At 37.3% G+C, this 72,089-nt stretch overlaps 4 protein-coding genes across 6 annotated transcripts; 3 read left to right on the top strand and 1 right to left on the bottom strand.

Annotated features, from left to right (window-relative positions):
- The first annotated feature begins 264 nt into the window (after positions 1-264).
- LOC117918032 (apidaecins type 73-like) lies at positions 265-2,549 on the top strand. The gene is made up of 3 exons (XM_034834565.1): positions 265-272; positions 1,172-1,709; positions 2,193-2,549. Exons 1-3 carry the CDS (start codon positions 265-267, stop codon positions 2,547-2,549), a joined length of 903 nt encoding a protein of 300 aa, XP_034690456.1.
- An 11,913-nt stretch (positions 2,550-14,462) lies between these two features.
- Positions 14,463-17,909, top strand: LOC117917965. Its single transcript, XM_034834460.1, has 9 exons — positions 14,463-15,082; positions 15,264-15,434; positions 15,597-15,686; positions 15,945-16,007; positions 16,092-16,217; positions 16,321-16,506; positions 16,748-17,073; positions 17,169-17,372; positions 17,584-17,909. Exons 1-9 carry the CDS (start codon positions 14,563-14,565, stop codon positions 17,590-17,592), a joined length of 1,695 nt encoding a protein of 564 aa, XP_034690351.1. The 5' UTR covers positions 14,463-14,562; the 3' UTR covers positions 17,593-17,909.
- A 26,922-nt stretch (positions 17,910-44,831) lies between these two features.
- LOC117919287 (ankyrin repeat-containing protein ITN1-like) lies at positions 44,832-48,387 on the top strand. 3 transcript variants are annotated; one of them, XM_034836428.1, is made up of 9 exons: positions 44,832-44,980; positions 45,094-45,624; positions 45,717-45,866; positions 46,002-46,088; positions 46,368-46,430; positions 46,515-46,640; positions 46,744-46,929; positions 47,181-47,509; positions 47,605-48,387. In XM_034836428.1, the coding sequence occupies exons 2-9, from the start codon at positions 45,123-45,125 to the stop codon at positions 48,205-48,207; spliced, it is 2,046 nt and encodes a 681-aa protein (XP_034692319.1). In that variant the 5' UTR covers positions 44,832-44,980; positions 45,094-45,122; the 3' UTR covers positions 48,208-48,387. The 3 variants fall into 3 exon arrangements, with proteins under 3 accessions (XP_034692319.1, XP_034692320.1, XP_034692321.1); XM_034836429.1 differs by having other exon boundaries at positions 45,081-45,624; XM_034836430.1 differs by lacking the exon at positions 46,744-46,929.
- Positions 48,388-70,389: 22,002 nt separating this feature from the next.
- Positions 70,390-71,567, bottom strand: LOC117918031 (ankyrin repeat-containing protein ITN1-like). Its single transcript, XM_034834564.1, has 3 exons — positions 71,552-71,567; positions 71,132-71,439; positions 70,390-71,004 (listed from the first exon to the last, which is right to left on the bottom strand). The coding sequence occupies exons 1-3, from the start codon at positions 71,565-71,567 to the stop codon at positions 70,390-70,392; spliced, it is 939 nt and encodes a 312-aa protein (XP_034690455.1).
- Positions 71,568-72,089: the final 522 nt, after the last annotated feature.

Here is a 72,089-nt window from a genome sequence, read left to right as displayed (position 1 = left end):
AGAAATGATGCTTACATCAATTCCAAAGTTGCAAAACAGAGGATGAAGAAGTGGCATGATCAACTAATTTCTAATAAGGAATTTCAGAAAGGACAAAGAGTTTTACTCTATGACACAAGACTCCATATATTCCCTGGAAAGCTCAAGTCAAGGTGGATAGGTCATTTCATTATCCATCAAGTACATGTCAATGGAGTAGTGGAATTATTGAATTCCAATGGCAAGGACACCTTTAAAGTCAATGGATATCGTCTCAAGCCATTCATGGAGCTGTTCAAACCAGCAAAGGAGGAAATCAACCTCCTTAAGCCTCAAAAAGCCTAAGCAAAGAAGGGTTTGATGGACTTGGTTTCACCAAAGTCCAAAATTTTTGTAAATATTGTAAATTTTAAAGTTTTATCTCTACTTTTGATCTTAATTTTTGATCTTAAATTGTGTGTTTTTATGTAATTTCATCTTTTTGAATGATTTCAGGTGAGAGAAAATGCAAAGGAAGAAATCGGGAAGAAATCGGAGCGAAAACAAAGCAAAAACAAAGCAAAAACAGGGGAAGAAAAGAGCTCTGCGAGATTTCGCAACCAAAAAGGATTTCTCTGCGAAAACGGCCTTTTGCTGCGAAATTAGTTCGCAACACTTTTGAGTCCTCTGCGAAAGTTTTCGCAGCTGCGAATCCAAGATTGGCACACGAGTGCCACTCCGCAGCACAGGAGCCCCCATTTCGCAGCTGCGAAGTGGTTTGCGAACCACTAAGGAGTAAAAAGCCCAATTCCGCAGCGATTTCTCCATTTCGAAGGATGTTTCGCAGTTGCGAACCCGATTTTTGGCACACGAGCGCCATTCCGCGGTACAGTGACACCAATTTCGTAGCTGCGAAGTGGGCTGCGAAAGTGGTTTTCTCTTGCGAAACCCCCAATTTTGCTGCGAAATCAGCTTTCTTCTGCGAAACCCAAGATGACCTTTAATATTCCGTTAGTCTTTATAAATACCGGTCATTTGGGCTGCGAAAGCATTTCAGAAAGAGGAAAAGTCGCAGCAACCGTCCGTTCGCCTCCTCTTCAAAGCCCGAAGCCACTAGCACCTCCGGTCGTCCCTTCCGATCGTCACCACCGCCCAAATTTTCTCAGTTCGTAATGGCATGAACCAGAGGAGCTAAAACTTCTTCTCCATCCAGCCGAAAGCTAGCGCCGCGAGAGGCGCCTGTTCAAGCCTCAACTTCTGAGCCTCCACGGCCGGAAGTTGTTTCGCCTCCTGTGAAGCCCACGCCAAAGAAGCGCCAGGCCAAGCCGACGTTGCAGACGCCTCCGGCGAGGCGCTATCTTACCAGGTCAGGGGGCCGTCCCCTGCAAAAACGAGCTAGAGTGGAAAGTTCGGAACCCATCGACTTGACAGGGCAGTCCCCTGTTCCATCTCCAGAGCCCTCTCCGGTGCCATCTCCGGCACCGCCGACGAAGCCTCAAGCAAGCCAGCCGCCACCTTCTGAGCCCCAAATTCTGTCTGAAATAGCTCCTAAAGCGATTCTCAGGCGTCCAATGCTCACTCAGCCACCAATTGAAGGCAATTTGGATTGTCGAGCTCGACCATTTCATTCCGAGTTGTACTTTGACATAGCCGCCTTCCAATTGCAGCCGGAGCTTGAAGGGTCATTCCAATTGCTGCGCAGACATCACATGGAGCAGCTGCTGACCCCGCGAGACTTCTTCTATCCTAGAGTAGGCATGGATTTTTATCAGTCCATGACTACTCAGCAGGTCAGAGATCCTACCTTAATTCATTTTACCATTGATGGTCGACATGGCATCCTGGGAGCTCGCCATATAGCTGAGGCCTTGCATATCCCATATGAGCCAAGCCACTTTGATGATTTCCGAGTTTGGGCTAATCCTTCTTAGCTGGAGATGGTGCATATCCTGTCTGGAGGAGCTTCCAGAAATCCATATCTGTTGAGGGGGGAACTTCCCCCAAGGATGTTTCTCATTGATGCGCTCTTGCGCCATAATATTTATCCACTCCAGCATTGGACCCAGAGAAGAGGAATTCTGTTGGAGGCTTTGTTCAGAATGTCTGAGGGATACTTTTTTGGCCCTCACCACTTGATCATGGCTGCCCTTCTCTACTTTGAAGTGAAGGTGCATAAGAAGAAGTTGCCAAGAGCTGATGCCATTCCACTTCTCTTCCCGCGGCTGCTATGTCAGATTCTTGAGCATCTGGGGTACCCAGCAGAGCCTCAGCTGGAGCGCAAGAGGATATGTCGAGATGTGTTTACTTTCGACAAATGGAGCAATATGACAGCTTATAGGATGGAGCAGCCAGAGCTTCCACAGCCAGCTCAGATTCCAACTGCTAGGAGAGCATCTCCACGTCTTATACCTGAGGGTATACCTGTTGCCTCTCCTTCCATAGCCAGAGCCCCTCCAGTCCCTCCAGTTACTCCAGCTTCAGCACAGCCCTCCACTTCAGCCGAGCCAAGGATGGCCATCCCTATTTCTGAGTATAGGGATTTATGCCAGGCATTGCAGATCTTGACAGCCTCTCAGAGCAGCCTTGCTTAGGAGATGGCATCCTTGAGAGCTCGCCAGGAGCAGATGATGACCACTCAGGCTCAGCATACTATTATCTTGAGGCAGCTTCAGCATCATCTTGGCCTCCCAGCAGCTGATGAGCATGTCACTCCTACCACTGCAGAGCCACATTCTCAGGCCACAGAGCCTCAGGCCTCTCATGAGTCAGCTGAAGAGGCAGAGCCATCTGCTTAGTCCTCAGAGCCAGCATCATCCTCCTATCTGAACATATATATGTCTTTTATATATTGCTTTTATGTATTTCATGTTAGTTAGTCATATATGAAATCCCCCACATTTTGATACTATATATGGGGATTACTTGAATTGCTTGTATTACTTTCTTACCAACTGTACTCAAATGATTAAAGTAATACAAAGTCTAGTTTTTTGTTAACTCTTAGCATTAATTTATTCTTATTTCCTTTGCTCACACCTTTTATTCTTTTTGAAACATGTGGTTTCTCCAATCAGTATTCGAAATTGATATCACTCAGGAGGTACACTTCCTCCTATATTTCGATCACCCATATCACATTGAGGACAATGCTCAGCTCGGTTGGGGAGGGGGGGGGGGGGAGAAATGAGGAAGGAAGTAGGCTAAGTGAAGGAAGTATGCTAAGTTATTTTGATAATTCAGCCTTGTCTAGTAAATTAGTTGTAGTTGTTTGCTTATTACTATAATCTCCATGGATAATGAGGAAAAATTTTCAAATTAAAATAGGAGAAACTGAACTTCTGCTTTTCATCTAACTTAGAGTTTGGATTATGCTTGCTAAAGTGGTTCAATTGTTGAAACTTCTATTGAAATCAAGTTTAGTCCTTCCACTTTAAGCTATTCACACACTGTGCACAATAGATTCCGATTATAAGATGAAAAACTATTTCCTCCTTGACTTAGAAAATTTTGGGACTTGGTACCTTTGACCTCATTTTAATGATATTGAGACACCCTATGAAAGGTCAATGAGCCTTTGGAAAAAAAAGAGACAGAAAGCAAAATGTTTGCTTGCCTTGAAACCCGAGCAAGGTCTGAAGGGTATATGGTGAAAACCTTTGAAACCTGGTGCCCTAAGCCTTCAATGGTTGGGAGTCACCGGCCTCAATGCTCGTTACAAGGGTGGATAGGTGGAGTTAGCATATGGTAGGCAAAAAGGGTATATGAAAAAGTCCGGGGCGAAATCCGAGGAGTTAGTGGTTGAAAGATCCTTAAAGCTTGATGCCCTAAACCTTAATTGGTTGGGAGTCATCGATGGACCCCCATTACATGGACAAAACAGAAAAGAATGCCCCTTAGGCCTTGTACCTTCTAAAAAAAAAAAAAGTGTGTTCTCTGTCTATTGAATTTGGTCAGTTTGCTAAGTGTTGAAAAGAGATAGGTTGGGGGGAGAGATTAGTTTAGCATGCTATATTCGGAAGCTATCATCTTACACTTAGATTTTTTGTGGAAGAATAAAGTTTGGTTCTTTGGAAGTGAAAATGATTTTAAAACTTCAATTTGCATAATGCATTCCCTTGATCAATGGTATTTAGCAAAGTTTTTGATAACTCTTATGGAAATTTGAGTTTATATTTCTTTAATGTTCCATGTGGGAGTTTGTCAGTCATGCCACTTAAATATTTTTCTTGGAAGTGATTAGCATGATGTTGTAAATTATGGTACTTTTATTTTATTTTTCTCTCCTTCATTGCTAAGGGACTAGCAATATGTCAGTTGGGGGGAGTGATTACTACTCAAAAAGTGCTATTTGATAGCTTGTAATTAATCCTTTTAAACACTTTTGAGTAGTAGTTAGTGCCTTTTAACCCAATTAACATGTTAAGGACCCTTGCAATCAATTCTAATCAAAATTGTGTAAGTTTTGGTGTTTTTGTTAGTAATTTGATCACCAAAGCATTATGAGATTGAGGAGAGTTATTTGGAATCCTTGGCAAAGCAATGGGAAGCTTAGAGGCATGAAGAACCAAAGCTTTGAAGCCCTTTGCCATAAGCAAAGTGGAAATGCAAGGAGGGGAAGCAAAGAGAATCCAGCCATGAAGCATTCTTGATGACAGTCGTGTCAGCTACTTTTGGAGCACTTCCCGAAGTCCAATTTATGCATGCTATATGTCATTTGAAAGCTTAGGAAGTCAACAATCCAATGCTTCAAACCGTGTACGATTTAGAGCTGAAATGAGGAAGTTAAAGCCTTTGGAAGATGACTGCTCCAAGCTGAAGGAAGGATTCAACAAAGTGCTGCGAAATCACCCTTTTGTTGCGGAATGATTTCGCAGCCTTTTTGCACAGTGCTATGGATTTCCCTTGAAGTTTCACGACGCGATGGAAGCCAAACACCACAAGATGAAAGCCAACTTCGCAGCGGTGCGAAACCAGCCTTTTGCTGCGAAGTAATTTCGCAGCCCTTTGTGTTTGTCTGCGAAATTTCGTAGACCTCTTTTTCACCTGCGAAATGGTCCTTAGTGCTTCCCGATATTTTTAACCGACACTTGGAGATATTTTTCATTAGATTTTTGTTGCCTAAATCCCCAAATTCTCCTTGTAAGCCACCAATTATAGGATTCCTTAGCTTTTAAGTTAGGAAAATGGCCAAATATCCATGTAATAGCTATTAATGTAATTTTGATATAAATAGAGCCTGAGGAGCCTGTTCTGAGGGTGATGAACCTTTTGTAAAAGTTTCAAAGGAAGTAAAATACAGAGCTTGAGCTCTACTTTACCTTCTCACTTTGATTGTATTTTTTTTATTTACTAAGTTATGCACTCTCTGAGGAGTTTTCCCCAGAGAATGAGTAACTAAACCTTTTAGTTCCTTGGAGTTAAGGTTGCCGGGAAAGGTTCCAAGTGCAAGAATCAGAAGCTTTGTGGTTTCAGCTATGAATGAAGAGAAAGTGTGTCCCATGAATGGTTTCTATGTTTTTAGTTAACTTAAAACGCCTTGGAGTCACTTGGGCCAACACTTGGTAAGGCAAGTGATCTCTAACCATGGAGATGTACTAGTTTACCCCTTGCGAGCCTCCGGGAGGTGACTTGAAGGTAGGATTTTCTAGAATTGCCAACACTTGGTAAGCTTTTGGACTCTAAGGAGACATCCATTAGTTATCTCTTGCGAGCTTGTGAAAGGAAGTCCAAGGTTAAAGATCACCTTGAATGGTAAAGGCTAAGTGACAGGCTCGAACCATTGCAAGTTGCATCAGTGAGAGAATTAAAGCTGAAATCCAATTGAGGGATGAATTTGTGCAGCACCTGTTAGAGAATTGACTTTATGTTAATTCTCTAATGAGAGGAAATGAACCAACTGACCGGAGCTATGCTTTTGCATGAGGAACCTCCCCTATAAACCTGAATCTCCAAGGAATGCTTTTCTCCTTAAGTAATTTTCATCACTTGCTGTGTTGTTAATCTAAGTCTAAACATTTTTCAACCAAAGTTTGTGTTTTATTTCTTAAGCTAATCTTGAAATGAAATAGCACCAATTCACTTTGAATTGGTATCATTTTCAGTTTGAGTACCCTTCCCAGTGAACGATCCTAGAGCCACTATGCTATAGTAGCTTTTTCTTTGCTACCCTAGTTCATGGTGTAATAGGTTATAAATTTTGTTGATTACTCCCGCCATCAAGGAGCACCAGCTGAGACACCAATTAGGCATGAATCAGTGGTCCTTACTTTGAGCTCATATGTCATGATGACATGGTTTATGAGGGTTGGATTGACACTAAATTCATTTTTGTGCATAAGGACATTTTGGTAATTATGTAAGATTGCATAGGGGATAGTGAACAAGGTTTCTAGATTAGGCTAGTTGATTAATTAGATAGCACTATGTGGTTAATTAATCAATTAAGACTTGTTTTGAGCTAAATTAAGTGACCTAAGCTTTGATGAGCTCAAGTCACTTACGCCTAGTAACCTAACCTTATGGGTTAGAGTTTCCTAATGACTTTGGTTAGTCATTTTCCTCTTCTAGAGAGAAAGAGAGAGAGAAAGCCAAGGTTTCCACCATTCCAAAGCCCACACTTTGGAATGCCAAGATGTGGTTCGAGTCATCAAATAGAAGATCCTGGGTGTACAAGACCTCCAAATTGTTCAAACATGTTCTTTACCGCAAGAAATTGATATGGGAACATCCAGATCTAGGTGTGGGGTTCACATCTCTAGATCTATAGTTAGTAATGGTTTTTATCGCCATTTTATTCCATTGCGATAGATTTAAAGATGCCTAGGGATAAATGCATGCACCTTATGAGATCCGAGACATGTGAACGAAGTAATCCAGGGTTTCCAATACTAGGTTAAGAAAATATCTTGTAGTATCTAAGACATATTTCCAAAAGGATGTAGGAAGTGTTGAAAAACTCATCATATATGTCATAATATCCATAAGAGTTTGATATTTTATTTCCACCATTCCATTTTGTTATGGAATTCCAGGGACGCTTAATTGGGATATAGTATCATGCTCTTTTAGGAAAGAATCAAATTCACTTGACATGTGCTCTTTGTCTCTATTAGATTGAACTAAAGTAAGGCATTTACCTAATTGGTTTTCCAATTCTACCTTAAATTTGTTGAATTTATCTATGACATTGAATTTCCAATGCATAAGGTAAATATAACCATAACTAGAGTAATCATTTGTAAATGTGATAAAATACTCTTATCCTCCATGTGCATGAATATTAAAGGGCCCACAAGCATTCATATGCACTAACTTCAAACATTCTTTGACTTTAACTCATTTAGTTATAAAGGACATCTTGGTTATTTTACCTTCTATACATGATTTGTATATTAGAAGGTCTTCTAGAACCAATGAGCACAATGTTTTAGACTTAATCAGTCTTTGGATCCTATTTAGTTTATATGGCCTAGGCATAGATGCAATAAGTATGTTTGATTAGTGGTTGGTATTTTTTTTTTGTTTAATGAGACTTGATAATTTTCACACATTGTAGAATAGATATAGGAATAAAACGAAAGAGAATGTCAACCAATGAGCCTGAGCATATAAATGAATCACTCTTTCTAATAGAAACATTTTTATTAAAATAAACTAAATACTTGCAGTTATTTAAACTAGAAACCGAAACAAGGTTCTTCCTAGACTTTGGTACATAAAGACAATCCTTGAATTCTAGATGACTGTTATTCTCTAATGCTAGGGTAACATCTCCTATGGCCTGCATAGCAATCCTTGCATTTGATGGTAAAGTCAAGAAGATTTTTATTGCATTTTACTAAAGGTGTGACTTGAAGACATGATTTTAGTGTATTTTACTAATATTGCATCTTCAAGACACATTTCAATGTAAAATATTGAAAACTTCATTGAACTACATTAAAATCGAAAATAATAATAGAAATAATAATACTAACTTCAATAAAGATAGAAAAACAATAAAAATAGAAAATACATGAAAAAGAAATAAATTAATTTACATAAAAAATATTTTAAAAATATATAAAAAAAGGGGGGGGGGGGGGGGAAAGAAAGGAATCGAAGTCGTGTCTTGAACCAACAATTTGCATGATAATAGAAATAGTGTCTTGAAAACACATCTTTACAATGATTCAGAAATTAATTTAAGCAAAACCTATTTAGCCATAATAGAAATTTTAGTGGGTATCATAGGCAAAGTTTTGAAGACTTGCAACAAAATTAAAATGGGTTGTACAGGGAAAGCACTGTAAATGAATATCGACATAACCTACACTACTACAAAAATAGTTTATGGTGTCACTATTTACGGTGTCACTTTTAAAATAATGACACCATAGGATTTATAATTAATAAAGGTGACACATCATATAAAAAATCTTCAATTGAGGTAGTTAGATGATATTAATTTTATATTTATAGTGTCATTTTTTGGGAAGTGACATCATATAAAATAATTTTTTTTAAGTATTATAACCCATTTTTAGAATTAATAATGATGGATACTATATAAAAATCCCATTGTTTCCATATCTCACCCACAATCCAAAAAATCTCAATATATAAATCCTATATATAAAATCGTGAAATTTAAGCAAAACCTATTTAGCCATAATAGAAATTTTAGTGGGTATCATAGGCAAAGTTTTGAAGACTTGCAACAAAATTAAAATGGGTTGTACAGGGAAAGCACTGTAAATGAATATCGACATAACCTACACTACTACAAAAATAGTTTATGGTGTCACTATTTACGGTGTCACTTTTAAAATAATGACACCATAGGATTTATAATTAATAAAGGTGACACATCATATAAAAAATCTTCAATTGAGGTAGTTAGATGATATTAATTTTATATTTATAGTGTCATTTTTTGGGAAGTGACATCATATAAAATAATTTTTTTTAAGTATTATAACCCATTTTTAGAATTAATAATGATGGATACTATATAAAAATCCCATTGTTTCCATATCTCACCCACAATCCAAAAAATCTCAATATATAAATCCTATATATAAAATCGTGATCTTCTTCAACCTTTTCTCTCACCCATAGTCAACACGCTCACAACCGACATTCTTCACTTTGTGGACTCCCAGGTAACCCAAAATCTCTTGGATCTATCATTTTTTTTTCTTTTATTAATGTCATTATATTAATTGTTTCAATATCTTTGTATTATGGTTTTTGTGAATTGTGTATTCTTGAGTTGTAGGGAAGAAAAATTTAGGTTTAATCTTCTAGCATAGAAAAAAAAACTGTAGATTAATTGATTTTTTAATCTAAACCAAACACATGATCAAATCCTTAAAAAAAGTGAAAAACAGGAAAAAAAATGAATGATTTTTAATATCTATTTGTGTGAGAATGACAGGTACAGAATTTTTTTGAGATATACTATCACATAATCTTCATCCTTTCTAAAAAACGAGAGAGGAAAAAAAAATGATTTTTCTGTTTGTATCTAAGTGGGAATGAGATATAGAATTTCGTTGAGAGTATCCAACCCCAAAAGGACCAATTCGGGAAGGCATGTGTGGGAGATGATAAGATGGAAATCATAACCATAGCCATGTTCGATCTCTCTATGTCTTTCTATCCTCTTCAATTAATTCATGGGCATAGATATTTTATTTAGTTTTTATATTTAGTTTATTTATAGTTTATTTAGTTTCTAAAATCCAATTAGCTAGATATTTTATTTGATTTTATTTTTATATTTAAGTAGTTGAGTTTTGGAAAGTTTTTATATTTTGTTAATAGAAATAGAAATTTTTATATTTTTTATTATTAGGAATTTCTATTTTGTTAAATTGTAAGTATCTATCTCAATAAGAGATTATTAATATTCAAATGAAAGTGATGAAAGAGAGTAAATATTTTAATGCTCAATTATATTTTAATGTTTTTTTTTTTTACATAAGGGTTTATTTATGTTTTCAATTTTGAAGTTCTCTTTCCAAGTCCATCAACAAAAGTAGTGTCCAACCTTAAAATGGGCATGTGTGGTATTGACGGGAGATGATAAGATGGAAATCATAACCATAGCCATGTTCTCTCTTTGTCTTTCTATCCCCTTCAATTAATTCATGGGCATAGATATTTTATTTAGTTTTTATATTTAGTTTATTTATAGTTTATTTAGTTTCTAAAATCCAATTAGCTAGATATTTTATTTGATTTTGTTTTTATATTTAAGTAGTTGAGTTTTGGAAAGTTTTTATATTTGTTAATAAAAATAGATATGAGGACTTAAAGGGTTTATATTTAGGTAGTGCTTGAGCCAAGGAAAATGATAGTCCACTATCTTGACCCTATGCATCACAAACCATGTGAGGACTTAAAGGATATCGTAAACATGTAAGTTCTTCCTATTATTTTTCATAGTATTATTTTTAAATAAAAAAATACATTCACCTCAAACACATTTTTTTATTATTTATATATATTAAAACATATAACATTTGCCTATTTTTAAAATGTACCCATTGAACTTATTTACATAGGACTCTTCGAATAGCTGCAAAGAAAACATCTAAGAGGGAGTCATCTTAGCAACTAGTGCAAGTGACATCCAAAAATTTTTCTTTACACATTAGCTTATGCATTTGCACCATTTATATATGTGAGTACTAGTGTTATTTTATAATTGATCGATTAGTGTCCAAGACAAGAAGGAGGGTTCGAATGTGGCTACTTTGTTATGAGATTCATTAAAGAGATAATTTTTTATCCTACAATTATTGCTTCAAAGGTATTACTTATTTAATGAATTGTACATAGTTTTAGGCTTCCAAATGTTATGCATTTTAATGTTATTTTTTATTTGATTTCAGTTTTGTGATAAAAAAAAACATATTCTCAAGTAGAATTATATTTCCATTTATTCATCAGAAGAAGCGCCCTTCGATGAAATTAGAGGAGAATGGGCTACTTTTGTGCTACAACTAATCATGAATCATGTTAATGCATCATGATCACCATGCATGGTGAGTCCCTTAACTACTACATGAATTTTTCCATAGGTATTGTATAGTAATGCTTATTCTTTGAATAATGTTTCTATTTGAAAAAAAAAATAGTTCTTAGATTTGTTCATTTATGATAACATCGATCCATGTTTATTTTCTTCAATAAAAATCTCTAAAACTCATTAAATTTTGAAATGCAGGTATACACTCTTGGGATGGTGAAATGGAGAATAAAAAGAAAGAAGAAGGCAACAAGATTTTGGGTTTTTAAATGCAACTCTTATGTTATACGTTGTAGGACATAAACGTTACTTTAATTGCAACTGAGAAATTTAGATTTTTAGATGGGACTTTTATGTCATTTTATGGTTAGCCGGTTTTATGCTTAGGAAATGGAGGTATACATGAATCTTGGGATCTTTAACATTTCTAAATCATGTTTTGGTATGTATTCACTCTTCTTTTTTAGTTTTGATGGGTTTGATATGTTGGACGTACTATCCTTTTATGAACATTTGATATACAAATATTATTAGATGATCAATGTATTATGAGGTATTCCAGAAACATTACAGAAAAATGAGTTAAATATAATATGATTGTTATATTTATGGACAAAATATAAATAGGTTAATCTTATTAATTCATAAGCATTACAAAAATCAACAACTAAAACCAATCATATCTTCCACAATAATTTACAATGATGTGATACCATAACTTAAAGGTGATGCATTTAATGTGACATCATAACTCAAAGATGATGTATTTAATGTGACACCCTATCATCACTAGAAATATATGGTGTCACTTCCGAATGGGTCACCATTTATCTACTTTGGTGTCACTTCCAAATACGTCACCAATTGGTACCCTCTATGGTGTCAGTGGAGAAGGTGACGCTATGTTGTAGTGACACCCTATGTTTATGGTGACTCGTTATAAATGTCACCATATACTTTTTTCCTTGTAGTGCTAGTTGGTCAAAGTGGAAATTTTAATGGGTATTATATGGGAAAAAAAAATTTGGAGAGTTATGGCAAAAGTGGAATGAGTTTTATGGAGAAAATAAAAATATAGATCAACAAAGATTACTTTTAGTCTTTGGAAGTGGTACAAAACATTGATAAAAAAGTGAAGGAAGACGATGATAATGAATTGAGCTTCTTCTAATGGTTGTTGCAGTGGCCACCAAAACCAAGAGGGGGTTCAGGTCCGAGTTGTTGGACCTTGAAGCAGGGGTCCTACCTAGATTAGGGGGAGGGAGGAAAAGATGATAATGGTTAGCTTTTTTTTTTTTTTTAATTACTTTTATATTTTATTTGATAAAGAAATTTGAGAGATATTGTTGTGGGTGTGTGGGTTTGGGGATAGATTTTTATCCACATGAGAGTGCAATGTGGATAAAATTGTCGTAGGTTTGAAAAGTACTATAGATTTTTGTCCAGGAATACAATGTGGATGAAATTGTTGTAGATTTGAAAAGTACTAATGTTTTGAACTTTTACAAAAAATCTAGCTATGGATGCATATTAGCCACTTCTATCCTCATCACAACTCACACCATGTTTATTTTCCTTATCTTTTCCTTTGTGTTTTTCACCGGTGCAATTGCTTTCTCTCATTAATAAAGAGAATCCTCTTTTAGTGGGTATGGGTTAAATGCAAACATGATAGGCACCCATGCTTTATAAAAAAACCAACCAAATCAAAATCAAAACAATTGTGTTATTCAAAATTAAAAAAAAAAAAAAAAACTACTAGATATCAAAGAATATATTATTTGTCTTTTAATCTATCCTGGCATGTGTTTCTTCCAAAAGATACTTTTATTATTATTATTATTATTTATTTTTTTATTAGGGAAAGAAATTTGAGATGTCATATTGTGGGTTGTTTGGAATTGGGGGTAGATTATTGTCCACAGAGGAGTGCAATGTGGATTTGAAAAGTATCATATTTTAGAAATAATCTTTTAAAATATCTCCTTCATGAAAAAAATTCTTATGTTTAGTTAAAAAAATTGAGAGAAAATGCGAAGGAAAGAAAATTGAGAGAAAAAATAGAAGAAAATAAAAAAATTAAGAAAAATATAAAATATGTGCAAATTTAATAAATTATTTTTATATACTGCTTTAAATTCATCGTACTTATTTATCTCTACTATATAAAGATTAAATGATTTTAAAATATGTAAAATTTTAACAAATTTTAATTATATTTAATTTTCTTCTACACAATAAAACCAAATATAAGAAAACCACTTTCCTTAACACTTTTTTTCTTTTTTTAGTACTTTTCGAAATTAAACATAACTCAATTTTTTTTTATTTAAAACTTTTGAGTAACCAAATATGAAATATGGTATTAGTAGTGACTCTTTAAAATAAAAATAAAAAATAAAAAATAGTTATTCTACATCAACTAAATAAAGTTTATTTAGAATTATAATTTTATTGAATAATTGTATTTTATTTTACAAGAAATTTAGTTTTAATGTATATAAATCAATTAAAATAAAACACGATTTAATACTGTTTCTATAAACAATGAAAATAGAGTATTTCGTATTTTATTTTATTATTTGAAGTAATCAATAATATAAACTTTGATTTCACGAGGAGGAGGGAGGAAGAGGCTATGGATCGTTAGTTATTATTATTTTTATTTGGGAAAGAAATTTGAGGTATATTGTTGTGGGGTGTTTGGGGTCACGGATAGATTTTTATCACACGAGTGCAATGTAGATAAAATTGTCATAGATATGAAATCACAACTCATATTATGTTTATTTTTCTTCTTTTTTTCTTTGTTTTTTTCATAGGTACAATCGCTTTCAGGGGCCCTTCTTTTAGTGGGTGTGGATTCTACGATCATAATAACAAATGCAAACATCATAGGTACCCATGCTTTATAAAATACCAATCAAATCAAAATCAAAACAATCCTGTTATTGGGAATTTAAAATAAATAAAATTATTAGATATAAGAGAATATATTATTTGTCTTTGAAGGGTTCTATCCTCACACGTATTTATCTCAAAAAGATGAATTTTTTAATTTTTATTTGAAAAAGAAATCTGAGATGTTGTATTATAGGTTGTTTGGGATTGAGGTTTCTTTGGTTTTTTCTTTCCTTCCGTTTTTCCTCCCAATTTTCTTTCTCTCGTATTTTCCGGGAACAAACATAGCCTAATGGAACAGAAAAAGGGCATCCATCAAGCAGCCAAACTTGACTTTGGAGCAAATAATCCAGTAACACATATACGTTCATATGCTGAAAACAGGATCGAGAAGATTCAAACAAAGAACTTAGAAATAAAGTGGCAACATGCGCTGGATCCGCCCGAGTAGAAAGACACTGCTTAGGCTGAAAAGGAGTATAGAAATTGAATGGAAGTTGCATGGGGGTACTGAGCGCAAGTGCAGATAAACGACGGGGCTGCTTTAGCGTTGTGGGTGAGTGTTGTTATTCAATTATGTCTCCCTGTTGACTTGTAACTTCAATTTGTCATGAGTTGGAATATATTCGAACTAGTTTCTGATCAAATATAGAGCGTTGCATCCTATACTTCTAACAGAGGGGACAATGGCTTCTACAAGTGATGCGGATGCATCTGATCTGGAGAGCATTAGGCGAAAGTTGATGAAGAGCTTGGCCAGCAGTTGGGAAGAAGTTGTAAAGATATACGAGCAAGATCCAAGAGCTCACAAGGTCCAGATCGGCTCACCAAAGAACACAGCATTGCATATAGCAGTTTCAAGTGGGCGAGAAGACATAGTAGAACGACTAGTGAAGTCGATTGCGAAGAATGGTAACCCCGTGGATGTTCTATCTATAGGGAATAAAGATCAGAACAATCCTCTCCATCTGGGGGCCTCACTGGGAAGCATTTCCATGTGCAGATGCATCACTGATGAGTGTAAAGAACTGTTGGGTCGCCGCAACCGAGAGAGTGATACGCCCCTTTTAAGGGCAGTTCGCTATGGCAAAAAAGATGTTTTCCTCTGGTTGTATGATATGTGTGAAGGCAACACAGCCCACGGCTACTTCCGGAACGAATATGGTGAAACCATTCTCCATCTTGCCATTGAAAGCGGACGCATGGGTAAGCAATATTAGAGTGCCGTTCTTCAGTTTACAAGTTCTATTTCTTAATCATAATATAAACCATAGGCATGAAAGTAGTCAGTTATAATGAACCTCTATTAGGCGCGTACTCTCTTTGGTTGGGTGCCTTCAAAGAAGACATTAAATTTGGTTAATTCATGGTTGTGCATGGTGGACAGATTTGGCGTTCCAAATTATTTGTAAGCAGGAAGATCTCATGGATTCTGTTCACCGTCGTGGAATCTTCCCTCTGCATGCCGGAAAGTCCCCTCTGGATGTCCTAGCTGAGAAGCCTACTGCATTCAGAAGCGGAATTCATCTCGGCTGGTTCAACAAAATCATTTATCACTGTAAGATTCTCCAAACCAAACCAAAATATTTGCAAGTATCAAACAGAGATTGATGCATGGGCCTGAATTGAATCTAGGGCATGCATCATTTGTTATCTTTATCTGATATCTCCATCAAGGCCATAAATTTCTGACAGTTCCCCTTGTTAATCAAATTGGAAGGTATTTCTGTTGAAGAACTCATCCCTGCAGGGACTTCCAAAGCAAAGAAGAACTTCTTTCAAGAGCTATGGAAGCTGATTAAGTTACCAGGTGGGAGCAGGGATCGGTAGCTTAATCATTTGGAAGAAAACATTCTTGTAGCCACTGACCTCTTTCTTGATGTTGCAACCATAATTTGTTGTTATGGTAGTTAATCAGTATGAGACAGTAACAAATTAATATGGTTCACTTGCAAAAGGAATAGAAGCATTTTAGCATGGGAGATCTCAATCCCTCTTTTAGTATATTCTTGCTCATGTGTGCTGTGACCAAGCTTATACCTCAAGTAACGGGTGGAAAAAAATGCAGGAAAATCTAAAAAGCACTTGGATCCAGAGAATCCTGAAGAAGGGCAAGGAATTGAACATCAAGGTGAGTGTGGGATCTACTTGATTTAAGCTAAAGCACTCTTAAAAGAAACTTCAAGGAAACCCTGATTCCTACACCTTTGTATAGGTCATAATTCAAGCAATATTGGAGCTCAAGGACACAAACCATTCCCCTCAAAATATGGCAGATGCCTGAGGTTCATCAAGCTTCTTGTATCCCAAGTACTGCTGGTTATCATATCAGTAATGCCAGGTATAACACCATATTAATCATCATCCCAAGTTTCTCCACTATTAATTTCCAAAACATTAGAGGTTCAATGTACATTCTTGTTTATTTGTGGATAAATGTTTAGGTTCAAGCCAGATAAGAAAGCTAAAAGAGAAAAAAGAGATGCACGTATGGTCTCTTCAGATCCTGAACAAACTACTTGAACGTGCTGCAAGGTGTACATATGAAATGAGTCCCAAAAATGATAAGGCAGACCCATATAATTACAGCGTTCATTCAGAGTATACATACTTTGAAAGGGGACAAGGAGGTAACCTCTATGTCAACCCTGTTCATTACAGATAAACTTCTTGGTGTATATATATATAAAAAGCTGTGGAGACAAGGTAACCAACCACTTTCTCCAATATCTTTAACTGATATTAAGGAGAGGCGGATCTGGTGCAGAGCAATCACAACTCAAATTCTTGAAATTTTAACCACTGTTATTAGATGATTGGTCCATTGGGCTTTCTCTTGTAGTTGAAGAATGAGTTTTCTATTCTTTGTAGCTTGGGGGATGACACCAATACTAGTTGCATCAAGGAATGGTATCGTGGAAATGGTAGAGAAAATCCTGCAACTGTTTCCTATGGCCATTTATGACACCGACAACAATTCGAACATAGTGCTGAAGGCTGTAGAGAATAGGCAATCACATATATATGACTTCTTACTCAACAGTAGTCTTCTTCTTGATAGAGAAGTTTCATTTCACGCTGTTGATCATGACTGGAACAATGCATTGCATCTAGCTGGACAGCTAGCAGGTGACCGCCACCTCCAGCATATCCCCACCAGCATGTTGCAAATGCAGTGGGAAGTCAAGTGGTACCAGGTATGCAAAACTCAAGCTAAGATTTAAATTAGCTTATGAGAAATTACTCAAACGGATGAATAATAACTTAAAAGTATGCACTTGGTTCATTGCAGTATGTGCAGAATTCCTTGCCACCACATTTTGTTGTTCAAAAAAATAGGGACAGACGTACCCCAGATGAGATCTTCCAAATAGAACATCAAAAACTTGAAGCCGAAAGCAAACAATGGCTAAATAGCACCTCCAATTCCTGCTCTTTCATTGCAGCACTTATAGCAACTGTTGCCTTTGCCTCAACAGCCTCTGTACCTGGAGGGGTAAAGCAAGACACTGGGGAACCAGTTTTTGAAAACCATCCAGCTTTCAGTATTTTTGCAATGGCATCGCTAGTTGCTCTTTGCTGTTCAGTGATCTCCTTGCTCATATTCCTCGCCATTTTCATCTCCAAGGACCAAGACAAGGATTTTACTACGAACTTGCCAAGGAATTTTTTATTTGGTTTAACATCTCTCTTTATATCCATGGTAGCCATGTTGACCTGTTTCTGCTCGGGAAACTTCTTGATGCTTAAGGGCCAACTAAAATATGCTGCAATTCTGGTATATGCACTCACCGGCCTGATAATGGCGTACTTTGTTCTCAAGCACTTTCCATTATTTATTGATCTTCTGAAGGCTACATTTCGTAAGGTGCCTGAGCGTATATACAAGGAGTATATGTAGATTGCTTTGGTCTGGGCTCAAGGAGGACCTTATGCCATGGTGATGATGGCCAGATCTGATGATGATGTAATTTTTCAGTTGTTTTGTCTTTCAAATATATATATATATATTCCACTAAACTCCTCCAAAACTCTATTCATCTCTCCATGTCTCATATACCCATCAATTATTGCTGTCCAAAACACCATATCTGACCCGACTAAAAACAGCACCAGCTTCCTCAACCAGTCCCTGATCACTATAAGAGGAGATCATCACGGTGAACGCGATAACGTCTTCAGGCATTTCATCAAACATCCGACGTGCATCCCCGATTCCCCTCATTTTCCGTATAACTCCATCCTCAACTTCACAAAATGTTTGAGCTGGAGCCCAGCTTCATAGCCCGTCTGTGGATCCACGTGCTTTCAAAATGGAGGCCATTAAGTAATTATCAGCCAAATGCCACAAAGATGGCTTCCTGATGAAGCAAAGCTATCAATGACACAAGTATAGGGATAGACAGTTGGGTTGTGACCATTGAAAAATCCTCTAGGCCCAGAGTCCAGTGAATGGCGTAGCATTTGGATCTGGTAGAGAAAATATCAAATTAATATTATTAAAGGAAAAGTTATTCACATGTACCCAAATTCCAATTCTAAATTTTCAGACAATAATAATAAATAAAGATTATATTAAAGAGAAAAAGATAAGGATTAAAAAAAAGCTTGATCGAGTCACAAGGATATACTTTCTTAAGAGAAAGTACGTCCTCTCCACAAAGTTGGTTAGCACTCTTTATCCCGGGATACAATGATCTTTTAGAATATAAAAAATGAAAATGTATTGTCACAATAGAATTCGCTCATTTTTTTTTTTATTTTATGTAAAACTACTTAATTTTTTAAATACATAATAATAAAAGAAAAGTGGAGAATATGATTCTTTCGTACTAAAATAAATAATAAATAATAAAAAATGAGATGAGATCATATATAATTAAAATAATATATGATAATTATAAATATTAATTTAAATATAAATGTAATAAGAGCGAAACAACTCAAAGACTATGAAGGGGTCTTGAGAATGACCATTTATGAGGAGTTGAGTATGGATTAAGAAGACTTGGTTGATGTGTTTGGATTTGTGCGATGGAGAGATTATTTGTTTTGGATGTATTAGGATGAATGTACCAAATATCAATAAGCGCATATATCATACTTTGAAGTATTTATCTATATTATAAAACAATGCATTTATTTATTTATTTAGGTTATTACTATCTTATAAATGCAAACTATACAAATAAAGAGGCTTCCTTGCTCCATTTATAGGATATCATTTAAATAAATGGAAACCCAAATTAATGCTAAAAGATTACATTGATGAAGAGTGGAAGTGGCTCAAAGTATACTTTACTTTTGTTTTGTTTTATTTATTTAATTAGGTTTTAATTTGTATATTAAAAAATAATAATTATTCACTTTTTTTTTTTGTTATAACATTGTCTAGGAGCGTTAGATGAGACATTCATTATGAAGAATGTACTAGATACTAAACGCATATATATATATATATATATATATATATATATATATATTGTATTATGAAGTATTTATTTGTATTATAAAATAATACGATTAAATTTCTTTGTTAGGTTATTACTACCTTGTAGATATGAACTATGCAAATAATGAGAAATTCCTTACTCATTTATGGGATATCATTTAAATAAATAGAGAGGAAAAATGATAGAAGTGTACATTTCATTCCATTTCCTCCATGATTAGGAAACACTTGAAAGGTAACCAACTTCATTATGATTTTGTTTCCTATATATTATAAGTAAACACTTCAAAAGAATTCATGATTTTGATTATCTTCTATTTTCTTTCCTTATCTGGTTCTCTTTCCTATGACTTTATTTATATAGAACTAGTAAACATGCTCTAAGGATCAAATTAGAACAAAGATTAGAGATAGTTGTGAGACTTTTTTTTTCTCTTTTAACATCAAACAGAAACAAAGGACATCAAAGTTTTGGAGCACATACAATCAATTCTACATCAATAATAATCACTAATGTTTTTATCTAATTTTGAATGTCATAATACAAAGTAACCTTCATTTTTATCAGCTTGGTGAAAAAAAAAAAACGTTAGAATGCCACGAAAAATAAAAGAACTAATAATAATATTAACTAATAAAATAGGTGAGAAGGAAACACTATTATTCAAATTTGAAGTGATTATCCAGTGGTCATAAAGATAGAACTCTGTACCACTGAAGGATTTAGTCGCACACTTGAAAGATAGCCCAGAAAGTCGAGGGAATGCTTGGATAATTGGTTTATATGGATCCTTACTGGTTGAGACCACACGTAAAAATGACATTGCCAGAAATTGACAAGGTAATATTTCCATTTATTCATCAGAAGAGGCGCCCCTTTTGAAGCCAGAATGGATTTTCCTTGATACCTAACATAATGCATGAAAGGATTCTTGAACAACCATAAGATTGTCTGAAAATCATTAGCAAAGACTTCGACAAAATGCTCTATTTTTCCATAGAAAAATATTTGCCCAAGAAGGGCTCCATAAGATGTTGATTGAAAATGATAAGATCCATTGAGGATAAAAATGAAGACAGAGTCATATTCACATACATGAAAAATTATATAGGAGATATCAAGATTCTGATGGTAATAAACTTATTGGAAGAACAAAATTGGCAATTGAGGTCCTATGTATGTCATCTGCATTACAACTTCCCAATAAGGCATTTTTATGGCATTTTAGGTTAGGTCATCCTACACATAAAATAGTCAATAAAGTTATGAGTGCTTGTAGCTTGCCCCTAGAACATTGGACAAGTGTTTATGAACCTTGTCAAATGGCAAAGAGCCATCGCTTGCCTTTTACTTTGTTTGAATCCAGAGTCTCTCAACCTTTTGCTCTTATACATTCTGATCTATGGGGTCTTGCCCCTATTGTTGGTGTTAATGGTGCAAGATACTTTTTACTCTTTATGGATGACCATACAAGATTTTCTTGGTTGTATCTAATAGCTTCGAAATATCAAATTATCTCTGTTTTTTTTTTTTTTTTTGCAATTTAAAGTGATGATTGAGACTCAATTTGATACTAAAGTTAGAGTGCTTCAAACTAATTGGGGAGGGGAGATTCAAGCCTTTACTAATACTTTATGTAAATTTGGGATTCTGCATAAAGTATCTTGTTTGTCTACTTCTCAACAAAATGGTTGTGTGGTGAGAAAACATAGACATGTGGTTGAAGTAGGTCTTTCATTGCTTGCTCATGCTTCTATTTCACTTAAATATTAGCCTTTCGCCTTCCAATCTGCCTTATATTTGATTAATAGGCTTCCTTCCTCTGTGCTGAACTTTTCTTCTCCATATAAAACTCTTGACCATTGTCTACCAAATTATTCTTTTCTTCATGTCTATGGTTGCACTTGTTATTTTTTTCTACATCCTTTTAATCGTCATAAATTTGCATATCAATCCATTAAATGCACCTTTATTGGCTATAGTTCTAAGCATAAAGGATATCTCAGTTTAAACATGTCCATTGGTAAAATACATATATCACGGCATGTTATTTTTGATGAACTAGATTTCCCGTTTGCTAAGCCTTCTACAGTTCAACCTCCTTGTTATGTTTCCCCCCCTCATTGTGTCATTCCCTTAGTAGTACTGTACTTTCCAATATCTTCCCTCTTGTTTCTCCCATCTAGTCCACCTTCAGAGTTGGTTCCAGTCTCTGATGCTAGTGTGTCAATTTCCTCTTTTGAGGTTGCACCTATTCCAACAACTCAACCTCTTTCCTCTCATGTTCCTACTCCTTGTCATTCCATGACAATGCGTGCCAAAAATGGCATTTTCAAACCTAAGATATTTCTATCCCCTACTAAGACTATTTTTCCTCCACCTTGTGAACTGAATTCCTTCAAGGAAGCTGCTAAAATTCTTGAATGGCAGCAAGCTATGCATCTTGAATTTGAAGCTCTTATGAAGAATAAAACATGGGTCCCGATTCTTCATCTGTTTAATCAGAATATTATTGGATTTCGTTGGGTTTATAAATTGAAGTTTAAACCTGATGGAACTATTGAACGTTACAAGGCACATTTGGTGGCAAAAGGATTTCATCAAACTCCTGGTTTTGATTACTTTGAAACCTTCAGTCCCGTGGTTAAACCTACTACACCTACTACTATTCGTGTGGTTTTCTCTTTGGAATTAAGTAAAAACTAGTTTATCAGACAACTTGATGTTCATAATGCCTTTCTTAATGGTGATTTATCTGAGCAAGTTTTTATGACACAACCCCCAGGTTTTGTGGATCCTTTTAAGCCCAACTTTGTTTGTAAACTTATCAAGGCATTGTATGGTTTGAAGTAAGCTTCACAGGCTTGGTTCACCAAACTTAGTTCTGTCTTAGTGAAATGGGGTTTTTCCATTTCTCAAGTAGATATGTCAATGTTTGTTTACTGTAATAATTTGGCCATGCTTGTTGTCTTGGTTTATGTCGATGATATTATTGTCACTGGATCAAATTCCTTGCTCATTGAACAACTTATATCCTCCTTAAACTCTTGCTTTCCTCTCAAGGATCTTGGTCCTCAACTTTTTTCTTGGAATAGAGGTATTCAATTCTGGATCTTCTTTGCATTTAAGTCAAGCTAGATATATCTGTGATCTTCATCGTGCTGGTTTGTCTAAATCAAAGTCCATGGTTTTCCCAATGGTTGTTGGTCCTTGTTCTCTCCATAGCTGATAGTACTAGATTAGAATATCCTACCTTGTATCGGAGTCTTGTGGGTGCCTTTTAGTATTGCACAATTACTAGACCAGACATTGCTTATACTGTTAATAAGCTTTGCCAATTTATGCATGCTCCAACCTCTACTCATCTTCAAGTTGTGAAGTGTGTTTTTCATTATCTCAAAGGTTCATTGTTTGGCATCTTGCCCTGATGATAGACATAGCACCAGTGGCTACTGTATATTTTTTGGTGGCAATCTGGTCTCTTGGTCAACTTCTAAACAAAAGGTGGTTTCTCGCTCTAGTATCGAATCTGAGTATAAGGGCTTAGCCAACGCAACGGCTGAACTCACTTGGATCCAATCCCTACTTGAAGAACTCTTTGTTCCCCATTTTCAGCCCCGTGTTTCTTTATTGTGATAATCTCAACATTACTTATTTGGCTGCAAATCTTGTTCTTCATTCTTGGGCTAAACATGTGGAAATTGATTATCATTTTATTTGTGAACGAGTCTTGCAGGAAACTGTTGATGTTCGATTTCTTCCATCTGAAGACCAAGTTGCTAATATCTTGACTAAAGCTCTCTCCGCTCAACATTTCCTCCATTTCCGGAGCAAGCTCATAGTTATTTCTCTCCCTATGTGCTTGAGGGGGGATGTCAAGTACAGTTGTTTAAGTAGTTAACATGCTATTTGTTATTTGTAACTAATTAGAAAGTTGTTAGTCATTTGTAACTAATCTCTGAATTTTTGTATATAAGGGACAAAACACTTATCAATGGTGCAGTGTGTTGCTCAATTTTAGTTTTCATCTGCCCGGTTTTCTTTCAAATAGGTGCTCTTCATATCTTCTTCTTTTCATATCTTAGAGCTTTTTCTCCAACTTCAGCAACTCAACCTTGCTCTTCAAATCGGAAAATCTGATCACATCTTCAATTCCCTCGTTAATTTCTTCATTCAACTCCTCCACCTTCGATTGGAAGCCTGGGACGGGAGTCTCCTGAAGGAGGTCCTTTTTGCTTTTGGTTCCTCACTTGAACATCCAAACCCATGGAGTTGAGAACCTCAGCCATTTCAAACTTAGTCTCATTTTTCACTTTTACAGTTTTCTCCTTCAACGCATCGACCAAATTCCCAATGGTAGGCATCTCAGAATTATTAATTAGAACTTTTAATGCCTCAATCTTCTCCTTTATATCAACACAATCCTTAACCTCTTTGAATCTCTTGTTGATTTCCTGTTTCGAAGTGGTTGCCTTGTTCCTTTCTATCTCAGAAGTCCCAAGATCCGTGAGATTCTTCTGATCATCCTTTGTCCACTCAACAGCCTTATACCCATATTCATGTCCTTTTTCATCTTCATCTTCTACTTCTCCTGCACTTTTAGTTTCCAACTCACTGCGACCACCATCGATAAGCTTGTGACAACGATCATCAAAATCCATCACCCAATTCAGAAACATGCCTCTCATCAAGCCTCTAGACTTCTTCTGCATCATGCCAATTGAGAGAGAAGTTGTCTTCTCCATCTGGACTACAACAAATTTCTTCTCGACACTCTTGATGTCACTAACAACAACAATTTAATGCATGTTCCGAACGACAAAACACCCAAATGGAGGATATTTGGAGAAAGTCTTCACTACCATGGGTTTGATGAGAATCATCTTTACAAATTCAGCATCATCATCTTTCAAAAACTCTGCTCCTTCTCAAGTTCTTAACCAGAACACCTGTCAACTGGAACATCCAAGTCTGGGACTTTTTTTCCCAAAGCCGAACTGATTGTACTTCTGACTGAAAGCACGACCAATTGTGTCAAGAAACAAGCTGCCAACTCCATGAAAAGAAACCAAGTCCACAGTCCACGGGAACAACAATCCTCCTCGGGCTTAGAGAAAATCTGTGGGTCTTCCTCAACTCAAAATTCCAGGAATCAATTGTAGAAGGACAAGTGACCTCACAATCAAGACCCCAGACCAGACCATATTAAGGTGGCCATGCATGGCCATGCAGAAGAGTACACGTGGAAGTAATAAGGTGCTTAGGCATTGATGTTGAAGTTGTCCCAACCTCCAATGACTTCTATTGTCACGCCCCAACACCCACTCCAAGGGCGTGACGGTTATTTCACACTTCAACCCCGAAGGCTTACAGTGTAACCTGACCCAAACACTTATCTTGTAATCGGAAGTTACCAATTACCAAGTACCTGTTCAGAGTAGCGGAACAAATCTAAAATCCTCAAATTCAATTTCAAAACTAAAACATCCACTATCCAAAATCCATTGTCCAAATATTTGCAAACTTAAACAATTCAAGTACTAGAACAAATTTCAAAATCTCCAAAACTCAACTTTGATCTAACATAAAATTTAAAGGATCAATATCCAAATAGCTTCCAAATACCAAAAGATCCAAATGACCATAACTAAAGTTAAACAAAATCCAACATAAAATCCTAAGTCAAATCCTAATGATGACCATTCCTCAGTCTAGCCATCACTCCTCACCCGAACTAAGAATACCTGAAAAATTTTCAACAATTGGGAATGAGCTCACAGCCCAATAAGGAATATTAATGCAGTTCATGGATCAAATATTTTCATTTCAAATAGGAGATATCATTTTTTTTTCTTATCAAATATCAGAGTTTCAAAAATACTATATATTCAAAATTCAACCAACCATTTTCATATCAAATTCAAACACTTTCACATAAGATTCAATCAAATCCATTCAATTTTCATTACTCTGGTTATCAAATATCAAATGCCCAATTAGGTGGGACTTTTCAAATGGGTGGCTAGCCTCAAATTGTTCCTGGTGGACGGAACCAAACACTACTAGTACTAGTAATCTCTAACCAAACCCCTAGAGGCTGGGGTCCAAATCAATTACATTCCCACCATGAAATGTAAAGGTCAACTATTATATCCCGTTGACAGGACCGAATAGTCAACTATTATATCCCGTTGACAAGAGCTAAATAAACCAGAGTGATGTTTTTGTTCAAGTATTCAAATTTACACAACATAATATCTCCATATTTTGTGTCATAAATAAAACAAAATATTCCAACATAATATTTAGTGCAAAACAGTTTGATCCATGCATGGTAACAAAATATCATTTTCTTTTCCACAATTCAAAATAACATATAAAATAATTTAATTTTATAAATATTGCATTAACTTCCCTTACCTCAAAATATGCAAAGACCTTGAAGGAAAAATAACCCTGAAAAGTCTACTCCTCACCTAACACAATAAAAAGACCACTATTACTATTTACATCAAAATATAAATATGATAATCCTAAAATTTCTAAATGTTAAGATTAATATTTTTGATTAACAAAGTAATAATTTAATTACTTAATTCCTTATTTAATTATAATTAATAAATTCCCAATTTGTTTTCAATAACACATTACTAATTTAATTAAATTACAATTTTATTTCATTATAAAATTCTATATATATATATATATATATATATTGCTAAATCTCTCATTTTATTTATTACAAAAAAAGACCATTATTACTATTATCGTATTTATTAATCTAAAACTAAATATTATTATTATTATTATTTTTTAATTAACCAATTCAAAAACCACTCAACCATTACCTAGTTGTCTCGGTACACCAAACCAAAAAGCAAGTTTTTTTTTTTTTTTTCATTGCCATCATCATGATTCATTTTATATATATATATATATATATAAAAGGTTTCCTTTGGCACACGCCCTTTTTTTTTTTTTTCCCTTCCTTCCTTCCTTCCGGTGCTGTGCACACGCGTTTTTTTTTTTTTTTTTTTAATAAAATTAACCCTAACCTAAAATCGAAACTTTCCAAGGGAATTTTTTTTTTCATCTAATAAAACTTAAGATCTCCCAAATTCCAATAATAAAATCAAAATCTTAAATTTTTTATTATTTTGATATTAAAACGAATTAAAAATAAAATAAACTAACCCTAATTTAGATTTGGGTTTTCCAAAAGATATCTAATGTATTTGAAATTAACCAATGAATCTAAAATATTAAACTAGGGGTTAGAATCTTACCTATAGAGATTTGTTCTTCAAGCCTGAAATCTGACTCCAACCTTACGTTCTTTGGAATTCTGCGAACAGGAACTCTATTCAGAAAAGAACGGAAAGAATAAAATTTCTAATTTATACGTAGGGTATTTATTCGTAAAATTACACTTTTACCCCTCTTCCTTTTTATTAAATTAATTAATTAAATAATTTAATTATTATTAGTAATTTCCTAAATTACCCTTAAAAGAAAATGCTTGGGCGTTACATCTATGGTTTTAATTCTTCATTATTCCCATCGTGAATAGCAAGGATTTCATTGTCACTAGCATGAACCACGGGTATACTTGTGGCATCTTTGGATCCCTTCCGGACTCATTTCTCCTATGATTGCCACCCAATACATTAGAAAAGGATCACTTAGTAGTGTCATCCACGTCAGTCTTCTTGGAAGTCGAACCAAATTCCATATTTGATTTTGGTAATGAGAATTCAAATTCTTCAAGGTTTTCGGAGTTGTAACTCTCTTCACAAGCAACTTAGCGGTCATAAACATCGAGTTTTTTCGGAATTGAAGAAGACTTTTGGCTAATTGGCCCATATCCCAATTCTAAACAAACTATTAATTCCACCATTCTCAATGAGTTGTTCCGAGTGATTTTGGGATACATACCAGAGTTCATCATAGTTCTATTATGGAAATTGTGCAGAATCAATTCTCAGTCGTGGGCTTTCTGTACTGGGAACTTACTGTTGGTTCTTACTGTATGCCAGTAGGCTTGCTTCTCCTTGAAGACATGGGCTGATTTCCTGGGACTTGGCTACATTTAGCATGAGATGTAGCTTCTTTCTCTCATGAACTTCAATCAAAAGCTTGCACTGTGATATGCCCATTTCCACAACATCTCAATATCAAGGAGTCGTCATATTCTATGAAATAATCTTTCACAAAGACTGGTCCTCCGTCATGCAAGAATAAGTCATTATTCTACTGAATCAAGTTAGCATGCCAAGTGTTATCACCTAGGCTCAGGTGAGTCTAAACTGCTTTCCAAATCAAGTCACTAATGAAATTGCATCATCTGTATGTGTCTATGAGGCCTTTTTAGTTTTCTGATGATGTGATGGAGATCAGGTGAGTCTAAACTGCTCTCCAAAGATGAAACATCAATCCCAGGAACATCTTCCTGGCCAACCATATGCAGAAAAACAAGGAACCTGATTAATGAACTCACTATTTTCACCTTAATGAAGGCACCAACGCCATCTAGATGGCCAGATTTGCTAGCTTGAAAGTGCCCTAAAGAATCTACTCCATGAACAACAATAGAACTACTAGATTCTAATAATGATTGATCACTAAAATCACCTACAGTAGGTGAAGCTTCGGAAAACTCCCCTGGTCGAAGAGGTACTTGCGGTGGCAACTGGGAGAGCAAGTACAAGTGATCCCATAAATCGGTTATGACTGAGATTTATATGTGTAACAGTTGGAGAAATACTGGATAAAAAAAAAATTGTTTCCACCAACCAGAATTCACTAGCATATTCCCATTAAAGTTAACATGAATGGCACTTGAAAATTGCAAGAATTCTTCATCCACATGAGCATTGAGCATACTCCCATGCAAGTCAAGCATTTCAAGTTTTGAAAGCAGCTTGAAACCTTTTGGGGAACCTCTTCACCAGTACTAAATAAAAATATAACAACATTCTTGAATCCATGAGCCCCTTAAGAAATCTCCTGAGCAAGTTCCAACATAGCAACTATGCATAAACTGCAGTCACCAGCTCTTTCTAACAGTTTGTTGCATTAAAACAATCCACTTGAACGCCATCCTCCCAGCTAGCCATGTTCTTAATCTTTTCTGCCTCTGCCAAAACATACTTGAGTGCGTCATCAAGATCATCAGAACTAATAGAGTGGAGATCCATCTAGATTGTTAGGAGAAGTTAGGCATATCCATTTCAGCCTCTCTTTCTGAACAACATCAACAATGAGTTCTCCATTCGGGCTGAAGTTTCATCAATTACTACTATGATGGAAGTTGTGACTACTGCCCTTGTGTTGCTTATCTACTGAGGAAGGATCAAACCACCACCAGTTATGAAAGCTTTCAGATTTGGCCTTTGAAACAGCTCCAAGAAGATTCCTACTGATTCCTGATACGTGTAGGCCGATTTCAATGGGATAAGAGTGTGTTCTATTTGCGTATCAGACCTTTGTCACCAAGGCCAAGAACTTCTAAGGTATTTCCCTGTTGCCGCTCTCTTTGCATGATACCATCACTAATGTTCAATCATATTTTCAAAGTGCCTTTTCTGCTAGTGGGTCCTACTCTGTTCCAAAAATATTGCTAATAGAGGAACTTTGAAAATATTCTTTCGATCCATCAGCACCTTGAATTCGAATCTGATTGTTGGTTTCACAAATATCCCAAACAACTTCTCTTTCCTCTGACTTACCAAGGTTCCTTAAAACACTGAAAACTGCAAAACCACTTTTAAGGTACTCAACTGATTCATCAATAACTTGGACGCGATTAATGATCACATGATTGTCTTCCACATTTTCTCCTTTACATCTTTCTCGCTCTGAAACTCGTTTGCAACACTCTCTAGTCCATGAGTCAGCAAATACTCTAAGCAGGTTCAGGGAATTATAAGAGGCCTTCCAATTCTTTTTATCAAATCTCAACAATCTGCTATGCAGAATCTCCACAATTCTTCCATAATCAGGTCGTTAGTATAAATTTGCCATAATGACATTATTACCTGTGTTTTCAGGCTCGATCTTGAACAAATGATCACAAACAAACTTCCCAAGTTCGACATCACCAGAAACTGAAACCCCATTGAGCAGTGCGCCCTAGATTTTGGCATTTGGTTCAATTAACATTTTAGAAATGAATTCTATTGCTTCAGAGAGCATTCCAACTCAGCTTAGAACTCCTACCATGCAAACATAATGTTCACGAGAGAGATGAATGCCTTATTTTAGAAACATCTCATTAAATACCTTCCAAGCTCAGTTGACCATCCAGGGATGGGCACAAGCCGCTAACACTGCAGTGAAAGTGGCATGATCAGGCCTAGTTCGAGATTGATTCCGTGTTGCTGCTTTCTGAAAGAGGTACTTCTTTGTCTACTTCAACAACCTTCCCGGAGAACTTCTCTAGTTGATGGGGTTCTGTATATTTCCAATGAAGGGAATGGGCTGTGGACAAAGAGCTCAAGCTTGACACAACAAAGCTATAGACGAACATTCCCTAGCATCAACTTTCATTTGTGCAGACCCCTATGAGGACGATCTCAACTAGTACGAATAATTCTGAATTCCTTCTCCATATCTGATGAAAATTGATGACTTAAAGCAAGCTGAAGCATCTTATCATATAGATACAGGGCACAATCTCCCATACCAATAGATGCCTACTGACCAACCTGAGATTTTCTGTAAGACCCCTCAAATAATCAATTTCTGCATATTCAATGAAACAGGTGCAACTTTCATGAAAGTTTTTGGAAAAGTTCTCGTGGCACTTTTCATCGAAATCTTTGGCCACAAAAATTTCAAGCAGTGGGGTTCTTGGAGATGCAATAACCAGCTGTTTAGGACTGTGATTCCTGCCAACAAATCTTCCCACACCAGAAGTTGTATGAACTGATCTGTTGGGGGGATCATGCACCACTTCCACTGATATTTGACTTGTCATCTAAGCAAGAATGGTTACATGAAACCATGTATGATGATTGCTCACTGATCTATTCTAGAAAAAGCAGGCTTTGTCTAATCAAAAGGAAGTTGTAGCTTGCCCTTGTAGAAATTTGAAAGTGCACAAGTAGCATTCCTGAGCATATATAGCTTTGCATGCTAGTTCAACTGTGCTAGCAAAGTAAGCGGAACCCCATAGCCAAGGATAAGATCACTGCATTTGAAATCTCATGATGCCACTAGTAAGCTTATTGTCCTTTTGAAATCAAGAGCAGATCTCTTCAAGAATTAGACCAGGGGAAACAGTTATAGGATAGTACCAGATTATCAGTTAATTTCAACTGTGATATAGATTTTGGAATTGAACCCATAAGCGTGTTTGCACTGAGATCCAGAGATGTTGTCTTCTTACAATTGAAAATGTCCAAAGGGATCTCTCCAGTTGATTGGTTTCCAAGTCCTATCTTGAAACAGAATCATTTTCTACAAAAATCACCATCTAGGCAATCGTTGGGCATTATGTCAGAATTTCCATCACAAATGAATTTCTTGGTAGCACCATTAGTAGTCTCAGTCGTCAAGATCACCGAATCAACTCTTTCACTAGCTTATTCAAGTGCTCAATAGCAACAAGGAATTCCCCATAATCTAATGTTCCATCGTTGTCAATGTTAGCTGCATCCAATGTTGTGTCATCCTTGAGAATCTTTCAAAATGCAATCAACTGATAACATAGCTCGTACAGTGTCCACTGATCCAGCTTGCACAACCTTGGCTAAAGGCACTTTTGAATGGATTCTAGCATAGGGCACAGTTCCAGGAGACATAATTGAAGCAACTCTATTAGTGGTCGGAGAGGGACTCATCCTAATATCTTAGCTACTGGACCAACATTTGTGTCCCCAGGAAAGCAAATGGATAAAGTGTTAACAACCTCACATTTTCCACATTGTGCATACATATCTGCTAGTGCATTCCCCAAGAACAAGCCCAAGACCATCCTTCTTGTGGGGACTCCCCTCCACGTGTCCTTCCCTTCAATACTGCTTGGATAATTACCATAGTGTCTGGAGCCTTCCAGTTGGACCATACAGGCATGCGACAAATGGCACTAGGCTCCCTAAGCGAGCAATGTCTTTCAGCCAGCCTTCAAGTCCTTCTTGCTACGTGTAATCATTTCCATCTGACATGGAAGTGGCTGATGAGATCTTCCTCAATTCTTACGTCCATGTAAATGGATTATCACACACTGCCCCATGCCTCTAACAAGTTGAAATGACGGGCAACTGCATCATGAAACAATTTTTTATGGCACCTACTAGCCGCTTAAAACTATAATGATTTCCCTGCTCCATGCAGGGCAACCATCATTAAAGAGAAGGTCCAAGTGCCTATTCAACACTATAGTGGCTTTTTCTTGAGCATTATAAAAAGCCTTCCTGAATCATAACCCAGGTACGCATGCTTAAGCTGGCCTATTCATTCTCTCCTTGAAAGGGTTTGACCTACCTGTGTCTAACTTAACCTTTGAAGGGGCGTGCTTAGACCACCTATTTGAACATCCTTTGTGCAGGGAAGAAGCTTACCCAGTTCCCCGTTGTTGGGTAGAAGCTTTGAGAGGCACAACACAAGGCAGATCTGAACTTAGTTGACCTCGCATTAACATTGGCATCGTCTATGGGAACATTTAAGGATGTCAACGCCCTCAAGGAGCCGATCATTAGCCATGGGTAGCGAATGTTACTTCAACTGGCATGAAAACATGGAAAAACGCTGACAAGAGAATGAGTGACAGGTGCAGTCTCTACTTCGCGAAACAAGGAGACTTAAAGAAGATAATGATCTATTGCGTGCCTAAGTATCATCATCAGGCCCCTTTCACAACTGACAACCTAAAAGCCAACGAATAAATTCCAAACAAAATGATGAGGCGTCCTTCCCCAGGAACACAAAGTTCCCCTTTGACAGTCAAAAGACACGACCTAATGAAAAGTTTCCACTAACTTGTCAAGCGTTGTTAGATGAAAGTTCTTACTCTACCCGTGTGTTAACAAAAAGGAAGTGCGATAGGAGGCTGCAATGGTTTGACGCGATGTGGGCCCAGCTGGGACCCCAGGCACCTAGCATGGAGGAAAGACCACATGTAGCAGCAACTTAGGAGTTCTATCCTGGTCCATCGACTGTAGCGATCATGCCAGAGTGGCCTTCCCATCTCCCTGTACGATAACAAACAGGAGTTCTAGTAGATAGAGGTCCACCTGACTCTATCAACCGAAGACTGGACAACACGCTCTCTACGCCTTTTAACCCTCACATCATCAACTACGAGCCCTCAATGGGGTTCATGGTGTTGAAATTTATGACATACGACGGAACAAGTGATCCGTTCGACCATATCATGCATTACAGGCAGCTCATGACCCTTGACATAGGGAATGACGAGTTGTTATGCAAAGTCTTTCCAGCCAGCCTACATGACCGGCTCTCTTATGGTTCCACTGCCTCTCAAAGAACTCCGTGAACAATTTCCGGGATCTGTCGGAAGCCTTTGTAGGACACTACCTGTGCTTAGCACGCCATAAGCAGAACATAAGTACTCTACAAAACATTAAAATGTAGGAAAATGAATCCTAGAGAGAGTTCGTGAAATGGTTCGAACAGGCCGTGCTCCAAGTGGAGTCTTGTAGTATGGATGTCATCCTACAAGTCTTTAAAAGAAGCATCTATCCGGGTATACCGTTCTTCGAGTCTCTTGCTAAGAAGTTGTCAGCAACAATGGACGATTTGTTCAAACGAGCAAACAAGTACTCCATGCTTGAAGACGACGTCTGCGAGACTACACAATAAGTCCTGGTCACCAATCGACCCACTTGAAATGACCATGTCGAAAGTTTTAAGCCCTCAAACCAACCGAGGCAAGCTAGCAAGGGGCGGGACGACCAGCAGCAACCAAGCCAAGTTGGCCTAACCCTCCTCAATATCTGATACGACAAACTCCTCCCCATGATCCGTGATCTATCCGATTTTAGATGGCTGGAGGCAATTAAGACAGATCTGGTGAAACGAGACCGAAGTCGAAAGTGTGTTTATCACAAAGATCATGGTCACACCATGGAACAATGTAGAAGTCTCCACTACTTAGCGGAAAGGCTAATTAGGGCTAGGCACCTGAAACAATACGTGCGCACATCTGAATGACAAAGGGAAATGACCCGGGATTTGGCCACCCAAGCCCCCACAACTTCAGCAGCTCCTAGAGTTGTCATCAACTATATTCACAGAGGCCCCGTTGATGAGAAATATAATTCCAAACAGAAAAGACAAAGATTGCTCCGAGTGGCCTTCGTTAGGAAGCAAGTCAGCTCCATCCAACATAGCTTGTTGGGTGGGGTGCACGCCCAGTGGACGAGATAATCACCTTCTCTCTAATAAACCCCAACAGGGTCCTCCAGCCACACGAAGACACCCTAATCCTAACACTAGGGATAAGTGGGTTTGATGTAAGAAGAGTTTTGATTGATCTGGGCAGCTCAACTGACCTCTTACAGATGTTGGCGTACAGACAAATGGGACTCCTATCGTCTGCCCTGGAGAACCTTGGGCGGATACTATATAGATTCAATGGAGCCTTGACAACTTCCCTAGGAGATGTCATATTGGCCATACAAGCTGGTCCAATCACCCAGAACATGAGATTCTTAGTAGTAGAAGATTTATCCCCTTTCAACGCCATCATGAGACGTGTATGACTTCACAACATGAAGGTTATTCCCTCTATGTATCATCAGATGGTGAGCTACCTCATCGAGGAAGGATAAATCGGCTTTTTTGGCAGTCATTTGGTCGCATGCTAGTGCTATCAAGTGGCGCTTGAGCCTGAACTTCCAAGTAGTAGTGAGCCACACCCTGAACCATCGAATATAAAGGAACAATAGAAATTACAGAACCCGGTGGAAAAAGATCCGCCTACAGCCGACCCATTCCAACCTTTGCATTTTTCAAATAGCAATGACCGTGTTACTTATGCTAGCTTCCTCCTTGCACCGGAAGAGTTAAAAGTACTCGAAAGTGTGTTTCAACAGAATAAAGACGTTTTCGCATAGACTTACTCTGACATACCCAAAGTCCATCCGTCTATAGTCTCACATCGGCTCAACATCATACCTTCCTCATGACCAGTTTGCAAGAAAGTTTGACGTTTCCACCCAGACAGGTAAAGGGTCATCTAGTCCGAGGTGGACAAATTGCTGACAATTGGGTTTATCAGGGAAGTCGAGTATCTGGATGGGTTGGTGAACGTGGTGGTTGTTCTAAAGAAATAAGGAAAGTGGCAAGTCTGTGTTGATTACACCAACCTAAATGATGTTTGCCCAAAGGATAGCTTTCCGTTGCCCCAACTAGATTAGATAGTTGACTCCACTGTCGGACATGGAATGCTCTCCTTCATAGATGTATTCTCCGAATACCACTAAATCCCCATGTTCCAACTAGATGAAGAGAAGACAACCTTCGTAACACCGCGCAGACTGTACTACTAGAAGGTCATGCCATTTGAGCTCAAGAATGCTTGAGCCACTTATCAACGGCTAATGATAAAGATCTTCAAACCTTTGATCGGTCGAACCGTAGAAGTCTATATCGATGATATTGTGGTAAAAAGCAAAACCCGAAGCGAACACGCCCAACACTTAGAGGAAACATTCCTCTTGATGAGGGCGTACAACATGAAGCTTAACCCGACCAAGTGCGCATTTGGTGTCAACACAGGCAAATTTCTAGGGTTTATGGTAATACAAAAGGGAATTGAAGTCAATCTGGATCAAATAAAAGTCGTCCTTGAGACACCTACTCCGGGTAGCAAGAAAGTGTTGCAACGCTTCACGGGTCGCCTAGCTGCACTGGAACGTTTCATAACCCGTTTCACGGATAAGTTAAGGTCTTGCCTAGCCACCCATTCTGAGTAGCCATCAACCTGGTGAACAAGTCTACATGTATTTAGCTGTGTCTGACTATGCGGTCAGTGTTGTTCTATTTCGTCACATAAAAAACAAAGAACAGAGGCACATCTACTACGTAAGTAAAGCAATGGTCGATGCAGAAACCTGGTACTCCAAAATGGTGCAGACGACCTTGGCCTTGAAAAGTGTCGCCCAGAAGTTCCACCCATGCTTTCTAGCCCACTAAGTGACTATACTCACGAATCAATCGCTCGGAAGCATTTTACATAAACCGGATCTATCAGGAAGAATGCTAAGGTGGGCCATAGAGTTGAGTGAATACGAAATCAAATATCAGTCTAGACTGGCATTGAAAGGACAAGTCATGGCTGACTATATAATTGAACTTTCTCAAAAACTATCCCTCAAAACAGACTCCTCTGAGGAAGAGTGGTTGGTACTTCACGTGAATGGAACATCCAGAGTCTCCAGTTCAAGGGTAGGCCTAATTTTACAGTCACCAACAGAGGAGCTGCTAGAACAAACTATTTGACTCGGCTTTCTTGCCTCCAATAATGAAGTTGAGTATGAGGCGATCTTGGCCAGATTAGACCTTGCCCTTACTTTGGCAGCAATTAAATTGAAAATATGTAGTGATCCTCAACTAGTCATCGAGCAAATCCAAAAAGAATATGAAGCCAAGGACGAGCGCATGGCTCGCTATCTCGAGCTAGTACAAGATAACTTAGCAAAACTAGGCGAATAGGCAGTGGAGAGAGTACCCCGGATAGAGAACTCAAAGGTTGACGCGCTGGCCGAAATAGTCGCAACTTTCCCTGTAAAGGAGGCAATGCTACTGCCCATCTACCTCTGGGTCACATCCTTAATCGCGACAACATCCGTATGTAGTATTGTTGAGATGAACATTGACTAGACACACAAAATTGGGAAATACCTTCGGATAGGGGAACTACCCGGAGATGAAAAGTAGGCGAACAAGATCTGAGTGTAAGCCTTCCGCTTCACTCTAATTGGAGACAACCTTTACAAGCGATCTTTTGGGGGGTCATACCTCAAAGTGTTTGAGTGATCTAGAAACACAATACGTCCTAACCGAGCTCTATGAGGGCTTATGTGACAATCATGCAGGCGGACGTACCTTAGCACATTGCGCTCAAATGCAGGGGTACTATTGGCCCACTGTGAAGCAAGACACTGACAACTATGTTAGAAAGTGTGACTAGTGCCAGAAGTACGCTCACATTCCTTGAATGCTATCTGAAGTCCTCAATCCGGTCATGAGTCCTTAGTCGTTCGCACTATGAGAGATGGATATAGTCGTCTCCTTACTTGTTGTAGCCGTATAGAAGAAATTTCTGCTCGTAGTCACTGACTACGTCAGCAAGTGGGTAGAAGCAGAAGCCTATGTGAGCATCAAAGATAAAGACGTCTCCAAATTCATCTGGAAAAACATCGCCAACCGGTTTGGGATCTCACAATCAATTGTAGCAGATAATGGGCTACAATTTGATAGCATTGCCTTTAGAACCTTTTGTTTGGAGGTAAAGATCAAGAATCTATATTCCACGTCCCGCTATCCCCAGAGTAATGGACAAGCATAAGCAACAAACAAAACCCTACTCACTACACTAAAGAAAAGGCTGGAAGAGGCCAAAGGAAAGTGGATAGATGAGCTACCCGGGGTTCTATGGGCATACCGAACAACCCTCGGATGGCCTACTAGAACCACTCATTTTGCCCTTGCCTATGGGATGGAAGCAATCATTCCAACCGAGATAGGCATGCCCATAACTTGATTCGTTCCCAATTGGTGTCTCAGCTGATTCATGTCCAGCTGGTGTTCCTTGATTGAGGGAGTAATCAACAAAATTTATAACCTATATCACCATGCATTAGGATAGCTTTAGCTAGTATAGCATAGTGGCTTTAGGATCGTTCACTGGGAAGGGTTTTCAACTCACAACTGATACCAATTAATAGTTAAATTGGTGCTTTTTCATTACAAGGTTAGCTTAAGAAAAAACACAAACTTTGGTTGGAAATGGTTTTGTTTTAAGCTAACTGAAAATAAAGTAATGGAAATTACTTATGAAGAAAAAAAAAACATTCCTTGGAGTTTTAGGTTCACAGGGGAGGCTCCTCATGCAAAAACAGAGCTCCGGTCACTTGGTTCATTTCCTCGCATTAGAGAATTAACATATAGTCAATTCTCTAACCGGTGTTGTACAGATGCATCCCTTAAATGGATTTCAGCACTAATTCCCTCTCACTGATGCAACTTGCAACGGCTCGTGCTTCTCACCTAGCATTTTCCATTCAAGGTGATCATTAACTTTGGACTTCCTTTCTCAAGCTCGCAAGAGATAACTAATGGATGTCTCCTTGGAGTCCAAAAGCTTACCAAGTGTTGGCAATTCTAGAAAATCCTACCTTCAAGTCACCTCCCAAAAGCTCGGAAGAGGTAAACTAGTACATCTCCATGGACGGAGATCACTTGCCTTACCAAGTGTTGGCTCAGGTGAATTGAAGGTGTTTTAAGTTAACTAAAAACATAGAAATCATTAATGGGTCACACTTCCTCTTCATTAATGGCTGAAACAACAAAACTACCAATTCTTGTATTTGGAATCTTTCCCGGCAACCTTAGCTCCAAGGAACTAAAAGCCTAGCCACTCATTCTCTGAGGAAACTTCCTCAGAGCTTGTTTGGCTAGTAAGAAAAATTAAGTAAATATATACAATAAAAACAAGTAGTTAAGGCAGAGCAAAGGCCCCTGAATTTTACTTCATTCAAAAACTATACAAAGTGTCTGTGTACAAGCTTCCATCCTCCCGATCTGAGGAAACTTACAAGCATTAAATATGGGTTTATTTACCCTTTGTTCTTGCTTAAAGACTAAGGAATCTTATGATAGGTGGGTTACAAGGAGAGTTTGGGGATTTAGACATCAAATATCTAAAGCAAAAAATCTCAAAATGTCGGTCGCAAATATCGAGAAGCTTCAGGAGAACACCACAGCCGTACGTGCAAGAGGGCTGCGAAATTTCGCAGCAAAAGGACACCATTTTCACAGCCTAAGGCTGATTTCACAGTCGTGCGAAATTTTCCTTCAACTTGGAGTGATTGGCTTCCAATGGCTGTAACTCCTTCATTTCAACTCCAAATTGTGCATCGTTTGAAGCATTGGATTGCTAACTTCCCGAGCTTCGAAACGACATATAGTATGCATAAATTGAGCTCCAGGAAGTGCTCCAAAAGTGACTGATAGTGAATGTCCTCAGGTATGCTTCATGGTAGATTTCTCTTTGCTTCCCCTCCTTGTATTCCAAATTTGCTTATGACAAAGGACTTTAAAGCTTCAAAGCTTTGGTTCTTCATGTTTTGAGCTTTCCATTGCTTTTCCATGGATTCCAAAGAAGTCTCCTCAATCTTGGATTGTCAATTTACTAACAAAAACACCAAAACTTACACAAAGTGATTAGAAATGATTGCAAAGGTCTTTAATATGTTAATTGGGTTAAAAGGTGATAACTACTACTCAAAATTGTTTAAAAGAGTTAATTACAAGCTATCAAATAACACTTTTTGAGTAGTAATCATAACCAAAATAGTCATCCAAGGCCAAATGAATGAAAATCAAGATCTTGAAAAACACTTAGATTGGGCAGATAAGGTGAAAGAGAACGCGACCATTTGGATGACATTTTATCAACAAAGAGCTATTACCCATTACAATAAAAAGGCTCGACCATGCGTTTTCAGAACCAAAACCTTAGTCCTTAGAAGAGCCTTTGAGAACACGACTGAAAGAGGGGTCGAGAAACTCCAGGAAAACTGGGAAGGACCCTATGTAGTGACTAAGGTTGGGGACTCAAGAGCATACCATCTGCAAACACTGGGCGTAGTGTCCTTGCTTCACCCTTGGAATATATCCAACTTGAAACAATACTATCAGTAAGTTCGGCTTGTGAAAAGTGAAATATACAGGAAGAATAGAAAGAAACATGTATTAAAAATTAAATTGTTCAGTACAAGGCCATCTTTGGCCAGGACAATTAAAGGAAGAGTACAAATATATCATGTCTGTCCACCAAAAGGGCTGATTGCAATTGTGTCTCCGCCTTCCCAGGTAGGATCGTCGGCTATTGTCTTCTCGTTATCTAAAGGATAGTTGGGGGTATCCTGAGTGATGCCATGTTTCTTCACGCAACATCGGTAGCCAAAGAAAAATATGTTATTTACTTGCTTCTGGTACTCACCCTCTAGTTTATCTTTTTGAGTACCAAACCCCGCACAGAGTTCTTCCACCTCCTTCCTCAGTCGCTCATTCTCCTGTTAAGTTTCCTTGCACTTAGCCTCAGTCGCCTTCCCTTCCTTTCTCAATTGACTTGCCTCAGCATTGGTCGCTTCTCTCTCCATTTCTGTCATCCTTAGTGACTCGACTACCTCGTCAATAGCCTTCCGAGCAGCAACAAGCTCACTTTCTGCCAATTTCAGTTTGGAGCGGAGTTCTTCACTATTGTCCATTTGCTGGGTAATGAACGCTCTCATAGCCTCAGCAACCTCCAATCGCTTGAAAAGTAAAGCAAGCTGTTGCATTAGATTGCGGGCGCCGGTTACCACTTGAAATAACAGTAAGAAAAGTGTCAAGTGATCAGAGATTAAGAAACCATAAACTAAAAAGGGGCAAGACTTACCACTTCCACCATCTTAGGAGTTGTATAATCCTGCATAAGCCGGATACGGAGACAACAGATGCTGGGGTGCCGAATGAAAGTTGGGTTATGAAGGAAATGAGGGAATCGCCGTCTAGATCCACCGTGACCCGCTTAGTGGCAAAAAAAAAGTCTCCCATGTGGGTCATAAGAGCCTTAGTCTCAATAAAGCAGGGGACCTGCTTCAGTAGTTCAGTCATCTTCTCCCAGTTGAGAGTGTGAGGCACCTAAGCAAGTGGAAGAATAGAGGTCCCACACTCAATAGGGTCGTCACTGAGTGGATCTGGACCAATAGAGGCCATGCCTCGCTCTAAACGGGCATTTTTTTCCAACAGGAGGCCTCGCGACCGGCACACGACTGGGCCTTGTAGCATCAACTTAGGGCTTTGGCGTCAATGGAATGTTTGGAACGGGCTCCGAGCGAGGTACCTCCGTGCAAGATTTCTTGGCGGAAGGAGGAGCGACTGCGATAGACTCAGAGAGGCACTTGTGTTGCCTCTCCTTAAAGCCTACTCTTAGGTTCGCCACCATGTCTTCCTCTTCCTCTACCTCATAGATGATGCAGGGCATCATAGGTTCAATTTCCGTTTCTGGATCCGTTCCCATGGAAGATGTGTTAGCCGCTGAATCCTGCTCAGTGATGGCTGTAAAAGAAGATGCAGAAGGAGCTGAGGCAAGCAGAGATGCTAGTGGAGAAGCCGACACCTACTTAGTGGGTTGAGTGACCGGTTTCTTCTTTTTGGTCGTGAGACAGACAGTGGAATCGGTGGTCGGACAGTTTCCTCATGGAGCTTGCCTTAGCGTCCCCTTCTCACGTTTTTTTCTCTCTTTGGTCTAGTCGGTCTTGGCATGCCTTTAAGTCTGTAGCATGTGCGACCTCGTAGAAAGGGAGGTCCTTTAGCACATGATGCTCGCCGGGCACTAGGACCTTTGGGAGCAGATGAGGAAGGACGTACAACCGAGGTTCCCGGACCATTGCCAATAGATTCCGATTCGTCAAAAGGGTCTGATAGTTCCGCTCATTTGCAGATATCATGAACAACTTATTGAGACGATCATAAGAGGCCTTCTCCACCTATTTTACAAGCCAACCTCTTTTCTTCTTGGCTACACCATGCAAAACAAAAATGTCAATGACAAGTCTGCAGTCAGTAAGCTATAGGCAACAAGCAGAGGAAACTACAACCTATTCTACCAGGAATTTGCAATGAGCGATGCAGGTGAAATTCTAGGTCCAGACTCTTGAGTAAGCCAGCCCAAGAACCCAAAACGAGGATGTGCCCTATGGCCCCGCCCTTGTTGGAATCTGGAAGCCCCGTCACCAACTGGAGAGATGAGATGTGAGCGGACATGATGAATATTCATTTCCGACTCTCTTGATTGTGTAAACAAAAAGATCCTCTAATAGGAAGAGGTTTAGATGAAAGAACATGTTTAAGATGTTGCACCCCATTAGCACCCTAACAATGTTCGGATGAATGAAGGTTGGAGGAATCTTGGTATAGTGAAGAAACTACTTGAAGAGTTAAGGCGGGGAGAAACGGAACCCGACATTAAACTGCTCATTGGTGAAGTAGATGGCATTGTGAGACTGCTTCTCAATAGGTGTAGCATCATCGTCTACCAAAAGTACGAAAACGCCATTCGGAATGAGAAAGCGCTCTCAGAACTCTTATTCAGACAAAAGTTCGATTGGGCGCTCCGTCCTGGTACGTCCGACACTAGCACCCTTTCGACCAACTTTCTGGTCTCTACCAACTGTGCTAATAGAAGCAATGTCCCCTCTTGTTGACATACTAAAGCACGGGGCTGCGTGAGACCTGCATGGCACAACACCGATCGTTAGAAACAGTCACCTGACCCCTCTGCTAATAGACAGTGCCTAAGATATACAACAATCAACCTATGTAGGTTTAAAGCCCACATTTAACCAAGTTACCTAGCCCAGCTTGCAAAGCAAGCCCTAACCAAAGATTCTCCCCGATCATACCACAACAACAATTGCAGAACAAAATGCTTGTGTGTACCCTTTGAGAGACCACTAAAAAAGAAGCAAAAAGAGAAAGACACAAAAAAACCCTACCCCCTTCCCCCTCTCCTCCCCCAATGACAACGACATTCTCTAAGAAAAACACTAAAACCTTACACTCTGGACCTCGCAACGTCCATTTTGCACTTAAAAAATCACAAACTCCGAAAACAACCCCAAACAACAAACAAATGAACAGTGAGAAAAAATAAACCAATAAAAAAGAAGAGTGGGCTTGCCACTATCTAGAAAAGGCATCAGCTTGTAGAAACAAGGCTCGCCTAAAGCAGGATTAGGAATAACAATAAGATCGTAAGAAAGGGTGAGTGGCGATCGGAGTTAAGGCAGTGGAAATGCAGATGACTGGAGGGAGAGGAATAGCTCCAAAACAAGAAATATCCAAAAAAAGGTAACCTAGAAGGCTTGGAGTCTCCTATTTATAGGAGACCAAAACCCTAGGTATCCTAAAAGGCAAACCGCTTGGAAACGCACCCCAAAGTGACACACTGCCTGACAGTGACCTCGATGAAAGCGACCCTCATTGAATCCCCCAAACAACACGTGTCCCATAAACGGTGGGGTGATTTGAAGAGACATATAACTCGTCCACTTCTGTTCGGACATAGGTACACGGGTTAAAGGGGGCATTGTGGGGACTCCCCTCCACGTGTTAGTTCACGTGTCAGTCCATGTGTCATTCCCTTCAATACTGCCCGGATAATTGCCACAGTATCCAGAACCTTCCAGTTGGACCACATAGGCACACGACAAATGACACCAGGCTCCCTTAGCGGGCAACGTCTTCCAGCCAACCTTCAAGTCCTCCTTGCTATGTGTAATAATTTCTATTTGACATGGAAGTGGCTGATGGGATCTTCCCCAATCCTTACTTCCATATAAATGGATTATCACACATTGCCCCATACCTCCAACAAGTTGAAATGACGGGCAACTACATCATGATACAATTTCTGACAGCACCTACTAGCCGCCTAAAACTGTAATGATTGTCTTGGCCCCTACAGGGCAACCATCATTATAGAAAAGGTCAAAGTACTTATTCAGCACTACAGTGGCTTTCTCTTGAGCACTATAAAAAACCCTCCTAAAGCATAACCCAGGTACGCACGCTTAAGCTGGCCTATTTATTCTCTCCTTGAAAGGGTCTGACCTACCTGTGTCTAACTTAACCTTCGGAGGGGCGTGCCCGGACCACCTATCCGAACATCCTTTGTGCAGGGAAGAAGCTTACCCAGTTCCCCATTGTTGGGTAAAAGCTTTGAGATGCACAACACAAGGAGGATTTGGCCTCAGTTGACCTCGCGTCAACACCTCTGACTGATTAATTCATCAATTCACTTCCCTAGATCAAGTGCATAAAAAAACTAAAGATAAATAACAGAGACCAGAACAGAGGAGAACCAAAAAAAGCAAACAAACAATATATGAACTAAGAAAAGCCACATCTGATGCTCTTTCAATGGGCTTGGACTGGTGGGAAGAGTACTAGCAGATTCAAATAAGAAAAAGACGACCAATATCTTCAAATAAGTCAAAATGAAACAGAGCTTCACTAAGTTCAAATAATACTAAAAAGAACAATGAATGAAACAATAACAATGAGAATATGAACAAGCCAAAAATCAACAAAACTCATGTGTAGCTTCTGTTATCCATAACCAAACAAGCAAACAAAACCCCAAACAGCAAGAGGAGGAGATGAAAGAATAGTGGTAGTGAAAAGGAACAAGAGATACATAGTAAACTTACTTGCGAGTTCCTTTAAAGCAAAGATTGCTCAACTTCTCAATACTCCTCTTTTCAGGGAAAACCAACAAAAAAATGAAAATCCCTTTAAAAGCAACTTCATAGTTCTTGCCCAGCCAGAGAATCCCTCTTCCCTAAAACAAAACCTTACTTTAAAAATCCTCTCTCCGTGAACTTTTCTTCCTATGTAAGCCTCTCCCTAAAACCTCGAATCCTCCCACCCTCTGCCTCACACTATTCTAAAGCCTTCTTAACCTAGAAGGATCCCTACACTTCCTACCTCACTGCACTCTAACCAACCTCTGCAACCCACAACTCTCTCTGCGTGTCTTTTTTTTTTTCTTCTTCTTTTTCGGTCCCTCTAAGATCAGTTCTCTGCAGCAGCTTCTCCACTCTCTCTATTTCCTTTATAACAGCCAAAAAATTGCTCACTAGAGCTGGTTATCCCCCTGTAGCCTACTACTAGTCTGTAGAAAAGTGCCCTCTCTAGGTGGCAAAAGGAAGCTGCTCACAAAGAGCCCGAAAATAGCTTTAAAATATAAAAAGGAAGAATAGGATGAGGTCACATGTCCTCGTCCTAAGTCACGCTTTCAAAAGCCCTAAAATCCTTGAAAATGAACTCTAAAAAAACTAATCTTAAAGGACCTTTAATAATTGTATTGGGACCAAAATAATCTTGTAATGATCTCCAAATTGTAATTCAAAAATCAATAAGAAGCCAAATAGGTATAAAGTGAGAGGAAAAATAATAATAAAAATACATGTATTATGAGGAAAAAATTAAATAAACTTTATTTTTTCTAATTTATGCCAATAAAAATTTATATACATTATATATATAAGTTATAAATATTTTCTAATTCTAACCATAAAAAACAAGAACTACATCATTATTAATTTAATTTTTTTTTTCACTCAATTTTTCTACAAATAATCTACCAATAAAAAAATATATATTTATTTTCCTAACTTTTCCGTTTATCCTACTTTTCATCTTTATCTTGGCCTTTTGTTCGTGACTTTTCCTCCTAACCGCGTTGATAGTCGGTACAATCATTATTAGTGATGACTTAAAGACAGGAGACGGTGGAAGACCAGGAAGCAGAAGGGGTTGACTCTTGAGGATTTGGAGTTTTACGGCCACGGTGGTGGGTGGTGCTGAGCGGCAACTGCGGATAAGGGACGGGGCTGCTTTAGCCTTGTAGGTGAGTGTTGTTATTCAATTATGCCTTCCTGTTGACCTGTAATTTCAATTTGTCAAGAGGTGAAATAAATTGGAACTAGTTTATAATCATAGAGATGTAGTTGGATCCTGCAGGTTTAATATCTATATTTAATTAAGAAACAATGGTTTCTGATCTGGAGGCTAGTCTTAAGATTGAGTTAGCGAAGAGCCTGGCCAGCAGTTGGGAAGAAGTTGTAAAGATATACGAGCGAGAACAAAGAGCTCACAAGATCAAGATCAGCCAATCGGGGAACACAGCATTGCATATAGCAGTTTCATGTGAGCAAGAAGACACAGTAGAACAACTAGTGAAATCGATTGCTAAGAATGGGCATCTATGGGATGTTCTATCTATAGAGAATGGAGATGGGAACAATCCTCTCCATTTGGCAGCCTCACTGGGAAGCAGATCCATGTGCAAATGCATCACTGATGAGTGTAAAGAACTGTTGGGTCGCCGCAACCGAGAGGGTGATACGCCCCTTTTAAGGGCAGTTCGCTATGGCAAGAAAGAGGCTTTCCTCTGGTTGTATAGTATGTGTGAAGGCAACACAGCCACTGGCTACTGTAAGAACGACGATGGTAAAAACGTTCTCCATCTTGCCATTGAAGGAGGACACATGGGTAAGCAATATTGGGGTGCTGTTCTTCAGTCTACATGTTTTATTTCTTAATTATAATATTAGGTTAAATCATGGTCTGTGGTGGACGGACAGATTTGGCGTTTCAAATTATTCAAAAGGAGGAAGATCTCATGGACTCTTTTGACCGTGAAGGAATCTCCCCTCTGCATGTCCTAGCTGAGAAGCCTACTGCATTCAGAAGCGGAATTCATTTCAGTTTGCTCAACAAAATCATGTATCATTGTAAGATTCTCCCTACCAATCGAAAAACTTGGGGCTGAATTGAATCCAGCGCGTGCATCATTTGTTATCTTGTATCTTATATCTCCATCAAGGCCATAAATTTCTGACAGTTGCCCTTGTTAATCAAATTGGAAGGTATTTTTGTTGAAGAGCTCGTCCCAGGGGCTCCCAAAGCAAAGAAGAACATCTTTCAAGAACTACAGAAGATGATTAAATTACCAGGTGGGACTGAATCATTTAGAAGAATTTTTTTCTTTTTGTGGCTTCCTGTTCACTTCTTAATGCTGCAACCATAATTCATTGTCAAGGTAGTTAATTAGTATGAGACAGTAACAAATATGGTCATAATTCATTGTCAAGGTAGTTAATTACTATGAGACAGTAACAAATATGGTCATAATTCAGCATAAGAGATGTCAATCGATCCCTCTTTCAGTGCTTTCTTGCTCATGTGTGCTGTGACCAATCTGTACCCCAAGTAACTAGTGGAAAAAAATGCAGGAAAATCTAAAAAGCACTTGGATCAAGAGAATCCTGAAGAAGGGCAAGGTATTGAACTTCATGGTGAGTGTTGGATCTACTTGATTTAGGCTAAAGCAATCTTAAAAGCAACTTCAAGGAAACACTGATTCCTACAACTTTGTATAGGTCATAATTCAAGCAATATTGGAGCTCAAGGACACATACCATTCCCCTCAAAATATGGCAGATGCCTGAGGTTCATCAAGCTTCTTGTATCCCAAGTACTGCTGGTTATCATCTCCGTGCTGCCAGGTATAACACCATATTAATCACCATCCCAAATTTCTCTTGTATTAATTTCCAAAACAATATAGGTTCAAAGTACGTTCTTGTTTCTTTGTGGATACATGTTTAGGTTCAAGTCAGATAAAGAAGCTAAAAGAGAAAAAGGAGATGCATGTGTGGTCTCTTCAGATCATGAACAAACTACTTGAACATGCTGAGAGGCATACATATAAAATGAATCCCAAATATGATGAGCCAAGCCGACGTCATCATGATTGTTGTATTTCAGAGTATGGATACTTCCGAAGGGGAGGAGGTAGCCTCTATGTCAACCCTGTTCATTACAAATAAACTTCTTGGTATATATATATATATATATATATAGAAAGATGCGGAGACAAGGTAACTGACCACCCTCTCCAATATCTTTAACCGATATTGAGGAGAGGCAGATCCGGTGCAGAGTAATCACAATTCAAATTCTTCAGATTTTGACCATTGCTATCAGTCTGTCGGTCAATTGGGCTTTCTCTTGTAGTAGAAGAATGAATTTTGTTTTCTTTGCAGCTTTGGAGACGCCGATACTAGTTGCATCAAAGAATGGCATCATGGAAATGGTAACGAAAATCCTGGAACTGTTTCCCATGGCCATTAATGACACCCACAAAGAAAATTGGAAGAACACAGTGCTGATGGCAGTAGAGAATAGGCAATCACATATATATGACTTCTTACTCAACAGAAAACATCTTCTTGATAGAGAAATTGCATTTCGTGCTGTTGATTACCGCAAAAATACTGCATTACATCTAGCTGGAAAGCTAGCAGGGTACCACCACCGCCAGCATATCCCCACCAGCATGTTGCAAATGCAGTGGGAAGTCAAGTGGTACCAGGTATGCAAAACTCAAGCCAAGCTTTAAATTAGCTTTTGAGAAATTACTGTCAACTGATCAATAATAACTTATATTATGCACTTGGTTCAATGCAGTACGTGCAGAATTCCGTGCAATTTGATATTAGGAAAAATCGGGATGAATGTACTCCAGATGAGATCTTCCAAAAAAACCATGCAAATCTTGAAGATGAAAGCAAACGATGGATAGATAGCACATCCAATTCCTGTTCTTTCATTGCAGCACTCATAGCAACTGTTGCCTTTGCCTCATCAGCCTCTGTGCCTGGTGGAGTAAACCAAGAGACAGGGGTACCAATTCTTCTACACCATCTGGCTTTCAGTATTTTTGCAATGTCATCCCTACTTGCTCTTAGCTGTTCAATGATCTCCTTGCTAATATTCCTCGCCATTTTCGTCTCCAAGGACCAAAACCAAGATTTTACTAGAAACTTGCCGAGGAAATTTTTGCTTGGTTTAACCTCTCTCTTCATATCCATAGCGGCCATGTTGACCTGTTTCTGCTCTGGGAACTTCTTGATGCTTAAGCATCAATTAAAATATGCTGCAATTCCGGTATATGCACTCACCGGCTTGGTAATGGCATACTTTGTTCTCAAGCACTTTCCATTATTTATTGATCTTATGAAGGCTACATTTCGTAAGGTGCCTGAGCGTATATACAAGGAGTATCTGTAGATTGCTTTCGATCTGGGCGCAAGGAGGACCTTATGCCATGGTGGTGGCCAGATCTGATGATGATGTAATTTTTCAGTTGTTTTGTGTCTTTCAAATTTATATATGACTGTAATCTTCCTCCTGGAGTACAGATTCTTATCAAATTGATTGATAACACGCAAACAATGGTGACTTCGTTAAGCCTCCCATTCTCCCCATGCATTCCCGTAAAGGCCTCCAAAGCTCTATTCATCTCTCCGTTTCTCATAAACACCCATCAATCATTGCTGTCCAACAAGCCGTATCCTTCCTCCCGACCAGACCAAAAACAGTACCAGCTCCCTCAACCAGAGTCCCTGATCACTATAAAGAGGAGATCAGCACGGTGGATGCGATAACATCTTCAGGCATTTCATCAAACATCCAACGTGCATCCCCCGATTCCCCTCATTTTCCGTAAAACTCCATCATCCTCAACTTCACCAAACGGTTTGAGAAGGAGCCCAGCTTCATAGCCCGGCCCGGCTGTGGATCTCTTTCCCCTCCCTTAAAGCCGATTGGGAGCTACATGCTTTCAAATTAGGATTCGTAAAGGAAAAGTTATTAATATATACCCGTATTCCTGTCTTAATAAAAATATGAGAGACTATAATAATAAATCAAAAGGTTATATTAACGAGAAAAAGATAAGGATGAGAAAAAGCTTTATCAAGTCAGAAGGATACACTCTCTAAAGAGAAAATACGCCTTCTTCTCCATAAAATTGATTAGCGTTCTTTTCTTTTAAGTTGTGTTTGGTTTTCGAAAAATACTATAAAAAAAATATAAAAAAAAATGATTTTCTTATATTTACTTGTTCTATAAAAAATATTAAAAAATCAAATATAATTAAAATTAGTTAAAAATTTATATATTTTAAAATTATTTAATATTTATATCAATAAATTAAAATAATAAAAATAAGTTTGAAATAACAAATAAAAATAATTTATCGACTTTTAACTCATTTTTTATTTTCCTTCACTTTTTATTTCCTTTCACTTTTCTTTTATATTTTATTTTCTCAACATTTTTCCTCAAATTTTCAGAAACCAAACATAACTTATAGTCAAATTGTTAAAAAATATTTAATTTTACGACTTAAGTATCAATCATTATCCTCTAAAAAAAAAAAAATGAAGATTACAATAAAATTTTCCTCCTCATTTAACTCAAGAGTTCTTTTCTATGTAAAACTACTCAATTTATATAATACATGACAATAGAACAAAAATGGAGAACATGATTTCTAATACCTGAAAAATTAAATAATAATAAAAATTAAGATAGAATCATATATAATTAAATAACATAAACATGAAAATTATAAATTTTAATTTACATATAATAGTAATAAGAGTGAAGGAGCTTAAAGGCTATGAAGGGATCTTGAGAATGACCATTTCTTATGAGTTGAGTATAGATTGCAAGGGCTTGGTTGATGTGTTTGAGTATGTGCAACACAAAGATTATTTTTTTTGGATACGTTAGAAAGAATGTACCAAATACCGATAAACTCATATATCATACTATGAAGTATTTATTTTATTATAAAACAATGCATTTAAATTTCTTTTTCAGGTTATTACTATCTTATAAATACAAACTATGAAAATAGAGAGGAGTTCCTTACTCCATTTATAGGATATCATTTAAATAAATGGAAACCCACGTTAATACTAAAATATCGCATTGATGAAAGATGGAAGTGGCTCAAGGTATACTTTTGCTTTGTTTTTTGTTTTATTTATTTATTTAGGTTTTAATTTGTATATAAAAAATAACAATATTCACCTTTTTTTTTTTTTTTGTTATAAACATTGTTTAAGAGCATTAGATGAGGTATACATTAAGATGAATGTATTAGATAATGATAAATCCATATATTGTATTATGAAGTATTTATTTATATTCTAAAATAGCGCAATTAAATTTCTTTGTTAGGTTATTACTACCTTGTAAATGCAAACTATACAAATAGTGAGAGTTTTCTTGCTCCATTTATACAAATAAAGAGGGCAAAATGGTAAAAGTGCATATTTCATTTCATTTCCTCCATGATTAGGAAACACTTCAAAGACAACCAATTTCATTTTGATTTTGCTTCCCATATCGTAGGTAAACATTTCAATAGGATTCATGATTTTGATTAATTTCTCTTTCCTCCCTTCTTTGGTTCCCTTTCCTATGATTTCGATTCGATAAAGCTAGTAAACATGCCCTAAGGTTCAAACTAAAATGAAAATTAGAGATAGATATAATACTTTTTTTTTCTTAAGCATCAAACAAGAACAAAGGACGTCAAAGTTTTGAGGCACAATCACTTCTATATCAATAATGATCACTAATGTTTTTATCTAATTTTGAATGTCATAATACAAAGTAACCTTCATTTCTATCAGCTTAGTGACAAAAAAAAGGTTAGAATACCATGAAACATAAATAGAACTAACAATAATAATAATATTAATAATAAAACTAGTGATTAGAAGGAAACTCCATGACTCAAATTTCAGTTCATTATCTAGTGGTCATAAAGATAGAACTCATTGGCCAAGCAACACATTTGCTACTCAAACAAGTTGATACCTTGTGGACGATATCATTAGCAAAATGGTAGCATGTATTGAACCATCTTTTGACGACAATAAGGGTTAATGTATATAACAGTACCAAATCCCAACAGGATTATTACGTAGACTGCAACAAAACTAGCATAAAAAATGCAAGATCCACATCATACCATTTTATTTCACTTTCACCTGATGGCGTTAATGGCGAATGTGGCAACACTGCAACAAGGTTACATTTTCTCTTTAACAATGACCCACAAAGAAAAGGATTCCCATCGTAGCTCTTCTTATCAAATGTAGAGAATTGTGCTTTCTATGGAACTCTACTTGACAAGTTATTGTGAGTCATAGTGAAAACTGCCAAAAAGTGCATATCAACCGTGAAGGAATTTCTCCACTTAAATTATTGTTAGAGAGGTCTAGGCTTTCTAGTTGGATCAGGTTGGGAAAACTACTTGGGACAGACCAACTTAATCTTGTGAGCAATGATTTAAAAACCGAACCAGATCGGCCGGTTCAATCGATCGAACTGTCGACCGGACCCTTATCCGGTTCGGTTCAACTTTTGAGCCGGATAGGGCTTCGGACCGACATTGAATCGGTGGTTGAACCGGACGAATCGGTGGTTGAACTGCCAAACCGGATGGAACCGAACAGTTCGGTTCAACTACGAATTTGGGTTTTTGGGCCAAAATAGCTTTGATTGCCAATGGGCTACATACCCATTCACGACCCAAACTAGCATGGCTACTTCAATTACATTCATGACCCACTCTCCATTCAACTACGAATTTGGGTTTTTGGGCCAAAACAGGCTTTAATTACCAATGGGCTACACACCCATTCACGACCCAAACTAGCATGGCTACTTCAATTACATTCATGACCCACTCTCCAACATTAATCATAATACAAGCTCATGTGGGATAGGAAAATTCTAATTGAAAATTGGCCACCAATTTTATATATGTGCGTTTACGCCCCTGGAGCTTGAACCTTGGACCAAGGGTTCAAGGTAAGCATTGTTGCACCAACCTGCTGCTAATTGGTTTATGCCAAAGATTGTAAAAAAAATAATAAAAGCATCTCAAATATCTAATATTTTTTTTAAACTCTTTCATTTTCCATATGTAATATTATATACGTTTTATTTAATAAACTTTAAAATATTAATATATTTATATAAAAGATGAAAAAATAAATATTATTGATTTTTAATTTTATCTATATTTATATTTTTTAAAAATTATTTTTAATTTTAATAAAATATAAATTATATATTTATGACGTTACCGGTTAGATCGCGGTTGAACCACCGGTCTAACCACTAAATCGTGAACCGGTAACTTTTCCGGTTCGCTGATCGGTCCGATTTTGAAAACATTGGTTGTGAGACAAGGTCAATGCACAAATCTAACCTAACCTTCCTAAGATAGAGGGGAATTTACTTGTTAGATGATAAATCTAGTCCAACATAAAGTTAATTATGCCTTATTTGTAAGAGCTAGATAACAAACTCGACTTCAACTTTTTTATCTTTCATTGGAAATTAGTGTTGGAGAATCATAAATCATACAAAATAATTATAGAAACTAATCATCATCTAGATAATAAATACGCTAGAATTTCATGCTAAATCAATAGGATAACAATATCGGAAGACATGCCTAAATCAATTGAGATTATGTACTTAAGTCTTGTCTTCCACGTCTAAAACGAGTATTGTAACCTCAAATCACTCACTGATGGGATGTGAATAATAATCATTTTTTTATTTCCTCGTTTAGACTGTGGACCATAACCCTATTTATATACCTTATTATTTTATTTTATTTATTGGTCTATCATTAATAAATAAAATAAAATTTGTCTCTACACATTGCAAAACCCATACAATTATATATATATATATATATATATATAAAGATGCTTTAAAGACCCATCATTAACTTAATTGATCATAGCTTAATGTACAATGTTAATATGTAGACTTACAATTACCAAAATACCCAACATTGAATTCATAACAAAGTTGTCTTGTTAAAGAAAATATGGTGGATTTGTTTATTAGGGTGGTTGAGACTTGAGACTTATAGAGGTTTTTTTTTTGGGGGGAGAATTATGTAAATGTGTTGCATCATGAAATAAAAGAAGAAAACAAAACCCAAAATTAGCCATTTCAGGGAAAGTACAGTCTGATGCATTCAAATCCCCCTTTCATGCATAGTAACAGTGTCCTCCCCACTATGCTCGAAAATGCCCTTTCAGCTAATTAAAACTTTTTTTTTTTTCCTTTCTTTTTGACTTTTTTTTTTCCTTACTTGACCAACCCAATTTTTGGGCTTTCGCCATTGTTTTTTTTTTTTTCATTTTCATTTTCCCCTCCCCACTCCCAATCACCCCATTCTCACATTCCCACCAAATTAAATTAAGTTTTATATTATAATTAAATAAATTAAATTTTGCTCTTTTTTAAATACTTTGATTTTAATTAATTTTATAAAATAATTCTCATATTTTTTCCCTATTTTTGAGAATCTACTTAATTAAAAAAATAAAAAAACTAACTTTATTTTTTAAAAATAAAATTCAGTTATTCATTATTTATTTCACTTTCTTCATTAAATTTTTATTTTAACATCATGTGTAATTAATACATTAAAATAAATTAATTTTTAATAAAAAAATATACTCACCTATTATAATTATTAATCTAATAAATAAATAAACAAACGAATACTAATACTAATATTTTAAATAATTTTGATTTCAAATATATATAAATATACTGTAGACCCCAAAATTTGTCTCAATTTTATTTTTACATTAATTTTGACCCAATTTTTTCAATAAATTTTAAATTCCAATTACATGTGTTTTTTTGGCTCACTCACCATTTAATAGATTTTATTATTTTGAATATTATTTTATTTTATTTTATTACTATTACTTTTATTTTATTATTATTATTATATTATATTATATTTAATTTTCTTTTCTCTCTCCTCTCTCATCTCTCTTCTTTTCTCCTCCACCTACCCTCATCCACCCACTTCTTCTCTCTCCTCCTATACACTCCTCACCACCGGCCACCATTCTCATATCTCCCTTTTTATTTATTTATTTTATTTTATTTTCCTTTTCTTTTTCCCTCCCACTCTTCTCTTTCTTTCCCAAAAAAAAATCCCTTTGGCCGGGCCCTCCCCCCATTCTCTTTTTCCCCCATTTTTCCCCCCCATTTCCCAAGATTTTTCCCCCTCCTCTCTCCTCTCTCATTTTTCCTCTCTCCCCCAACTTAGAGGATGATGGGCCCCCCATTTTTTTTGAGTTTTTTTTTCCTTTTCCAGCTCCCCTCCATTGACTCTTCTTCCTCTCACACGGCTGGTACCCCACCTTCACATCTTCCCATTTTTTTTCCTTTTCTCTTCTCCCCCCGAACTCCCACACACCGACCCTCAGATTTTTTTTTTTTCCTTCTTCATCTTTTTCCTCCCTCTCAGCACTCCACCACACCTCCCTTCCAGCAGCATGACCCCAACGCCCACTCCCGCCGACGCCTTTTTCGGCGTCCCTCCATCCCCATTTTATTTTAATTTTAATTTTATTTTGTTTTGCTTCTCGAAAACCCGTCCACCCTCACTATTGCCGGTAGGGCCACCGGCCAATCGCCGCTGGCGAGCCACTGCCAGTTGGCAGCCCCCTTCCCATCTCATCCGTTTCCTATTATTATTATTATTATTATTATTATTATTCATTTTTCTCAATTTGATTATAATAGTAATTGTTATTTGTGATATTTGAATTGTTGAATTAATATGAAATTTGGGGTCAATTTGTTGGTAGATTAATATGCAATTTGGTTTAATTTATTGTTAGTGAATTAATTTGAAATTTGTTAATTTGTGTTTGTGGGTATATTGTATTTGGTGATTAATTTGGGGGATATTTGGATTATATCAATTGCATATTGTTTATTTGGGTTTGGGCCTTTGTTAAGTTGTTATTTGTTTGGGCTTATTGGATTGAGCTTGAAATATTATTTCTCTTGACCATGTATTTTTTTATATGTGGATTTGTTAATTGATGTGAATTTTGGGGCTTATAATGTGAGTGGGATTTGTTGGATTATTTGAATATTTGATATGGGCTTGACCAATTTGAATTGTTTAATTTGGACATGGGACAATTGTGGTGTATATTAAACTAGACTTAGATTATGAAATATTATATTTAGGTCTAGTAGAATTTATTTTAATTTATCCAATTTTAGGTTTGGTTGATTGTGTTTGTATTTTTTGTTATTAATTTGGATGTTCTGGGTTAAGACCTATAGTAATTTGGACTCATTTTAATTAACGAAATTTATGGGACTAATTTGAAATTGCAATTTGGGTTTGAATATTTGTTTGGGATTTTATACATCTTTGGATATTTACATTTGTGCTATTTTTGTTTTTGCATGGAACCATTCTGCAATCTTGTTGGCTGAGTATGAATTGATGACACATGGAGCTTGTTGTAAGTTTATTTGGGTACATATTTTATTTTCTACTTTTATTTGGCTTTATTTTAATTAGTTCTTGTAAATATTTGTTCGTATATATTTATTGAGTATGTACAGAATTGAACATTGAACAAATTAAAAATTTTGTTTAAATAAGAGGAAGAATTCAGTAGATATGTTTTAATAAAATACTAATTTTAAAATATTCTTTTTAATAAAAGAAAGTTTTTTTTTTTTTTTTATAAAAATTCAAAAAAACGCATTTAGAAAAATCCAAAAAAATTGTTTTTAATAGAATTCGAAAAATTGTTTTTAATGACATTGTTCAAAAATTTCTTTGTTTAATAAAAATTGTCCAAAAATTGTTTTGTAAATAAAGTTGTTCCAAAAATTAATTTTTAATAAAATTGTCTAAAAATATTTTTTTCAAATGAATTCTTTTTCCTTAATTAAAATGGGATTAAAAGTGTTTTTCAGAAATAGAGAATTTAAATCTTTGTTTTCTTTTTAATTAAAATTTCTTTTGCAAATAAAGTTATGTCATTTAAAATAATTTATAAAAATCACTCTTTTAAATAAAAATGAATCTAAATACTTTTGTAAATAAAATTGTAAAAAATCATTATTTTCTAGTAAAAACAAGTAAAAATAATTTTTGTGCCTAAATTGAAATTTTGTAATAAGTTCTTTTGATACAATAAGTGTAAATAGCTTTTTTGAAAATTGAATATAAATGAAATTGAGAAAATAAACCGATTATTTTTTGTAAGTAAATAAATTGAAATCATTAATTCAAAATCATTTTTAATAAAATCCTTTGAAATTTATTTAAAACCTTTTTTTTAATATCTTTTATTTATTTAATTCAATAAATCATTTTGCATAATTCTCTTATTATTTATTTTGTGTATTTTTGTAATTAGATTTCACCATTGTTTTTGTGTACATTGATTTCCATCATGACTTATACATTGATTATTTTTCTTGGTATCCATAATTAATTAATTACTTGTCACAATTCCCTTAATTAGTTTAGTAGAGGCCGTATGTATACGGGTTTAGAGGGGTGCTATGACTCACCACCGTACCTTCCCAATAAGTAACCTGACCTCTAGACCTAGACTTGGTTTTTCACAGACCTGTTTTTTTCCTTTAGGAGTCATACTTAGGGTTTTATTTCTTATTTTGTTTTTCCCTTAAAAATAAAAATAAAACAAAAATAAGTGGCGACTCCAAGTCTTTTTCTAAAAATCAAAATTTCACCAAATAAAATAAAAAGCGAGTTTCGCCATCGAATGGGAACGCATTGAGCAAAATGCGGGGTCCACAAAATGGAGACTCTGTTGGGGATTTTAAGAGGGTCAAACTTGAACTCAAGTTGAGGGGAATGTGGTGTTTGATTGGTCGATCAATGGATACCCCTCTCTATGTGTCTTGGTATGATTGATTGTTGATTATACGTTGAGAGCTTTGATATGTTTGTCTGTAATACATGTTTGGTTGTTATGTTCATTTGTGATGTTGACATGTTGATTACATCGATTGATTCTCTTACCTACTTTAGCATAGTGACTCTTCTTGTTGTATGATTATCTTGCTTTCCTGGACATGTATATTCTCATTTTTGTATATCTCATTCATTTTGGCATAATTGATTCTATTTGTTGCATATTATCTTGTTTATCTCGACATATTGTCTATTCTTGTTATATTCCTATCTTGTTTATCATATTCTTGCCTAGCTTGTGTGTAGATATGAATGATATACCTGTTATTTGCATGACTGTTTGGTGCATGACTGTTATTCTTTTATGTGATGCATGTATTGCTTGCCTATGTGGGACACACATCTATCCCCTTACCTCTAACTCCCTAGACTCGGTCGATTTTGTTTCACTTGATCTCGTATTTGATATGAGACTTGTTACTTTGTTTGCTCTTCGACTGAGCTAGCGGTTAGGAGTAGGGTTTGGCGACGGGCTATATCGATGTTTGGGAGCATTCTGGAGGAGGCCGATACGTTGATACTGATTGGAGTCCGATCGTTGAAGACCTGTATAGCCTAGAGCTAGGTTTCATGGATATTTGTGTGATAAGTGTGTTTCTTTTTTCTACTTTAGCTTCATAGGATTTTCGTATGCACTCACACCGCTCACCGTGCACTTTAGTCGACTACTGAGTGTTGAGAGTTTTGAGAGGTTTCACCATAGGAAACCCCTTGGGATGTTGAGGTAGTGCATGTGTGGAGGTGATGATCACCTTGCATGGAAGCGCCCCGTCTCTTCGGAGGCGCGCAGAGGGTTGCATATCGCCAGCGGGTATGATCGCTTCTACTAGGGATCTTTTAAAGTCCACCCTTATCGTTTTAGAGCCACCTTGACCTTGTAGGTTGAGTCGTAGATCCTTCAATTAGGACTCCCTCCCTACACATGGGTGCATCTAAGGGCCTTCAGAGCCTCTTTGGTCATAGTTTGGATTCAGTATTCCCTTTTTTAGTCTCCAGTTGAGAGTGCACCAAGATTAGTACGGGTTTGAGTTACAGTCGGACAATCCTTCTACACTTTGATGCCTTGGTCATTCTAGTTCAGACTAGCATTTCTCCCATGTTTTCCCTGTGCATACCATATCTCGTGCTTCATGCTCTTCAAGATTGGTTCTTCATTCTTAGTGCGAGTTTACCATATTGGGTTAGAGTATAGGGGAACTTAGTTCGATTTTCCAAGAGATCAAGCATAGATCAGCAGACTATCACAGTTGACTAGTTCATAGACGCCATGGATTCTATTCAGGTATCTTGTGTTTCATGCTCTTCAGGATTGGTTATTCATTCTCAGTGTGGATTTGTGATCTTGGGTCAGAGTAGAGGGGAGATTAGTTCACTTTTCCGAGAGATCAGACATGGATCAGCGGGTTGTCATAGTTGATCAGTTCACGGCCGCCATGACTTCTATTTAGGAGGCCTTGGCTAGTCTCAGGCAGGAGATAGATAGTCAGCAGATTAGATAGCCCATAGTTCAGGATGAGATACCTTATGACAACCACCTCCACCACTACCAACTGTTTCGACAGTATCACAAGCTCCACCCTATATATTACATGGTCATTCTGAGGTTGCCCTGTTTTTAGTAGTCCAGACCATAGTCCTTGAGGATACTCATGCATGTATGGATCGTATTGAGTAGCGTATCAAGCAGTTGAGAGTATCTGATAGTTCATCGACTTGGGATGATCTTGATAATATACCAGTGGCCAATCTACCGGCCAAGTTCAGGATGCTTGACATTGAGAGGTACACGAGCGTTGGTTGTCCCTACATTCATTTTCGACTTTACAGTACTGTGATGAGGGCCTATGGGTTAGACGAGTCACAGATGATCACCATGTTTCCTTTATCTCTGAGTGGCGCAGCCCAGTGTTGGTTCACATCTTTGGAGTCCTTGCGATACAGGATATGAGAGAGCTTGAGGGTTTTAGACAAAGATCGGATGAGTCCATTTCTTCTTTCATCTCCCGCTGGCGGGGGAAGATAGTAGAGATTGTTGATTGACCATTACAGAGAGGTGACTTAGTCTTGAGGGTCATCAGAGGATTGATTAGAGATCTTAGAGAAAAGTTCAGACCCAACTGGAGAGGACCTTATTTCATCATGGAGTTGACCCCAGAGGACGCTGCATGGTTGATGGATTTAGATGGAAACCAATTCTCGGAGCTGACCATTGTGAATCAGCTAAAGAGGTACTATGTTTGAGACCATGGTGGCAGCATGGGTGGCCATCATTTTGGTTAGCCATATACCTTGTTATTCCCTTTTTGATATATAGTCCGTTGCTAGCCCATTGAGCCTTGCATGCACATTATAGTCTTTTCTTCTTATCGCCTTGCTCACATTTTTCACATTGGGATAAAGGTCCTTTAGTGTATGCATTCATTGTTTAGGAGTTCCATGAGCCTTGGACCTAGGGGCACATTCTTCTCATTATCTTTCCTCATCACTACATCACATCATATCTCATTGGTTGTGTTCTTCATCTCTTCTTCTTTTTCTAATTACTGCTTGTTTTGCTTCATATTCTTTCCACCCTGAGTGGTGATCCTCCCCAGTTCATTACATGGAGGGTAGTCACATCATTACCACTATCTATCCCACGAACACTGGTTCAGAGATTCTTAGTTTGAGAAGGTCATCTTGTTAGAGAGAGTTTTTGTTACCTTAGCACTCAAGAGCGTGTCTATCCTTTATTGATATCATCTTTGGGGCTTATTTTGTTCATGTTCAGGGTGTGTACATTTGTATATATGTAAAAAAAAAAAAATGAAAAGAAAAAAAAAAAGAATGAAAAAAAAACGCATGTGTGTATTATTTTCTATTATTGAGTGTGTATATTGATGTTCGAGGGTCACTTGATTGAGTATGTTTGTTGATGGGAGTTCGTATGTGAGCTTTCCGAGACCCTCCATGCTTTGTATTCATTTTTATTGTATATTTTAAGAGCGAGATGAGTGGCATTCTCTTAGGAGCTCTGGGTCATTGTCCCTTCTATCATTACATTCATTATTGATGTGACTTCACCTCATGTTTGATTTGAGTTGATCACTACTCCTTTTTGTGTTATTTGTTTCATCATTATCCTCGTTTTCACTTCTGGTTTATCATTTTCACTTCACGTCTTATTCTTTTCTTACAGCAATCCATCTTGGGTTTGATACTCTCTTCGCATCATCATTACACATATCACTATCAGTTCATTTTGCTTCATTTGTCTCCTCATCGACATCGTATTCAAGTTAGGCATCCTCAGGTCCATGACTCAGGGGATTCACTATACATGTTGCATTTCATATACAAGGATGAAAATATCGGTAATCACGGATATATCGGTAATTCGATTTTACGGATATATCGGATATATCAGAGATATTTTTGGATATATCGGAGATATATTGGTGGATATTATTGGTAGACTTAAAATTGTTAAAAACTCATGGAAATGCAAGAAAAACCTCATAATAATATAATTAGAAGTATAATAGACATTTTAAAGTTATTTTATTGAAAATTTTGATATATGTATAACATGATTTATCATATTTGATAATAATATCGTATGCATCGATAAAAATATGAATTTTATAAGTGTACATTTATTATTAAATTACACATAATATTATGATATTTGATTATAATATGTCTAATTTTAAAATATATATTAATATTAAAATATGATCCATTTAATTCAATTGTATTAAACAATATAAAATGAATAATGATATATATATAATTTTTTAATATTTAATTAATTATTAATGATATTAAAAACATTATGAAGAAAATTATATAATTTTTATATTTTTGGTAATTAATTAAAAGACTTTGCATTTAATTATAAAATAATTATAATTAATTTGCTCTTTAAAATATTCTTATATTTTCTTTATATAATGAATTTAAGTATATATATAGTTGTTGCATATTATATATCAAAAGGGGACTTAGCCCAGGTGGTAAGTGGGTGAACCCCAAACCTTTTGGTTTGGGGTTCAAATACCCTCGACAGCAAGCAAATGGATACTTGGAGTGGCACTGTAGCGCGTCTGACCCGCGTTGACCGCGCGATATATCGGAGAAAATCACCTATTTATCGCCAAATCACCAATATATCGCAAGAAATCGCAGATTTCTCACGATAAATCCCGAAATATCGCCAGACCGATATTTCTCCAAGAAATATCGTGTCGAAACCCTTCGATACACGATATTTCGGCGGTATATCGCCGAAATATCGCAATATTTTCTTCCTTGTTCATATATGAGGGCATGAGTTTTTGATCATTGGGTATTTAAGCCTAGTTTTCCTTTATTTCTATCACCTTATCACTTTGGCCTACGTTACGTCCCGTGTCTTAAGACCACGCTGAGGCCATGGGATCAGATGTTGTCTTTGATAGCCTCTACTTGGACAAGTGTTTGAGATTTGCTTGATATTTAGATATCGTCATGCTTCTTCTTCTAAGAGTCACCTCTTTGATGTTTAGATCTGATTCAGCCGTGTTTGGATTACCAGGATCATACACTTGATGATGGATGATTTGATGTCACCTGATTTTTCTAATCTATCACATATTCGATGTCATACTGGGGCATATTTTGTTTAGGGCGAGATCTACAGATATTCACGGAGTTGCATGCTTATTCCCACTTGTGAGATGTACGCTGAGATGATTGACTGGTTCACTATTTTATGATGATCCCTCAGTGGAGCCTTTTGTGGAGCTATTCAGCCAGGCCCACATTTCTCGGCATTTGGTTGCCGTCATGCTTCTTATCCTGGGAGATGTTCCCTAGTTGTTTGGATTTGATTTGGATCACGGAGATCACATGTTCGATGATAGATGTCACCTGGTTCTTGACCTATCGTACATGCGACGCCATATTGTGGCATATTTCCGTCCTAGACGAGATTTACAAATCTTCACGGAGTTGCATGCTTATCCCCACTTGCAAGATGTACGCTGAGACGATGACGTGTTCATTATTTTATCATGATCCTTCAGTGGAGCCTCTCTGGATCTATTCAGCCAGGCCCACATTTTTCGGCATTAGGTTACCGTCATGCTTATTATTTCGGGAAACATTTCATAGATGTTTGGGTTTGATTTGGATTATGGAGATCGCGCATTTGATGATGGATGATTTCATGTCACGCGATTTCTGACCTATCGTACATTTGGTGCCATACTGGGGCATATTTCCGTTTTGGATGAGAGTTATAAATCTTCATGGAGCTATGTGATCACCCTTACTTACGGGATGAGCATCGAGACGATGACTTGTTTTCTATTTTTACGATGATTCCTCAGTGGAGCATCTCGGGAGCCATCCAGCTAGGTCCGCACTTCTCGGCACTTAGATGCCATCATGCTTCTTCATTTGAGAGGTACATCTTGGATCTGTGGGTATGATTCAGTTATGGATTCGGGTGACCAGGATTGCATAGTTGATGATTGATGATTTGATGTTATTTGATCTTTTCGACTTGTCACACATTCGATGCCATACTGGGGCATATTCGCCTTTTCGGTCGAGATTTGTAAATCTCAATGGATTTGCATGATCATCCCCAGTTATGAGATACACGTCAAGTTGATGATTCGATTTCATTTTGTCTCGATTCTTTGGTGGAGCCTTTATTGAGTCTTTTAGTCAGACTCATATTTTCCTATATTGTCGTGATTCTTGGGTGAAGTTACTCTAGGCGCATAGGTTCCCACATCACCATTTCAGTGGAGTACATGTAAGATCTTTTATGCATCCCCATGGAGTTATTCTTGAGTTATCAGGACATATCGGGTACATTTGATGCCATGCTGGGGCATATTCCTTTCTTTAGCTATGGAGATGATCGTTCTCTCACAGATTTGTTACAGTTTTCATCACTTGACCGAGAGACACTGTATTTGCTTTACTAGTCACTATTCCTGTGATTTTCATCGAGATGAGCTTTTGGTGGAGCATGACATTCAGGTTGTAATTGTCCCGCTATCCATGACCCCGTAGTAGATTGTTTTGATGAGATCGTGATAGTTACCCTAGCGGATTATTCTCTTGAGACTCCCTAGTGGATTACCTGTTTGAGATGACGATGGATTTCTCTAACAGAGCATTTTGAGATAAAGACGTCTGACTCATTGTGACATCTCGTCAGGCCTCGTGATCTAGACGGATGGGTTGCGAGACTATGTTTATAGTCAATTTGATCATTCCGACTCGCTAACAGAGCATTTCTTGAGGCTCATGAAGTCTCTTTTATACCTTCTTAGAGGATGGAGAGTTGTGGCTGCACGCTACACTTGGGCATATTCCCCTCTCCCCCCTCCCTCATCTTTTCCTTGCCGTTTGGCGTTCAGAGCCGCCATCCATTCTCGGATACGATGTACAAAGTCGTCCATTTTCAGTTTGGCGTTCAGAGCCACCATGTCTTCTCAATCACAACGTTCAGAGTCGTCTTTCTCAGCCTGACATTTCTAGTTATCAATTTAGTTGGGTATTCAAAGCCATTGTTTCTGCTTGGCATTCATAGCTATTATTTTTAGTTTGGTGTTCAGAGCCACCATTTCTTCGCAGTTTGACGTTCAGAGCCATGTTCCTAGTTCGACATTCAGGGTCATTATATCATTTTCAGTTTGGCGTTCAAAGCCACCACCTCTTCTCAGTTTGGCATTCAGAGCCGTATTTTCATTTCGGCATTTGATGACACCATCTTTCTTTATTTTGGCGTTCAGAGCCACATATTCAGTTTGGCGTTCAGAGCCGCATTTTCATTTTGACATCAGAGCTACCACTTTTTTCGTTTGGCGTTTAGAGTCGTTGTTCATTTTTCGTTTTGCGTTCAAAGCCACATTTTTATCTCGACATCCAGATCCTTGTTTTTTTATTCGGCGTTCAGAGCCACATGTTTATTTTGGAGTTTAGAGCCGCATCTTCAGTTTGGCGTTCAGAGCCGCATTTTCATTTTGACATCAAAGCTACCACATTTTTTCGTTTGGCATTTAGAGCCGTTGTTCATTTTCCGTTTGGTGTTTAGAGCCACATTTTCATTTTGACATCCAGATCCTTGTTTTTTTTTGTTCGGCGTTCAGAGCGACATCTTTATTTCAGCATTCAAGAGCGGCATCTCCAGTTTCGGTGTTCAAAGCCATCATTGTTTCACAGTTTCAGCGTTCAGAGCCGTATCTCCAGTTTCAACGTTCAGAGCCACCATCCCTTCTTATTTTGGCGTTCAGAGCCACCATTTCTGCCCAGTTTGGCGTTCAGAGTCACCATCCCTTTCCAGTTTAGCATTAAGAGCCACCCTTTCTTTTCGGTTTAGCGTTCAGAGCCACACCTTCAGTTCAGCGTTCAGAGCCGCATCGTTGCCTTGGCATTCAGAGTCATATCTTCAGTTTGGCGTTCAAAGTTACTGTTTGTCTTTAGCTCGATATCTAGAGTCACGTTCTCAGTTTTGGCGTTCAGAGCCATCATCACTTCTTAGTTTGACGTTCAGAGTCACATTCTCAGTTTCGGCGTTCAGAACCATCATCGGTTTTCAATTTGACGTTTAGAGTCGCATTTTTTTAGTTTCGGGGTTCAGAGTCATCATCATCGCTTCTCAGTTTGGGCGTTCAGAGCCATCACTTCTCAGTATGACGCTCAGAGTTGCATTCTCAATTTCGACGTTCAGAGCCATCATCACTTCCCAATTTGACGTTTAGAGTTGCATTCTCAGTTTTGGAGTTCAGGGCCATAATCGGTTTTCAGTTTGATGTTTAGAGTCGTATTTTCAATTTCGGGGTTCAGATTCATCATCATTCCTTCTCAGTTTGACGTTCAGAGTCGTCCTTCTCAGTTTGACATTTAGGGATGTCAGTTCTCAATTTAGTGTTTAGAGCCATGCTTTTAGTTTGGCGTTCAGAGTCGCATATCTGGTTTGGCATTTAAAGCCATCATCCTATCACGATCGGGCATTCATTGCCACATTTTCCATGTTTAAAGCTACGTTCCTAGCGTTCAGGGCAGTCAGTTAAGTTTGGGCATTTAGAGTTTCGTCTTTAGTATTCAGTGTTATCAATTTTTTTAGTTTGGCATTCAAAGCCATGTCTTCAGTTTATCATTCAGAGCCGTTATGATTTATCCACAGTTCAGGCGTTCAGAGCCATCGTCCACATTCAAGTGTTCAAAGCCATCGTCCACATTCAGGCGTTCAGAGTCATCGTTCACATTCAGGCGTTCAGAGCCATCATCTCTCCATAGTTTGGTATTTAGAGTCCGTCGCTCACAGTTTGGTGTTCAGAGCCGTCGTTCATAGTTTGGCATTCAGAGCCGTCATAATTTATTCACAGTTCAGGCGTTCAGAGCCATCGTCCACATTCAGGCGTACAGAGTCGTCATTTCTCCATAGTTTGGTATTTAGAACCCGTCGCTCATAGTTTGACATTCAGAGCCGTTATGATTTCTCATGGCTCCTAAGAGAGAGTCGGCTGCATCTAGGGCACAGGGTAAGTGCCCAGCTGAGTTGTCTCAGCCTGCTCAGACAGAGGCTCGCTGAAAGACAAGGTTTGACACAGCTCTATTCAGTACTGTGGAGGATTATCAAAGGTACAAGCAAAAGTTCATTAAGAGGAAAATAGTTCGAGAGAGAAGTATCAATTTCTCCCAACTCCAGCATTTCGGGTTTGAGGGACTTTTTAGTTGGATGGGTTGGCTGCCTGTAGTGACTATTTCGGAGCCGATTTTTCCGACATTGGTGAGAGCGTTCTATTCGAGGGTTACATATGGACTTGGTGGCCCGATTATTTCCACCGTTAGAGGAGTTGAGATTCAGTTGGACCTAGAGAGCATTTGCAGCATTTTAGATATTGCTCCAGTTGGACTCAAGGTTTATGAGTCCAAGGTTTGGCTCACTGTGCCAGGTTTCGAGCCTAGAGAGGCCATTCAGAGGATGTGTGGACTTGCAGACGCCCAGGGGATGGGCAAACCATTGACTCATAGCTTAACCGTGATCAACAGAGTACTACACCACATGATTTGCTCCATCCTACTGCCACGAGGCAGACACCGAGACGAGGTCTCCTATTTTGAGGCATTCCTAGTGGACTCCATTTTGACGAGGAGACGGATTCACGTGGGATATTTGATGATGATGTACATGATCTCATGTTGCGAGAGCATGACCCGCGTACTCCCCTATGGTCGCTTCCTCACTAGAGTATTCAAGGATGCTAAGGTGGATTTGAGTAGAGAGATAGACTTTGAGGCCCCCAGCACTTATGATACATATGATGAGCAGTCTTTGGGGCGGATGAAATTTGAGAAGGCATCCGATGGTTCTTAGATCAAGAGACCAGAGAGACCACCAGCACAAGCCCGGGGACAAGGACATGTGCATCCCGGAGTAGAGGAGGAGGCCGAGATATGAGAGATGTAGGGTGGAGTAGACCCTCAAAGAGGCTTTCAGCAGAGATAGCTCGAGCTTGACATACCTCCACTCAAGTCCGAGGGTATTCAGTTTGAGACCATATTTCCTGAGCCGATGATTTCTAAGCCGACTTACACAGTGGGACCATCTTCTTAGTCATCCTTCACTAAACCTCTTCACATAGAGACACTACCTCATCAGGTACCTCATGCTCCTGATCATGCGACTTGGATGGATTTATCTGCTCAGATTAGCTCTCTCGGAACTCGCATGGAGGAGCTTGCAGTAGTTAGTGATATTTGATTCTACTCCATGGAGGATCGCATGGATCAGTATTAGACTGGCTTCACTTCTCAGTTTAAGTATCTGCAGCAAAGATTTGAGCGTATGTAGGATCGCATGGATCAATAGCAGATTGCGTTTGAGCATCTCCAACAGAGGATTGAGCGCATTGAGAGTCACTAGGAGAGTCAGCATGAGGAGATGATGACTTACCTACGCTCCGTGTTTCCACCTCCACCTCCTCAGCCTTGATTTCATAGAGATCCCCCTTCGTTTCTTTTTGATGTTGCCAAAAAGGGCAGAGATATTTAGGATCTAGGAGACTCATATGCATATCATTGTCATATCATTTGTTTGGATTGGCTTATATGCTTATGTTTCATATACATTTGACTTTACTTATATATGATATGCTATATGTTTCATGACTTACACTATTTTCTATTAAAAATCCACATGTCTTTATTATCTTGGTTATAGCTTCATAAATTTTAATTGTTTGATCCATGATTGGTTTGAGGGGGAGATTTTTTCTTCTCCTAGATAACCAAGGTTTGTCATCATAAAAAAGGGGGAGATTGTTAGCCCAAGGGTTCTCCTAATCAGGTTTTGATGATAACAAACCATGGTTAAGTTACTAATTGTTTTAATTTGTAAAGCATCTTATGTATTAATTTGGGAATTCATTAAAGGACCTAATGGATACAAGATCAAGTCATTTGAAAGACTTTTAATCATAGGAAACAATTGTAAGATGAGTGCATGGGTGCACTTAGGTTTTACATATCTTTTCATGCAACTTTGGAAAACTCGATTTATTCTTTAAAGTTACAATTTCATTAAAACCTGAGTTTTATCAAATGTACCTTAGGCAAAACGTTTCAAAATTGGCATATTAATTTACCTAAAGACCTTACCTAAGTGGTAGAAAAGAAAAGAATTGAAAAAGATAGGTTTTCAAGGCCAAAAGGCTGAATCGGTCGAGGAACTGGCCATCCGGCTCAACCGGCCAGGGAACTGGTTTCCCTTGTCCGGTCGAGGAGTCCTAAAAACACTATTTCTCATCTAGTACCTTTCTTTTCCCCAATTGAGTTATCCCTCTTCCCGGTCGAGCTCCGGTTAAAGCAACGGTAACCTGTCAAAGCATTAAATGCTTCATCGGCTAGAGAACCGGTTGACTCCCAGCTCGATCGGTTGAGGCTACTTTTTATTTTTCTTGGCTCCCGAGGTTAGAAACCTATAAATTGAGGGCTCCACTTCATTTATGATATAGAGAACACTTGCATTCAATATTCTACCCACTTGTTCTTGCCTTAAAATCTCTCATTTCTTTCTTGGTGCATTAAATCTATACTTGCATATCCTTCAGTACACCTTTGTGTTTCATCCTAATTTTGATTTATATTTGAGTTATCATTGAGCTAGGTTGAGGGATTCATTCTTGTAAAAATTGAGTGTTAAAGCCTTCAAGTGAGTTGAATCTTGAAGAGATTGTGTAAGAGCCCATTAAAGCCAGAATCCAAGTGTAAAGGAAATTGGAAGCTTGGTTGAAGCTTTAAGTTAGTGGAACCCTTACTTGGTTAGGAGATTGAGGAGAGTGGACGTAGGCAAGGAAGTGTCAAACCACTATAAAATCTGAGTTTGGTTTCTCTAACTCTATCTCTTTATTATTTTTTCTTCTATTGTGCTTGAATTTGTTGTGTTGAAAAAGTTTTTGAAAAACTCAATTCACCCCACTCTTGGGTGTTTTTCTCATTTAAGTTTAGCTTTTATTTTCTCAGATTTTTTACTCTGACGTTAAGATACCATGCATTTTTCTCCTTAATGTCTCATTTCTATGTTAATAATAAAGTAAGTTCTTATTCATTTTTCTTTCCAACATAATTGGTTTTCTTTCCCACATTGTTAGTAGCACTTAAATATTTTGTATGTATAATGACCAAAATTTTGATATAACAACATTGAATTTAAGATTTATCATACATTCTTTTTTGGTTTTACCTTATATTGTACCTTCTTCCATGATGCTGTGAGGAATATGAATTTTGATTTGATGCTTCATCATTTAATAAATTGAAATCATATTTTTCTCTATTTAAATGGCCTTGACCATGCCTACAGTATCGTTATTTTGGCTTCTTTCATTGCTAATATTTTCTTTCTTTTCCTTTAATGCAATCTTTGTACTTTGAAAACTTTTTCTAATTTTTCACGATTCTTTCATTTCAATCTTCTTTCATGGACTTGTAATGAGTCATAAGATGATTGGTTCTAATAGAATTCAAATAATTTAACTCGTCAAAGGCCACAGAGTATAATTAAGCTTTGAATATAAAGATTGACGTATTTTTCTAGTTTCATCATTTTTTTAATATATTCACAATTATCGATACTTGAAAAATAATCTAAGCTTGATGCAAATTCTTTCATATTCACACTTTAAAATTTTCCTCAATTAGTTTGAAGATAAACTTTTCATACCTTATCAAATCTTTCATATGCACTAGTTGCACTTGAAATTAGCTTCTTAAAGGTACTTAATATATCATTGCTTGATTGATAAGGGTAAGGAGCTTACTTGTCTTTTTTATCTTGTATCTTTTAAAAAATCCTTACTATTTCAGGATATATAGGTTGATCTCATGTTGTGGCTCCTTGTAATTGTCCATGTGTTCTACAAACCAAACAAAGCCTCTATTTTCATACTCCAACTGTTATAGTCATCTTTGTTGTGTTTAGGAATTTGAAATAAAAGTATCCCACTTATCAATTTTTTGTTTCTTATGGCTTTTATATTAGTTTGTTGGAGTAATAGGGTTAAACACATAACAAGCAATTTAAACAAAGAGACAATTAATGAGAGAAAATCAAGAGGAATCCATTGTACCTTCGATTCTATTTCAACTAATACCCAAACCTTTATTTATAAACCTCACAAATAATTTAGGAAACCCATATTAATAAAAATATAGAATCCTTCGAAGCTTGAATTACTTACACATATAAGCTAAATCTATCATTCAAATATATAAAAAAAAAAATCTAATTGAATTTTATTAAAAATTAAGACAAATCTAATTTTTGGAAAATTACTAAATTCAAGTTTGCCCTAGTGGGCTCTAGCCAAGTGGTGAGAACCTTCGTATGTGCTATAGCCTAATTTTAATTGAACTTGTACCATCATTTGAGGTTAGCAAGAATTTAAGGTAGTATTTATTTTTTTGACCTAATTCTAAATAGAACTTGAAACTAAATAATGCTTAATAGTGTTAAGTATTTAGTTGTTTGTTTTTTTTAATATTTTATTTATATTAAGCACTAAAAAGTAAAGAAAAACCAATAGGTTACTTTGAGCATTCAAAAAAAGCAAAATATTTGACATTTTTTGTTTAGTAAAAAAAATTTAAGAAATAGATAATCAAATAATGAAAAGCAAAAAAAAAAAAAAAGAAAAAAAAAAGAAAGAAAAAAACGAACAAACAAACAAATGCTTTGAAATATGAAAGTAAGTTGCTTTAAGCAAAAAGTTTAAAAATAAACGGTACCTAAGAGTATGCTATGACTAACACAAATGATTGAGCTCATTGCTAAAATTACTAGGAGCAGACATTTTGAAAACAGGCTTGCTCTTGAGGAGATTATTGGTGAAATAAAATGCTTTGTAGTTCCTTTCAAGCTCTGAGAAATTTCTTGTTGTTTTACAGATTTGATAAGAGTAAGCCAAGGAGGAAGATGACAGTCATATATATTAAAAGACACAAAACAACTAAAACACTACATCAATATCACAGGTCTGGCCATCACCATGGCATAAGGTCCTCTTAGAGCTCAGACAAAGGGAAAAATGAAATCCCTACAAAGGATCCTCCTTGTAAATACGCTCAGGCACGTTATGAAATTTAGCCCTTACAAGAGCAAAGAATGATGGAAGCTGCTGAAGGGAAATGAATGTTATAACCAAGAGGGTGACTGCGTACATCGGAACCGCAGCATAATATTTCAGTTGATTGTCAAGCATCAATAAATGCCCTGAGATGAAACATATCAACATGGCCGCCATGGATATAAAGAGAGAGGTTAAACCAAATAAGAGGTTCCTAGGCACGTTCTTACTGAAATCTTTATATTGGCACTTGGAGGTGAGAAGGGCGAAAAATACGAGCAGTGAGATGAAGGAAGAGCAGAGTGCAACTAGGGATGAAATTACAAAAAATCTGAAAGCCAAATGGTGTTGGAAAATTGGTTTGCCAGTGTCTTGGTCGACTCCGCCTGGTACGGTGGCTGATGAAGCAAAGGCGACAGTTGCTATTAGAGCTGCAGTGAAAGAGCAGGAATTGCATGTGCTGTTGAGCCATTCTTTGCTTTTTTCTAAGGGTTGTTTATGTGTTTCTGTGAATATCTGGTCAGGGGTCTTTTGAATCCTATTAGAACTGGCAGAGACATTCGGTCGCAAGGATTTCTTCACATACTGCAATAATCCCAAGTACATAACCCCAAGTTACTGTATTTACAATTAATAGCTCAAATGTAACACCATGAGAAAAATTCAAACAACAAATTAAGAAATCAATTTTGCATCCCTCATACCATTTGACTTCCCAATGCATTGGCAACGTGCTGGAGGGGATAAGCCAGCTTTCATAATTTTTTAACTCGGCAGCTAGATGCAATGGGCTATTCTCGTCTTCATCCACTGCATGAAGTGCAAGGTCTTCATCATGAAGATGAGAACTCTTGAGCAAGAAGTCATATAGATGAGACTGCCTGTTCTCCACTGCCAATATCACTATGTTCTTCCGTTTGAAGTCCCTGTCATGAAAGGTCAGGGGAAGATCTTGCAGGGTTTTCTCGACCATTTCCACAATGCCATTACTTGCTGCAATCAGTATTGGCGTCGAGGGACCTGCAAATAGAAAAGCACATTGTAGACAATATTGAAAGGTGAATCTCAATGATAGAACACACCTAGAGGTGGGTGAATAGGTGTTATTGACCAATTTAAAAGGTCTACTAACACAAGTTATCTACCATTAAGATTTTTACAAATTTTCCTTCTCTTTACAAGCACTTTCAAACACAAAGTAGAGATGACATGCGAACGTGAATGCAACAACACTCCCCAACAAGATTAAAATGCAAGTCACAAACACATGTTCCAATACTTCCCAACACAATTCCTTAAATCAAATTTTGATTAAAAGAAAGTGTATAATATATCAAATATACCTAAGAACAATATTAAGAAAAAATATTAAATTATCCAAGGCATCTCATATTTATTTCTATCTCAACATTCAACCAAGTATTAGATGTCTAAAATTTCAAAGATAGCAAGAAGCTGAAAATGAAATGAATAGGAGAATGAGAGACAATGAGACAATACTAGAATTTTCATGGAAAACCTCCAAAGAGGTCAAAAACCACGGGCCTACAATTGATCGAAAATGCCTATGAAGAACAAAAACTGAATACAAGGTTTTACCTAACTCAAACCTACCAATCATTCTTGGACCACTTGACTAGTACCTTTCACTTTCAACTTTTCACCTTCTT

Source organism: Vitis riparia, chromosome 7 (genome assembly GCF_004353265.1).
Source record: "Vitis riparia cultivar Riparia Gloire de Montpellier isolate 1030 chromosome 7, EGFV_Vit.rip_1.0, whole genome shotgun sequence".
NCBI lineage: Eukaryota > Viridiplantae > Streptophyta > Magnoliopsida > Vitales > Vitaceae > Vitis > Vitis riparia.
This window is presented reverse-complemented; position numbering and strand designations above follow the sequence as displayed.

Bases quoted from the DNA above. Each gene is read 5' to 3' on its own strand.
- LOC117918032 (XM_034834565.1), top strand. The intron at 1,710-2,192 runs GTAGGCATGGAT...CTGCTATGTCAG, and splicing joins GAGACTTCTTCTATCCTAGA to ATTCTTGAGCATCTGGGGTA.
- LOC117918031 (XM_034834564.1), bottom strand. The intron at 71,005-71,131 runs GTCAAATGGTAT...GGATTATTGCAG, and splicing joins CGTTGCCAATGCATTGGGAA to TATGTGAAGAAATCCTTGCG.
- LOC117917965 (XM_034834460.1), top strand. From the start codon at position 14,563: ATGGCTTCTACAAGTGATGCGGATGCATCTGATCTGGAGAGCATTAGG. The intron at 15,687-15,944 runs GTGGGAGCAGGG...AAAAAAATGCAG, and splicing joins GAAGCTGATTAAGTTACCAG to GAAAATCTAAAAAGCACTTG. The intron at 16,008-16,091 runs GTGAGTGTGGGA...ACCTTTGTATAG, and splicing joins GCAAGGAATTGAACATCAAG to GTCATAATTCAAGCAATATT.
- LOC117919287 (XM_034836428.1), top strand. From the start codon at position 45,123: ATGGTTTCTGATCTGGAGGCTAGTCTTAAGATTGAGTTAGCGAAGAGC. The intron at 45,867-46,001 runs GTAAGATTCTCC...TCAAATTGGAAG, and splicing joins CAACAAAATCATGTATCATT to GTATTTTTGTTGAAGAGCTC. The intron at 46,089-46,367 runs GTGGGACTGAAT...AAAAAAATGCAG, and splicing joins GAAGATGATTAAATTACCAG to GAAAATCTAAAAAGCACTTG.